The sequence below is a fragment of the Muscardinus avellanarius genome (genome assembly GCF_963383645.1).
Source record: "Muscardinus avellanarius genome assembly, chromosome: 13".
Lineage (NCBI taxonomy): Eukaryota > Metazoa > Chordata > Mammalia > Rodentia > Gliridae > Muscardinus > Muscardinus avellanarius.
Genome location: NC_137799.1, coordinates 96,338,148 through 96,410,236, shown reverse-complemented (window position 1 = coordinate 96,410,236; position 72,089 = coordinate 96,338,148).

Sequence of the window (72,089 nt, the reverse complement as noted above, 5' to 3'; positions counted from 1 at the left end):
AGCAAATCAGACTCTGCTGGTCCGAATCTGGGCCTGAGGGCGGGGCTCTCTGGTCCTGAGGGCGGGACTCTCTGGTACCTTAAACACATCGCTCTACTCTCCTTGTTTGTGAGAGGTTGTCTTTGCTCATCTTAGGAGTTTATCTCTGGCGTTCTAACAGTGTGAAAATGACATGCCCAGGTATAGTCTCCTCCTCCTCCCTCTCCTCAATGTGTTATATTTTACATATAGTTAAACTCAAATACAGTAGTAATCATGCTATGTGCAAACGAACTAAATTAACAAATTAAATGTTCAAGTAAAAATCAGATGTATCAGTTTTGAATTATTAAAAAAAACCTACAGACTGTCACCTAAAAGAACAGGAAAATCAAACACCACTCATATAAAGCCAAAGAAATTCAACAGTGTGAAAAGCTTAGGAGCAAAAAACACTCAAGCTAAAAGCGTCACTTTGTATTTATAAAAGGTTCAATTTACCAGGAAGATGTAACAATTCTAAATGTGTATGTATTTAATAACAGAAACATCAAACAAAATAGGAAGCTAAAAATTCTTAACACAAAAGTTGACATGAGGAAAAATAATTCCAATCTTAGTGGAATTGCTACCTCTTGGTAAATAATATAAAAATCTACAAATTCCAAACTTTCCCTCAAAGAAAACACCAAGGTCATTAAGAGCTTATACATAATAGTAGACTGTTCGTGGCAGCATTACTCAATAAACACAAGTGGATAGCAACCACATGGTATTATAAAACTGAATGAATAAACAAAATGTGGTATCTCCTGCTGGGCCTGGTGGCACCTGGCTGTACCTGGGAAGGTGAGACAGAAGGATCACAGGTTTGAGGCCAGCCTCTGCAACTCAGAGAACTCGGTGAGACCCTTAACAGCTTAGTGAAACCGTTTCAAAATGAATAATAAAAAGGGCTAGAGGGATAGCACTGAGACGGAATGCCCTTGATTTTGATCCCTAGTACCAAAAATGGGGGAGTGGCTTATTGCAACCATGGAATATTAAGCAGCAGGGAAAAGGAGCTCCCACTATGGGCACAAAGATGAACTGGCCTTTGTAATACTGAGGGGCCCACCCATGTGAATATATAAGCTACGACTCTACTTACATAAAGCTCAAAACTAAACAAATAGCTACCATAAAAAAAAAAGCCAGGAAATCTGTTGCCTTTCGAGGAAAGGAAGCATAGAGAGAAATAAACACGCTGAAGGCGTGAGCTGTGTCTGAGGAAGGACAAGAGGCAAGCACCCACGGTGGGAAGCTGGCAGAGCACCCTCACTCACTAAAAGTAAACAGCATGCAACTGCTATGTACCGGTTAAAATTAAATTAAATTAGGACAAACATGCAAAAAGCAAAGCATTTCCCTACAGTAAAAATCACGTAGTATATATAGAGTTTGGCTAAGGATAGCCCTAGAGCTGTGGCCCTCCAATCACTTCCAGAACGCAATGTGGCTTCCCAGGTTAAGCTCAGGTGCCCGCCTGGGCAGGGAAGCCGGCGGGCCATAGGAAGGAGGCCCAGACCCAGGCGGGCGCAGAGGGCCGCGGCCGGGTGAGGGAGGGCGGATGACGGCTCCAACCTCGCGTCAACACGCTGCGCTCCGCTTCCCTCTCCTGTGACGGCCTCTGTTCTCTAACTGAACCTCAGTTTCCGTCAGGTCCTCCATTAGATCTGCTGTGGAAGGAGGCTTTCACATCTCAAATGGCTGACCCATCCAAGGACACTTTAGAACTCAAACTTTTAGAGGTTTTCTGAAAAGTCTACAAATAATCCCCACTCAGCTGATCCAATGAGGACTCTAGTGCTTTAAAACCCTGCACGCCAGACCCCTGGAGAAACTAGGCCCAGTAAGAAGCTGGGTTCTGGGCGGGGGTCACGAGCGGGACACGCCAGCCGGGCCTGGGTTGCGGGACTCTGGGCCCCGGGCCGAACTGCGCGTAGCACACCAGACTCCTGGAGAAACCGGGCCCAGTACCCTGGGACCCGGGCGGGGTCAGGTGGGGCACGCCAGCCAGGGCCCGGGTCGCGAGACTCTGGGCCCTGGGCCGAACTGCACGTAACACGCCAGACCCCTGGAGAAACCCTGGGTTCCGGGCAGGGGTCGCGCGGAGCACGCCAGCCGGGGCGGGTCGCGGGACCCTGGGCCCCAGGCGGAGTAGTACGGATCACTCTGGACCCATGGGGAAACCGACCGGGTTACGGTGCTACTGAGTGAGTGCCTGATCCTACTACCTCCTCAAACCACATATACTGTCTTCTCTTATTTAAAAAAAAAAAAAAAAAAAAAAAAGGAACAGAAAAAGAAAAAGAAAAATATCGAAGAGGAGGTAAGAAAGCCGTTATGGATGCCAGGACTGGAGATGCAGACAAAACTTATCTAAATGCACTGGAACTTATGGAAAAATTCCCCGTGAAGGAGGACTGCTATTTCTCTATATTGTTGAGAATCTCGGACATCACCTGTAAGAAGAGAGTTTAGCGGAGACCAAGGAGAAAGGCAGTATTGAAAGAGGTCTCCGCGATGGTGGTGGAGACTTGTATTCAGGAGAAGCAAAAACCGGATCCTACCGACCTTATTTTTTTTTGGAGAAATTACACCAAATGTCGAATGCTACCATCACGCATGCTTTGGAATACTAGACAACATTCAGAGTGGAAAAAGAGCCTGGGAAGGATTTGAAATGGTGGAGGCAGTGGCAATGGCAGTGGCCAGTACTCAGGGGAGGCAGAGATCTGATACATTACACCTGGAACCTTTGAAATAATAACCACAGAGACAGTGATCGGAACCTGCTGAGGGGTTAGGCGGGCGCCGGGGCCAGTGGCCGACATCGGAGCTTGCTGTGAGGCAAGGCCACTACTGAGGCCTCCATGGCCGGGATTGGAGCCTGCCGAGGGGTTAGACCGATGCTGGGGCCAGCGAGGCCGGCATCGGAGCCTGCCATGAGGCAAGGCTGGTGCTAGGGCCTCCGAGGTCGGGTCCGGAGCCTGCTGAGGGGTTAGGCTGGTGCTGGGGCCAGCGAGGCCGGCATCGGAGCCTGCCGTGAGGCAAGGCCGGTGCTGGGGCCTCCGAGGATGGGACCAGAGCCTGCTGAGGGGTTAGGCCGGTGCTGGGGCCAGCGAGGCCGGCATCAGAGCCTTCCATGAGGCAAGGCCGGTACTGGGGCCTCCGAGGCCAGGATAAGAGCCTGCTGAGGGGTTAGGCCAGTGCTGGGGCCAGCGAGGCCGGCATCGGAGCCTGCCATGAGGCAAGGCCGGTACTGGGGCCTCCGAGGCCAGGATCAGAGCCTGCCGAGGGGTTAGGCCGGTGCTGGGGCCAGTGAGGCCGGCATCGGAGCCTACCGTGAGGTAAGGCCGGTTCTGGGGCCTCCGAGGCCAGGATAAGAGCCTGCCGAGGGGTTAGGCCGGTGCTGGGGCCAGCGAGGCCGGCACCGGAGCCTGCCATGAGGCAAGGCCGGTACTGGGACCTCCGAGGCCGGGATTGGAGCCTGCCGAGGGGTTAGATCAGAGCTGGGGCCAGTGAGGCCAGCATCGAAGCCTGCCGTGAGGCAAGGCCGGTGCTGAGGCCTCCGAGGCCGGGATTGGAGCCTGCCGAGGGGTTAGACCAGAGCTGGGGCCAGTGAGGCCGGCATCGAAGCCTGCCGTGAGGCAAGGCCGGTACTGGGGCCTCCAAGGCCAGGATAAGAGCCTGCCGAGGGGTTAGGCCGGTGCTGGGGCCAGTGAGGCCGGCATCGGAGCCTGCCGTGAGGCAAGGCCGGTGCTGGGGCCTCCGAGGCCGGGATCGGGCTAATTGGATGATGTGTGCTTGTATATCCTCTCAAGTCTTGTACTCCAATGTGATTGATATATGACTACAATGCACCAATTTAAAAAATAAATAAATTAATTAAAAAAATATAGGATGTTGACTTAAACTTTCTTTTTAGATAAATAAAAAATAATTTTATAGCATAAAAAAAAAACCTGCACGGCTTACAAGTACACACAGATGTTAAGGGGGAGTATATCCCGACTCCACTAGTCCTGACTTACTGTCCCTTTGATGATAAAGAGGCAGTGATCCACAGAACCAAGAATGCACACAGGAGCAGCCGGGCAGAATTTGGAACAGTATGAAACAGTTACTATGAGTTACCCGTGTGTGCTGAAATAATCACCATACCTCTAAACCCTCACACTGGGTCAGTATCTAGGACGGCAACTGTGACCTGAAAGGCAAAGGGAAGAAAATCAGGTGCTTAAAAGCTTTTCTTTAAATATCATTGTGTAAAATGAAGTTCTGTGCAAAAGGTCAAACTGCAAATGGACATACATATGCAAATCATATTTGATAAGAGGTTAATATCCAGGACACATAAAAAATGTGTACAACTCAACAACAAAACTGTACAGCTCGATCCAAAAGTGGGCAGAGCCTATGACTAGACATTTCTCCGTAGACTGCAGAGAGCGGTCAGCTTGTGAAACACGTACTCCACGGGTAACCCTGCAGACGCAGACCTGCAATGGCAAATCACTCCTCGCCACCAACTTGGGGAGGACTGCGGACGCCGGGGCACTGCGGTGGGAATGTAGAGCTGCACACGGCCAGTGTGGATGTGCCTCACAGAGCTAAATGCAGAACTGCTATGCTTCAGTCAGCATTGTCATTGCTGTGACCAAAACACCTGACCAGCACAGCCTAGCGGGAGAAAGGTCCATTGGGCTCAGTTTCGGTCGGTGGTTGGCAGGCACCGAGGCAGCAGGATGCTTGGAGAGAGGGCACCACATGTAGTGGGAGCTAGAGGAGGGGCTCCAGGCCTATACCATCCCAAGGCCCCGTCCCAACGGCCCCACGCCTCCTCCAGCCACGCCCACCCCTGGACCATGCTTTCAACACATGAGCCTTTGGGGAAGGTTCCAGATCCAAACAATAACTATGATCCAGCAGCTGCAATTCCGGGCATATTCTCTAAACAATTACATCAGGATCCTACAGAGATATCTGTACACCAATGTGCACAGGAGCATTAGTCACAAGAGCCACAGGTGGAAAAAAGAAATGCCCATCAATGAATAAGTGGAAAAACAAAGTCTGGTATCTATATACAATGGCCTTAAAAAGGTATGCAATTCTGATATATATGTGAATAAACCTGAAAGCACTTTGCTAAGTGAAACCAGCCAGAAACTGAAGGACAAAGACGATGATTCCACACAGACAAGGCACCTGACAAACCAAAGGCACAGTCAGATCCGCTGGTGTGGACGAGTCATGGAGAGTCACTCCTCCAGTCGGTATGAAGGTTCAGCTTCGGGGTGATGGGAAAATTCTAACGATGGGTAGTGGTGATGGCTACAGGGTGACTGTCATCAATGCCTTTGAATTTATATTTGAAAATGATTTCAGCACATGACATTCATACTTTGCCTCACATATACACAGGCAAAATAAGCCCGGAGGCCTGCAGCCGTGGCTCTCGGGGCAGCGGCAGGCTGCACCCCCCTGCACCGGCTGTGCTCCCTCCTCAGAACACGCTCCCCGTGCCGCACCGCAGCCCAAAGCCGCGGGCTGCTTTCTGAGAGGGCGCAGGTGTCCCAGAAGCTCACTGCCGTCTACCTTAGGGGAGGGTGCGTTTCCCCCGATGTCGGGGCGAATCTCCATGAATGTTTCAGTGTTGTTCACAGAAGCGCCAAGGCTGCGCAGACAGCTGAAGACAAACTGTGGACAGATTTCCTGTTGTGCTCTCTTATACGCTCAGACTGTCAGCATCTAAACAGAGCTTCTTACGGCGCATCAAGGATGATAACCCATGCTACTTGTCCGAGAGCTTCCGTTTCCTTCCTTTTGGTTAGAAACTTCAGTCTAGAAGTATGAGAAGTTGGTCTACAGGGGCCAGTAAGATCCAGGGCCGTCTGAAAGCACCATCCTGATACAGAGCGCTCCTTTCTTAATTTCTCTTAAGCCTGAGTCAACTGAAGCCCCTTCTCTCGTAAAATAAGCCCCAGACGAGAGATGAGGGACAGAATCACACAGCACACTGTTTACATGAGAAGAAAGAGGCGAGTCAAGCACCAGCCTCCAGTCAATACCGCCCGCCGGGCACAGTGGCCTTATCGGAAAATATCATGGAGTGTAAAATACATTCAATTATACTTAAGCTTGACAGCCTTCTCCCTCTTCCTTGCTAAGAGGTGACGTTTAATTTCCTGAAAGGTGATATTTCTCTGCTTTATGACTGCAAATAACATTAGTCAGCTTACCCCGCATTTGTGTTTATGTTTGACTTTGTTTTTACTGGGATTGAAGCCAGGGGCACTCTAGCACTGGACCACACCTTCATCTTTATTATTATTTCAAGAGAGGGTCTTGTTAAGTTGCCAAGGCTTGTCTCAAACTTGCAATCCTCCTGCCTCAGCCTCCGGAGTCACTGAGATTACAGGGATGCTACCACACCTGGCTTTGTGGCTTTTTTCTTAACTTACAAATAAAATATTCTTGTACCAAGGAAGTGCTTATGAAGGAAATGAATGACATTTTTAAGAAAAGTACCAGTAGGAGGGGCTGGCTTTTTTCTACGTTAGGTCAGCAGTGTTTTACAAACATTAAGGCAGTCTAATAAGAAACACAGACCTGAAATTTGCAGAGTATTTCAAGCCAACCTCAATCGTAAACAGAACCTGGATCCCAGGGACTGGGGTAGGCAACTTCAACGCAGGCTCAGGGGATGCATGCGCACTGATCAGATGACTGCGAGGAGTTAAGGGGATGTACCTAGCAGGCTTTACTGAGGATTTACCCAGCGCAATTTTCCCACCTACGTCCTCAGCCTGTGGGAAGGAGAGCTCCGCTTGGCACCCAGCTTCCAGGGAGAGGAGTGTTTTGGCCACAGGGCTTGTCTTCGGAGCTGCGAACAGAGACCTGTGACCTCATCTTCATCACAGCACCAAATCTTGAGGCACCGTTTGGTTAGAACTGCAGGCAACTAGATGTTTGGAAACATACGTTTTTAAAAATTACCTTCACACCCGGGAGGCGGAGACAGGAGGAGGGCGGTTCACAGACAGCCTCGGCTCCTACTTAGTGAGACCCTTCGCAACTCAGTGAGACCCTGTTTCAAACATAAAAAGGAGGTGGAATGCCCCTGTGTTCTAACCCCAGTACCGCAAAATAAATTAATTAATAAAATAAAATAAAAATTACCTCCAAAATGAAAAAGAGAAGGAGAAATCTGTGCAGAAAGCCTCAGCCTCCTAATAAAGGCCACCTGCTTAATCCCGCTCATCTTTTGGGGCCCGCAAGCTTCAGAAGGGGCTTAAATAGCCGTATGTTGTGCGCCACTAAACCGAAACAGAAAACACTCTTGTGGTTCATACTTAGTACTATGCAAAACTAAGTATCTAGCTTTAATTCCTCAGGCCACGTGGCTTCCAGCTAAGATGGCACAACAAATTCACTCTCTGAGGATTCTCTCTCCTCCAAACACGCAGCAAGCAAAGGGGAAGCATAGAAGAGGCAGCAAAGACGAGGCCAGCTCAGCAATCACACACAGACTCCATCAAGTAGGTGTGGACGCACAGCGCCAAGTCTCAGAGGGCAGAGCCTTGCGCCCCTAAGCCCAGGAGCCGGAAACAGGCAATGACAGTAAGCATTTGGGTCCTGCAAGATTGAGGGTCTGAACACAACCACAGTCCCCGCATCACCGCTGGAAGGCAGGGTGGCAGGTGGCAACTGGATTCCACATCTATTTCTGTTCTTCAAAGAAAGCTGGGAGCGCCCAGGTCTCCAGAGCAGTGGCTGGGAGAGAAGAACAGAGAAAGAAGGCCAGCCAGGATGAGGCGCTCAAAGGGAAAGCAGCCCGCAACGGCCCGCGCTGGCGAGCTACCCTAAAACCTCATCCTAGACTGGAGCTGCAGAGCCAGGCAGAGGAGGCTGTGGAGAGGGAGACCTGCACAGAGGCCGAGGGAGGGGACACAAGGAAAAGATGCCCTGCAACCCCAGCAGCAAGGTAGGAAGAAGGCTGATGCCGAGGCACTGAGCTACCTAAGTCACTCATTAGATCAAGCGCACTTCACACAGAATTAATCCTCCCAACAGAACAAGTGTAGCTATGGTGCTAACAAAAGGCTAATTAAAAGTAAGTAATTATCAAACAAAAGGGACGAATTACAGCAAAATATGGCTAAAAGAAAAACAAACAACTGGACATTTTGTAAACGAGAAATACAATAACTGAATTCAAAAACTCAGTACACAAGATACTTTAGACTGGGCAAAACTAAAGGGAGAACCGGAAAATATAATACTAAGGAAATAAAACTCTGGAAGGCAGAGGACAGATAAGATCGGAAAGTGAAGACCTGAATTCACCACCTCACTTCTAAACAGACGGAAAAACCTCTCACCCCAACCCAACGCGTGCCGCTCTCCTTGCAGCGTGCTCGCAGCCGCCTGGGGCATCCACGGCGACACGGGTCTGGCTAAAGCTTGCCACTGTGGGCACGGAACCTTCCTGGAGCTGATACCATGCTGCGGCACAAGAGCACCACCTACTGAAATAGCTCCCGGGGACAATCAGGCCGTGACTGGAAAATGGCTCAGAAATATGACTGCGGAGGGATGGACTTCAAACCATTGCAACCAGCTGGCTGCATCTTTCCCTTTTAAAATAGAGACTGCTTGCCAAGACCTCCCGAAAATAAACAGTGTGGCTTCTCACTCCACCCAGCTTCCTTCGCGACCGCAGGAAAACGAGTCTCCTTCCCTCCCGCCAGCAACAGCTGCCTTAGCGGACACTGCTTCTCCTCGCCCCGCTCCCTGCACTTTTTCCACGGGTGGAGAAAAACTCAAGGGCAGAAGCAGTGGCCCTTCTAATAAAAGGTTTGGGAAGGATATACACAAAACCAAGTCCATGGAGCAAAAATAAAGCACAGTGTGAAGACTGGGGAGCTGGGTTTTTCACACTCGTTTAAAGATAATTATAGCAGTTCTTTCTAGAAGCTTCAAATGAACAAACAAAAAGTCTGGATCCGTCAAGATCTGATGATCTAGGAATCAGGCTAGGAATCAGATGATCTATTAATAAAATAGGATGAAGAAGAAAGTATACAGGGAAGGGTGAGTTATGGGATATTATACGAAATATCAGGGTTCAGCTTATTATCTCAAATATGCTACATATTGGGTATGCAAACATAATTAACATGATGCCAACAAGGGGGTTCTTCCCGGAGCTTTCTAGGGTGTGCATGAAGTCTGGAGTACCGCCCAGCACGAAGGCCCTGACGCAGTTCTCCTGAGTGATTATCATGGACAAGGTACGGCGCAGGAGCGTGCGGCCCACACGCCCCAGCAGTCAGCTGATGCCACAAGACTAAGGCCTGCGAACCTGGAAACTATAGAGACTTCAAAACACACCAAGCGTGGCGGAGCACGCCTGTAATCTCAGTACTTGGGAGGCTGAGACAGGAGGATGGCAGGTTCAAGGACAGCCTCAGCAACTTAGTGAGACCCTGTGTCAAAATAGGGCTGAGGGTAGAGCCCAGAGGTAGGATGCCCCTGGGTTCAATCCCCAATACCTAAAAAAAAAAAAAAAAACAAAAGCAAAAAATAAATAAATAAATAAACCTTCAAAACAAATGTATCTATATTCTATTTTAATTACTTCGCAGAAAAGTAAAAGGTATGTCAGAAAAATTCAAATCACAACTGACTATTCAATGCCAATGAAGCAGAAAAAAGCCAACTGGGATTCCCACGCCCATAGAACGAAAATAAAAAGCAAAAGCATAATATTAGATTCAGTTTCTAATATAAAATTTCAACGTTAAAATATACTAAGAGGAGTCGAGCAGTCCTCCTCCCCTCGTCCAAAATATACTAAGAGGAGTCGAGCAGTCCTCCTCCCCTCGTCCCCGTTTTGGTCCTCCTGAGAACTCCTGGTGTCCTGAACAGCTGCACTGCCTCTCCAGCACCTGCTGTCTGCCTCCCCCTTCTGAAGACACAAAACTTCCCAGCTGGCAGACCTGATGACCATGGGATCTGATCAGGCTGAAGCACTGGGCTTCTACAATGGACAATCTTCCCCAGAGATGGCCTCTACGCCATTGGTGGTCACTACAACACAGTGGACAGAGGCTAGGACACGGCTGTGTGTCCACTTACGGCTTGGGGAAGTTTCCCCCAGATGCACGAGCTAGACACCTGGTCCTGAGCGTGGCGGAACTGAAGCAGTGGGGTCTCGAGAGGTGGGACCTGCCATGAGGTAATTAGGTCACAGGGGGCTACCCTCGGAAGGGATTAATGACGGTTTCAAGAAGTGAGTTAGTGCTTTTAAAGTAAGGCCACGCTACGTGCCTGCACCCTCCGGCACAGGGCCTTTCCCTCCCCACTTCTCTGCCACGTTGTGATGTAAAGGGGACCCGAGCAGAGGTCAAATAGGTCTGTCCAACCTTGGACTTTCAGCCAGCAAAGCTGTGAACTAAATAAATCTCTTTTCTTTATAAAGTACCAGCTTCAGGTATTTTGTCATCACAACATAAGACAAATACAACACCCTGCAATGCACAGGACAGATTCCTACAGCAAACAACTACCCAGCCCAAAGGTCACACAGAATCTGTGAACACTCTCCTACAACAGAAGGGTGAGTGCTAATCTGGTAAAGGGTGTGGTGGGTTTAGTGATATTAGGCTGAAGAGCTTCTCCTAACACGGGCCATTATGGAACTGCATGTGCCCTAATGAGACAGAGGGCGAGGGAGTCTGGGGAAAGACACACCCAGCAGAGATAGGGCACCACGGCCCGGCCCAGGAAGGCCCTGCTGCCGGCCACGCAGGGCAGGAGGCAGGAAGAGCCTCCTCCAGTCCACTGAAGGAAAATGGCACCACCAGACTGCAGACGTCTGCTTCGAAATGTGAAAGAAAGACTTTGGGTTTGGGGGGTTTTTTTTGGTGGTATTGGGGTTCCTGGAAGCCCGTCTACCTCCGGGCTACACTCCCAGACCTATTTTATAGGTTTTATTTGGAAACAGGGTCTCTTAAGCCAGCACATGTTTATTTTGTGTCCTCATACTTTGCTGATATTGCTTATCAGCTCTAGAAGTCTTCTGGTGGAGTCTTTGGGGTCCTCAAAGTAGAGAATCACATCATCTACAGATAATTTCACTCCTTTCCCTATATGCAGCCTTTTAATTTCCCTCGTTTGCCTAATGGCCCTGGCTAGAACTACTAGGGTGAACAGGAGTGGTGAGAATGGACATCTGTCTTGTGCCTGGTGTTAGGGAAAATGTTTCCAGTTTTCCTCACTCGGGTCTGTCCTATGCAGCCTTTATGATTTTGAGGTAAGTTCCTTCTACCTCTAATTTTTTCAGCATTTTTTAAAAGTGGATTTTGTCAAAATGCTTTATCTGCATCTATTGAGATAGTCATGAAAATGATTAAAACAACTATTTAGAAACTCTGCCAGGTGTGGTGGTGCATGCTTGTAATCCCGGTACTTGGGAGGCTGAGACAGGAGCACCACAGGTTCAAGGACAGCCTCAGCAGGTATGAAGAAGCTCAAGAACCAGTAAGACCTTGTTTCCAAATAAAAATAAAATAGGGCTGGGGTGTGGTTTAGAGGAAGAATGTCCCTGGGTTCTATCATTAGTACCAAAAACAAACAAACAACAAGAACAAAAAAACCAGCCTCTGAAATGGCCGTAAGGATACACAGCAAGTGAAGAGGCACCCATCAGGAAAGCTACCACTAATAACAGCGTCAGTAGGGAGGCAAGAGTCTGTATTACTTGGACTGAACTGCTCACCCTTGCTGCTCAGCAGGACCCCGCTCCAGGGTGCTACACCGACTTCTCGCTCTCCTGCAGCTGCTGGTCTGAGGCCTCCTTCCAGGAGGAGCAGGACTTCCGCATTTCTCCTCCTGCCACCAGCTGCCTGGCCTCACTGCAGGGGCTCCTCTCTCCTGCCAGCCCCCACTAGTGCAATGGCAGCTCTGCACTGGCTGTGGCGCACAGCATGCTGGCCCCCATCACCCTTGCCCCAGGGGTCCACACCAGGGGAGGCAAGCCAGGAAGACTGCAGGCTGCAGTCCCTGTCTACCAAGTGCCTACCCCTAGAGAGGGGACGCCTTTCAGGGAGAAGCTTACCACTGCCACCATCCTCAGCACCAGAGCCCCGGCTCAGAGACTTTTGCCTCTGAATAATAAAGTTATTAATTATGCAGTGATGCTTAGAATTGTGTCTGGCACATGGCAAGCACTCAATAAATACTAGGCGTTTAATGCTAAGGCTGGGTATGGTTTGAATGTGTCCTTCAAAGGGGGACACATGCTTCAAGCTCGGCCTTCGTGCAACACAGCTGGAGGTGACTGAACCTGTAAGAGCAGGGCCTGGTGCAAGGTGACGGGCTCGCTGGGGCCTCTGGACCTCTGCTGTTCCCAGAAGAGCAGGTTGCTGTACAGCTCTGCCCTGAGTCACCCTGGCTTCCTACTCTGCCATGTGGTTCCTCCCTCCCAAACACACTGTGGCGGTGAAGCCACCGGCCATGTTGTGATAGCCAGAAGGCCCTCACCAGAGCCGAGCGGAAGCTGGAGCCATGCTTAGAATTCCAGAGCTAAATAAACCTGCAAGATACACAGCCTTGGGTGCAGCAACAAAACAGATTAACACGACTAGTACATTTCTAATAAAAGAGAAAGAAAGGAACTGATGGCTCTCTCCAAGATCTCTCCACGAGGAAGAAACAGTCCCTGTTGGCAGGCTGACATGCCTGTAAGCAAACCTTGGCAGGGAGGCAGGGAGGGTGAGCCTCAGCGTGTGGACGCCGTGCAAACCTGAAAGCGCTGCGCTGCTTTCCTTACTGGGCCACAGAAACAGAGCTTCCGAGGTGTTGCTAAGGCAACTCCTGCTGATCAAAACAGGCCGTGTAAGAGGGCTCGGCCAGCTGTCAACTCGCGGGCCACACAAACACTAGTTGACAACAAAAGTGACCAAAGTGCTGGGGTTCCTATTGGCAATATTAAATTAGATTTGAGCCCTTTGATTTTCTAGCTGCAAATAATAGGCAGAAGAGTCTACTAAGCGCAAGACTCAAATTTAAATAAACTGTAAATTTCTCAACATAACTTGGAAACTTCAGTTCAGCCTTCTTTTTATATGCAAGACCAAACACGGTATAGTTTATAACTTGAAATCCAAACATATCACTAGCAAACTGGATTCCAGCTCCAGCCGTGCTCTACACGCACTATCACCGTGTAGCCCAGAAGGGTGCGTTTCTCCAAGCAGAGGGATGGTTTCTGCCAATCTTATGATGTAAGAGAGACCAAGGTAAATACTAACAGTAAATAGTAGTGGTAGCTGTTAATGAACAACAAAGGAAAGTATTGTTTGGTTAAGCACTGAAACTCCTCTTACACACACACACTGAATCCAAGCCAAGGTACAAGGAAGAAATCATTAAAAATTTCCTAGTTCCTTTTTTATAGAAGAAAATGATTTGGCTATCTAAGAGAATGCAGAGATCGTAGAATGACATGTTGCCAAGGAGAAGGACCGTGAGGAAGTGCACACGTTTACTAACTAACATAAAGGCTTCTAGAAAGAAACTATTTCTCAGTCACAGTCAAAGACAAGCCGGGCTGGTGGCGCATGCTCGTGATCCCAGCATTTGGGAGGCTGAGACAGGAGGACCACAGGTTTGGGGACAGCCTCAGCAACCTAATGAGGCCCTGTTTCAAAATAAGAAAATAAAAACAGGCATGGTTCAGAGGTAGAGTCCCCTGGGCTTAATCCCCAGTACCACAAAAAAATAAATAAATAAAAAGAGAGAGGGTCAGACAGACACAGACCTCGGCTATGTCTCAAAATTTAAAAAAACAAAAGCGACTGGAGTGGAGTGGTAGCATGCTTGTGCAGTCTTGCATTCAATTCCCAGGAAACACACACACACACACACACACACACACACACACACACACACACACGAAGCAGAAGTGCAAACAGAAAATTCCAAAACAAATGTGGAGCTATTCTAATGCACGTACACACCCAGAATACTGGGAGCATAAAGAAAGATTTTACAAACCAGAGGAGGCAGTAAGACCGCTCTTGCTCCAGCAGAGGTAAGAGGAGCACTGTCAGACTCTGCCCAGGCCGGGGCACACTTCCTGGCCTGTGGGAAGGTTCTGAGGCCTCGAGGTACAGTACCAGACAACTGCTTATCAGCACCAGCATCTCCAACCTACCCCGGCAAACTCTGCCACTGCCTGCAGGTTCCAAAGACAAGAAGCTGGCCTGGTGGTCCATGCTGGTGGTCCATGTTGAGGCTGCCCTTGAGCCTGCAGCCCTCCTGTCTCAGCCTCCCAGTGTTAGGGTGATAGGCATATGCCGCCACACCCAGCTAAAGCATCTTTCTGCTGGGGAAAAAACATAGCTAAACCCTAGGTATATGCTAAGGGTATCGTGTGTGTGTGTGTGTGTGTGTGTGTGTGTGTGTGTGTGTGTGTGTGTGTGTGTGTTACATAGCTATATCCTCAACCCTTTTTATTTTTCATTTTGAAACAGGGTCTCCCTAGTTTGCTAAGTCCCCTTAACTTGCTGAATCTGGCTTAGAACCTCTGATCCTCCTGTCTCAGCTTCCTAAGTCCAGGGATTACAAGCGTGGGCCATAGGATATCTATTCTGAACAAATGTGAGTATCTTACATACTTTATTTTTGAACTGTAGTCATTGCACAGTTCTAAAATCATCTCTAATCATGGCAATTATGTTTGCTATTACTTCTAGGAGACCTAAAGTAATCACTTTAGCTAGTAAATTAAAATGTAATTATCAATCTTCTGCTTTTTCTCATAAATAAGAAATTATGTTGAATCAGTGGTACCATAGAACAAAACAAAAACAAACTTACCACAACATAGAAATCTAACCAACTGAACAGACTAAACAGAACAGACACGATAGTTTTAATGTCCACACAGATCAGTTTGCCCCGTAACACGTTATGAGCAGCATTAAGAAAGGCCAGAGGAACAGAAACATCTGCAAGGAAGATCGAGAGGGTTTCTCCCAAGGTCACTTTATGCCTGGGAAAGAAATACATGAATCATTCATTTCAAAGCACCTGAGAAGGTACCCAAGCTAATAAAAATTGCTAAAATCATAAGAATTTCAAGTATCAAAACCTTCATGATTTATCCAGGATAGAAATCTTTTTCAAATGCATTTATACAATTTCCTTCCGTTTTTTTGTTTTTTGCGGTAGTGGGTATGGAACCCAGAGGGCATTATACCTCTGTGCTACACCCCCAGCCCTGTTTTTCAGTTTCTTTATTTTTGAAACAGGGTCTCACTGAGTTGTTAAGGGCCTCGCTAAGTAGCTGAGGCTGTATGCCAACTGTGATGCTCCCGTCTCAGCCTCCTGAGTGCTGGGATTACAAGCATGTGCCACCATGCCCCACACAATTTCCTTCCATTTTTAAAAAAGCATACTAAAAGCCAGGCGTGGTGGCGCACGCTTGTAATCCCCACATTTGGGAGGCGGAGACAGGAAGATCGCACAGGTTCGAAGCCTCAGCTACTCAGTGAGGCTCTCAGCAACCTAGTGAGACCCTGTTTCCAAATAAATATAAAAAAGGTCTGGGAGTATAGCCCGGAGGTAGAAAGCCTCTGGGTTCCACCCCCAGTACCACAAAAAAAAAAAAAAAAAGCATACTAAAATTGGGATGATCTGGGTGCTAGCCACCATTAAGAATTATTGTTCAGTTTTTGTACCAGTATTGGGAATGGCCTAGAAAGATTTGAGAAAGCTCTGATTATTAATAGATCTATTTCAGAAATAATTGTGTCAAAATGGCAGACCTGGAGAGAGAAAGTCTTAGCTTGGTCAGGAAGCAAACAGCTGTTGAAACTTAGATTGACTTAGCTAAAAGTAATTAGCAAGTCATAGGAGAGGGGAGCTAGGGCTTCCTCTGTCTAAAGACAGATCTACATGATTAGATAAGCTAGCTTGATGGGAGGAGGGGTCCTTCGTGAAAGGAGACACCTTGCCATGCCTTGCTGGGGGAGGAACCTCACAGGGCCGTGAACCAAGATGGAGGTCATGGGTATAAAAAGTCCGGTCCACGTGCTGTATCTTTGGGTGGTGAATTGGCTTGGACCCCCCCCCCATGCCAGTCTGGCATGGGGCTGTAACTATCTTCTGTATTTCTATCTTTTTAATAAACTTCTTTAAATCTTCAGCAAGTGTCCGAGCTATGTATACTTATCCTTAGCTCAGGACAAGGTTTTTCTGTTTTGGGTTGTTTTGGGTTTTTTGTGTTTTGAGGGAAATTGTGTCTGGAACCCTAACAGGGGTCCTCGGGGACAGTTTCCCCAAAACCATAACATTCCCACAACCGTATCTTCCCACGTCATAACATATTCTCCCAATCCATAGCAGTTTTGACATATAATAATGCCTTCAGGGACCACTGGAGTACGCACGGCTCTTTACCCCTAGACTAAATGATCCCAGGTGACTCGACATTTTATGTGACATTTATTGGCTTCTGTTTTAATCTAGAAATATGCAAAGAAAATAGAAGTCCCATACTTATTGATATTTTTCAAAATTTAACTTTTCAAAGATAATATAGTTATATCATTATAAATCACCTTAAACATTATTCATTTCTTATTCATTTCTATAAAAATACATGAAATATAACAAGGTTAATAGGGAAAACAAATAGCTTCTCCTTAAGAGAATTTTTTATTTACTGAATTAATAATTATAACAATAGTTACTTAGCTGTAACACTAACAAGCATAATTATCACTACAGCAGCCAACACTACACGGCACTTACGACAGGACATGGTTCAGTCTGCAGACATCCCTCATCGCCATCTCAGCCTCGGGGAAGGCCGGCAGAGGGAAGCGAAGCCCTTGCCGGGCACACCTTCCTCTGCGATCGAGCCAGCGCAAGCTCGTTCTCACCCCGCCACAAATCACTGACTACACATCATGAGCCAAGGAATCTGGGTAAGAAAAGCACTCTCTGTGCTTACTCGTCTCACAGCAAAGCTCTGAGCAGGCCGCTCCCCTGAGCACCTGCACTCCGCGGCTGCTCGCTGGTCCTCCTCACTCCCGGCCCCATCCCAGTGCGCACCGCACAGCCTCAGCATCCACAGCCTCCTCCCAGGGCCTCGGCCGTCCTCCCGCTGTCAGAGGCGACCCTGCCTCCGTTTCCATTTACACACCCAAGTGCACCCACCCGAAATGCGACGGGGAACCAGAGGCCACGGCTGCCTCTGCCAAAGGACCCATGGAGCACAACGTTTCCCACAGTTGAGACTTCCATGTGTCAAAGCAACCCCATGACGCGGGATGGGAGCGCTTCCCTCTGACCACCTTACAGACACAGTCTAACGTGAAACTCAGTAATTTCCAAATGGAATTATTCAAATTGCCCTTCAGGACCCAAATTGTTCCTTTTTGTCTACAACAAAACGACATGTCCTAGACAGCTGATGAATATTTCCACAATTTTTTCCTGAATAGAAATATATTTCTGGACAGGCATGGTGGCACACGCTTGTAACCCCCACATTCGGGAGGAAGAGACTGGAGGATCACCCTTCGCAGACTACTACTCAGCTACTACTTAGGCCCTTCGCAACTCAGCGAGACCCAGCTTCAAACATAAATAGGACTAAAATATAGGGCTGGGGGTGTAGCTCAGAGATAGAATGCCCCTGGGTTCCATCCTCAGTACCACAAAAAATAAAAAATAAAATATATATTTCTGTTCTCAGCATATAAAAATTCAAGATAAATATCCAAGATAAGGGGTTTACTATGAATCTTTACGATTGCTAAATGGTATTAAAATTAGTTTCTCCAGCTGAGGTTCCCCATTCCTCCAAGATCAATACGTCATTCCTCTGAGGGCTCTGAAACGTCCTCACCAGCAGCACCGTCACATTCCCAGTCCTAACACGCTATATTAGAACAGGGATGTCTAATATAAAAGTGCAATGTTTGCCATTTAATATTAATGAATGGGATAAAAATATTTCTTTTAACCTAAAACCAGTCTTGCTTTCTCTAAAACAGGGTGCTTCCGCTAGAATAATTTGTGAAAGCAGTTTTACTTACAATTTCATTTTGCAAGTTAATCATGCTGTCTGTCATTACCAAGACAGATGTGTTCTGTCTTTATAGAACATATATAGAAGAATATTAACCTACTATAACTAGTTTAATAACTTTGTTCTAATAGATCTTAGCAGTTATAGATAAGATGCTGACATATCTGCTCATGTATCTGAAAACCGCTGGCAACCTTAGCAAGCACTGATACAACTCCATTGACAACTACGTTTACACATGTGTCCACAGTCTGTCTCAACTGAGTTTCTTTTTTATACATTGTCACAATAGGGAAGCTGAGGCCCAACACGTGACACACGGACTCAGCATCTTTACTCTGGTCTTTGATACTCTGGATTGCCGCTGTCGGCCAGGACACATCCCCTGAGCTACTCCACCCTCCTCAGAGGGCTGAGGACCGGCACCAAGTGCCTCCACCCGGCTAGTCCGACGGCATTTCACTCTTTTCCTTGTTTGCAATGTTTTTTCTCTTTCTTAACTATTTTCTGTTCTTCTTTAAGGATGTCATTTCAACCTGTGGTTTCAAGTTTGCATATATAATTTGAATAAACAGCACTATCTCCTGCTAGAACAATATATATAAATCAACAGGAGTGGTTCTCTCACAATCTCTGATTGTCTGTATATCCAGTGGTTAGAGTAAGAAACTAAAATTTGTACAGTTGAGGCTGGGCGTGGTGGCACACGCTTGTAATCCCCGCGCTTGGGAGGCTGAGACGGGAGGATCACGCAGGTTCAAAGCCAGCCTCAGCTACTTAGTGAGGCTCTCAGCAACTTAAGTGAGACCCTGTTTCCAAATAAAATATAAAATGGGTCTGGGAGTATAGCCCGGAGGTAGAAAGCCTCTGGGTTCCACCTCCAGTACCACCAAAAAAAGAAAAAAAAAATTTGTACAGTTGAACATTAAAGGAATGTACTAGTAGAAGAAGAGCATAGCTTGTGTAGGTGTGGTGAGGAGCCTCCGTTAGCCCAGTACTTGAGAGGATGAGACAGGAAGAATGCAAGTTCAAGGCCAGCCTGAGCAACTTAGCAAGGCCCTCAGCCACTTAGCAAGACCCTGTTTCTTTTTTTTTTTTTCATTTTTAAAAAGGGGTGGGAGTGTATTTGGAGGTAGAAGACCCTGAATTCAACCCCCAGTATATATATAGAGAGAAGATAATTCAAAATAGGAGAAAAATTTTAAAACCATATATATGAATTAGTATATAGAATATATGCAGAACTCCTAGTCAACAACAAACAGCCCTATCCATTTATTTATTTATTTATTTATTTATTTATTTATTTATTTATCTTGTGGTATTGGAATTCTCCCTCCAAGCTACACCCACAGCCCTTTTGATTTTTTTAAAAATTATTATTATTTGGAAACAGGGTCTCCCTAAGTTACTGGCAACCTCGCTAAGTTGCTGAGGTGAGGCTGGCTTCAAACCTGTGATCCTCCCGCCTCAGGCTCCCAGTACTGGCATTACAAACAGGGGCCACCATGCCTGGCTCCAATAGCACAAAGTAAAAAATGGGCAAACCAGGTATGGGGGTGCACACTTGTCTCCCAGAACTTGGGAGGCTGAGACAGGAGGACCGCAGGTTCAAAGCCAGCCTCAGCAACACAGTGAGGCCCTCTGCATCTTAAAGGGACCCTGTTTCAAAATAAAGAATAAAATGGAGCTGGGACTGCAAAGGACTTGAATAGACATTACTCTAAGAAGATCTACACATGGCCAATAAGCACATTAACATATGTTCAATATCCCTAATTATTAGGGAGATGTGATTCAAAACAGTAAAATACAACTTCATACTCAGGAGGATGGCTATCATTTTAAGAAAAAAAAAAACCCAGAAAATAACAAAGGGTGATGAACCTTTGCTGTTGCAAACGTAAATGGCGTACGCACTATGGAAAGCTGCCAGTTTCTCAAAAAACTAAGAATAGAACTACATCAGATAGTTTCAAGTGCTGCAAAGCACAATAATTCTATTTTTTGGTTCCAGATTTTTAAAATACAATAGTATGCATGGTTTGGAGTAAGTTTCTAAATTGCCCTCATATTCTGAGAGCATTTTGAAATTATTTGTGTTGACAGGCCAAAAATATAGCTTTAGTCTGACATTATAGGCACACAACATTTACCCTGCTTTTAACTTTACTTGAACAATAAGGGTACTCTTTGAAAACCAACAAAAATGTGCAGAACTGAGGTCAATCAATAAATAGTTTCTGAAAACTACTGAACTAGCTGGCAATATCAAAATCCCTATAATTTGTAATGACCAATAATAAAACTTGATATTTTTCCAGTTCCAACTAGGATTCCCCAAAAATGAAGAACACATTACTTGAAGAAATGCTATATGATTCATCTGCATGTAGAATACATACAATGCCTCAGGAATGACTCAACATGGAAGCTGTCTTCCATATCTAATTGCCTCTGGGGAACAGACAAGCGAGGAGAGGTATGTCCTTAGTCAGCATCAACCTTTCTTCAAGTCTGCGCGCTGGTCGACCTTGACTGCCGTTTTCCTTGAAACTTCTCCTCGGGCCACCCCTTCTCCAAGACTGTATCATGAGTGCCTGGAAAATGCGTGTTTTCAGCCATTCTCTGTAATGACTACCACACAAACGCCTTGATATTAATGACCAGCCAGACCACAGACCAGACCATAGATCTGGTCTCCCAAATCCGAGGAATGAAAAAGAATTGGGCTTCTTAAGAACTTACTTCATATTAAACAATGAGCAAGTAGCAGGTCCCCTCCACCTTCCCAACTTCATCCTCTTATCCCCATCCACGGAAACTAGACCACTAGATTCAAGTGGAAGAAAACCCTGAGCCAGAAAAGGTTAATTAAGTAAACAGAGGAAGTCTGAGATAGTGGAAATAGAGGAGAAAATAAGAATGATCAAAGTAAAGTAGCTAAAAAGAAAACCTTAAGCCAAAAATAATAAAGAGGAATGAAACCCATAATAATAGGGAATAATGTCAAATGATAACCAAGAAAAGAAATCTGTAGGAAATAAATTCAATGTCTTCAACTTGATCCCTAAACCACAGCTTACAGGACGACTGACAACTGTAAAATCCCCGTCCAGGGGCGTGTGGTTATCCCACCCTGGTACTTGTTCCAACAGAGATTACTGCTGACTTGGGGTGCCCCAACTCAGGACTCAGAGACCACCATCAGTTCCACTCCCTGCCAAGAGACACATCAGTAATGGGGGCTGCAAGGAGAGCCAGTGGCAAAGACATCATGGCAGCAGGCCAAGGACTCCACAAAACAAGTCTGGGACTGAGGTTAAAATGAAATGAAATGAGAGGGAGCTAAAGACAGGAGGATGCGGAAGACAAATCCGCATCAGGACAGCTCCTCTGTGTGTAGGGAAGCACACATCTGGAATCATTTGGTTCTGAGTGCCACCAAATTTAAGACTTTGTTCCTTTCATGCAATTATTTCTTAGTAAGACCACACAGAGAAAAAAAAAAAAAATGGACCCAGAAGCCGAAATGATGGATGGTGGTTAAAGTGGGCAGAACAATAACCCTTAAAACACATGCATGTGTTTCTGGCTTTTTTTCTTCTCTTCATTTTGTGGTACTAAGGATGGAACCCAGTGGCACTCTACCACTGAGCTACATCTCCAGCCCTTTTGTAAATTTTATTTTTTTTGTGATTATTATTTTTTTTAATTTATTTTTTTAATTGGTGCACTGTATTCATACATCATAGTGGGATACAAACTTTTGTAGACATACATGCACACATCGCCCAGTCAGCCCCCACCCAATCCCCACCCCATTCTCTCCCTATCCCTCCCTCCCATGCTTGGCTTAGTGGTTGACATCTAGTATTATAGCAATTTATCCAAAATTAAAAATGATAATCTCACATAACAGTTTCATTTGTCTGATACCAAGTTTTGATGACTTAAAGATAACATTTCAATATTTCTTTTTGCTTTCTTTCTTACCAGAGAATATTTTTTTTCTATTTTTTTAGTTGAAACTATCATATATTTATATATTTATTTTTCAGAAAAAAAATCTATCCTAATATGGAATATGGATTCTAGATACCCAAAATGATCTTGAAAAAGAACAAAGCTAGAAGATATATATTTTCTGATTTCAAACCATATAAAGCTACAATAATTGAAACAGTGTAGTACTGTTCTAAAGGCAGATATATAAACCATTGGAGTTAAATACAAGCCTAGAGCTAAATTCTTCCCTATATTATCAAGTTATTTTTGACAAGGTTTCCACGAACATTTGGTGGTAGAAATAATAATCTTTTAACTAAATATTGTTGAAAAATAATAATTACATGGAAAAGAATAAAATTGGACCCTTACCTAATCCCATATACAAGTATTAACTCAAAATAGATAAAAGACCTAAATATAAATCTTAAGACTATAAACTTTTAGAAGAAAATCTGGGTCATAAAACCTCACAACATTGAAATTGGCAGTGATTTCTTGGATATGATTTCAATGGCACAGGCAACAGAAGAGTATACAAACTCCCTAAAAAATAAAAAAATATTGTATATCCAAAGACAATGTAAACAGAGTTAAAAGTTACTAATAGAATGGGATAAAATATTTCCAAATGCTATATCTGAAGGTATATTAATATTCCAACTAGAAATCCTAAAAATTAACAACAATAAAGGTAAACAATACCATTTAGAGATAGGTAAAAGACTAACATAAGTAATGAATCTCTAACATAAGTAATGAATCTCCACAGATAACCAATCTTAGTTGTCTGTTGGATGGAAAATCTTGTTTCTCTGGTTCTAGTGTGTGTTACCTATTTCTTCTTTGTAGTTAATCTCTTTGAGTATTTTCTCTAGCGCTGGTTTTGAAGACATAAATTCCTTCAGTTTTTGTTTGTCGTGGAAGCTTCTTATTTTTCCATCTAATTTGATAGAAAGTTTTGTTGGGTAGAAAATTGGGGGCTGGAAGTTGTTTTCTTTCAGAGTTTGGAATATGTTACTCCAAGCCCTTCTGGCTCTCATGACTTGGTTTGGGAAGTCTGGAGTGATTCTAATTGGTTTGCCTCTGAATGTCACTTGGCCCTTTGTTTTTGTTGCCTTTAAGATTCTCTGCTTGGCTTCCACATTGGTCATTTTGACAATTATGTGGCGTGGGGATCCTCTTCTCCGATCCTGTCTAAAGGGAGTTCTATAAGTTTCCTGGACCTGTGTATCTACCTCTTGCTCTATGTTTGGAAAATTTTCTGCTATTACTTCCTTGAAGAGATTGTTGATCCCTTTGGTTTCACTTTCTTTTCCCTCCTCTATTCCAATTATTCTTAGGTTAGCTCTCTTAAAATGGGCCCATATTTCTTCAATGTCAGATTCCTGCTGTCGGATATTTTTTTCTAGATTAGAAACTATGCGTTCATTTTTGGATTGCTCATCTTCTAAGAGCGAGATTCTGTTCTCCATGTGTTCTAATCGGTTGTTTGTGCTTTGAATTGAGGCCTTTACTTCATTAATTGCATCCTTTATCTCTTTTTGGCTCTCTCTGAGTTCTTTTCAAAGCACCTCTATTATTTCTACAGTTATTTTCCTGATTTGATCTTCTAGAAATCTCTGATTTTCTGTTTTATCGGGTTCTGATGTTGTGGGGTTGTGGGCATTCATTGCTCCAGTGTTATTCCTCTTTCCCATGATTTCGGAAGTTTGTGCCTTCTCTGGGTTCTTCCCTTGGGTCACTATGACTTCACTTAAGGTGCTTTGGAAATCGAGTCAGTAGTATCTCAGACCCCACTACTCCTTTACTGGGTTGTATCACAGAGTCTCCGACCCAGAGAGTCGATAGAGGCTGCTTTAGACTATGGGGGGGTGCCAGGTTGCACGTTCTCCTATGGTGTGATATCTCTGCCACCGCCACTCCCCCACTGGGTCAAGTCCCAGGGAGTACAGTACTGGGATTTCTCCTCTGTGGCCCGCAATTTGACTCACTGTTCTTGAGTTCGCAGATGTAGCTGTACTGGACTCGTTGAATTCGCTGCTGCTGCCGCTGGTGGCAATATGGCGCTGCTGCTACGCCCTTGGCCATGAGGCTGGCTTATTTCTTCTTGGATTTGAATTCCACTCTGAATCCCTGCGGTGTGTGCTGAGCTCAGCCACTGGGAGCTTTAGATGTTCCCTGCGCTGAAAAATCCCGCCTGGCTGTTCCGCAGCGGCTCACCTCAGCTTGCTGTAGCCGTCCAGTGAATTCGCCGCTGCCGCCGGCAGTATGGTGCTGCTGCCGCGTCCTCGGGCGTGAGGCCAGTGTATCTCCTCTGTGGCTCTGAGCTCTGTTCTCAGTCCGCTTTCTCTCTGGAGCCTGGTGGTTTTTTTGTTTCTCTGGTGATGGTGTTTTCTGGCTATGAAAGGCGCTGATTTTGTGGTAATGGAGATTGGTTGTTAGCGGGGCTCTTAAGCCCCGCTTTTCTCGGTCACCATCTTTTAAATTTTATTTTGAGACAGGGTCTCACTACGTTGCCGGGACTGGCCTCAAACCTGCAATCCTCCTGACTCGGCCCCAGCCCCAGTCAAGCTGGTGGGATTATTCGTGCACCACTGCACCCAGCATATACACTCTTTTTTCCCTTTTTCTTTTTTTTTGTGGTACTAGAGATAGTACCCGGGGGCATTCTACCTCGGAGCTACACCAGCTCTATTTTATTTTTTATTTTGCAACAGGGTTCCCTCCAGTTTCTGAGGGCCTTGCTAAGTTGCTTAAACCTGCAATCCTCCTGTCACAGCCTCACGAATACTGGGATTACAGGCATGTGTCACCACACCTGGTATACACACTGTGTGTGTGTGTGGGGGGGTGATATGGGGGACTGAACCCAGAGGTATTTTTTTTTTCTGCGCTACAGCCCCAGTTCTATTTTATTTTGAAACAAGATCTCACTCGGCTGCAGAGGGCCTCATGGTGCTGAGGATGGCCACGAACCTGCAATCCTATAGTCTCAGCTTCCCAAGTAGTAGGATTACAGGCATGTGCCACCACACCAGGCCACATTCATTTTTAAAGTAACAGAGCATTTAGTATACAAAGAACATTCCTGGTTTACATGGTAAGATGTTAATTACACACACACACACACACACACACACACACACACACACACACACCCCTAGGCCAAAGCTCAGTTAGCTCAGCGCTTCATGAAAAAAAATGATGTGAAAAAAAATCTTACAAGAATTCATATGAAATCAGGAGATTGAAAACAGCTCTAGCAACGAGTGCATGGCCAAACTGATACCTTACAAGTTGTCCCGTTAGCTGAAACAGGAGGAAACAAACGGGCGGGATGCAGGCTCTGAAGCCTGTCTCGTCCTGGTAGAGCTGCAAGACCAGACCACAAGAAACGTGCTCAGAATCACTTGGAATACAATTCTTCTCTTAAACACAGAATTCTAAAATGTCACATTAATACAATGCTTAAAGAGCAACTATTTTTAGTGTCCTTTTTATTTAACTGACCAGTGCAATTGGAATCCATTAACAGTTAATTTTTGCCAATTTTAATTCCAACAGATTCATTTGTGTTAAATGACCACAGAGAAAAAAAGCACTTACACTATATTTCTGCATTCTTACAATCTGAAAGCAACAGGACCAATTTTTTTTCAGGCTGTGAATAAACATGCCATATTTCAGGCAAAAAAAACCAAAACAAAACATTTTATTCCAAAATTAGGAGTGAAAAACAGAGCTTAAAAAGAAATGACTTCTCAGTCTCATGTTCAGTGGCATTAATATTAATGACAATCCCACTCGTTTCAAAGGCACGTCCCAGAGTGTTTATATTACGAGAAATGGGTCTGGAACGTCATCCTCAGTAAACTTGAGATTGTTTATCTGAGGTTTTGCTGGACTTGTAACAGCTGCACTCCTGTTTACGACCGTAATGGGTCTTTACAGCACGGCACTCCTTTGCACATTTCTTAGATCTGGTTGGTACACACACGTTGTACTGATGAGTGGAAACGAGTCTAGTATCTCCACAGCTACAAGTCAGTCGGAATAAAGTTTTGTTCTGGATTAACACTGTACAACAAATGCATCATAGGCCTCAGAAGTTATGTTATTGGTTACAGAAGGACAGAACAAAACTTCCATTCATATGCAAACATTTAGAAAATGGCTCAATTTGTGTTTGTAGAATTCAAATTTTGTTTGGGGAAAAGACATGCATATCCAATGCACTGCGGCTCTAATGTGCTTGCTGGCATTTGGTGCGGGTGTCAGGGCACGTTACCGAGCAGCAACGGCCTAAGCACCACTCAAAATCACTTTTCCTCTAATGCCTGTTCACACAGTAGGAAGATGCAACTCAAAGCCCGTCAAAGGCCGCCTAAAGATGCTGCGCTTCTGCCGCCCTGGGCCTGGCTACCGGTGCAGTGAAGAGCGCTCCCCTGGCATCAGCTCCGGGGAAACAGCCAACGACCTGGCTGCCGGCCTCAGCCTCCTTCTCCGTAAACATTCCAACCAGAAGTCATTATTGGAGGTGAATGTCTTCTGCTGAATCTGTGGGGTCTGGGTAACCAGAAATGCTCAGATCTTTTGATTACTGAGAAAGGTATCCTGCCACGATAATAGGACATTCAAAAGATGCACGAACGCAGGAACCCCCGGAGCTCAGCAGCTTCGTGTGGATAATCTCTCAGGAATTCCCTAGTGCTAAGCCAAATTAATTTTTTAAAAGACCCCACTATTTATATATTTATTTGTTTGTTTGTTTACTTATTTATCTAGTGCTGGGGATTAAACCCAGGGCTTCATGTATGCTAGGCAAGCACTATACCACTCAGCAACACCTCCAACCATATTTTTCCTTAAAAAAAGAATCCTGTCTTACTTCACTACATATGATCATTATGAGACTCACACAAAATATTAAAATAATCTGGAAAGTACCGAACATTAACATGGCTTATAGCCAAAGTACTGTTAGAAATAAACCAAGAAACCAAAAGTCGTAGAGGGGGGAAACCAGGCTTATAAGCCAATGAATTTAAAAAAAATAAAGCCACACAACAGAAAGCTCTGAGGTCTAAAGGATATATATTAGATTTTAGGAATCATAATAATCTTTTTTTTTTTTTTTTTTTTGTACTGGGGTTCCTGGAAGCCCTTCTACCTCCGGGCTACACGCCCAGACCTATTTTTACATTTTTTAAATTTGGAAACAGGGTCTCCTAAGCCAGCGCACGCGGCTGGCTTCGAACCTGCGCGATCCTCCTGTCTCTGCCTCCCAAGCGCGGGGATTACAAGCGTGCGCCACCACGCCCGGCTATAATAATCTTTTTTCTATAGATATGAAGCTTTGCATTCACCAGAAAGTATAATTTCCTCGAGTAAGGTCAATCTGTTATAACCCACCCACTTTTTATACTAGACAATGAAATGCATTTCAAAATTATTTGGAAGTTAGCAAATCACTTCGGACAAAGGTCATAAATTAGAATGTCCACATGGAGAAATTGAGTGAGCATAGCAGTCAAATGGCTTGAAGCAACTGGAAAACACAGCCAAAGAAGATGCCAGCCAGGAGTCAGTTCCTGCCAGCTGCTGCCAAAGGGAGCTCAGGCCTGGACTGCCTTGCACCTGCAAAACACTGGGAATGTGGATTTTTTTAAGGTAAAACTTTAGTGTTTGAAATGCTAGTAAATGATTTTTTAAAAAATCTTAGCTGGGCATGGTGGCACACGCTTGTAATCCCCGCGCTTGGGAGAGGAGACAGGAGGATCGCGCAGGTTCAAAGCCAGCCTCGCTGGCTTAAGAGACCCTGTTTCCAAATAAAAATGTAAAAATAGGTCTGGGAGTGTAGCCCGGAGATAGAAAAGTCCCTGGGTTCTACCCCCAGCACCCCCCAAAAAAAATCTTAAAACATTCAGCACAGCCAGGCGTGGTGGCGCAGGCTTGTAATCCCAGCATTTGGGAGGCTGAGACTGGAGGATCACGGTTCGCGGACAGCCTCAGCTACTACTTAGTGAGGCCCTCTGCAACTCAGTGAGACCTTGTTTCAAAATAAAGAATAAAAAAAATAAGGCATGGGGTGTAGCTCAGAGGTCGAATGCCCCGGAGTTCCATCCCCAGATCCGAAAAAAAAAAAAAAAAAATTCAGCACAAGCCACGTAAGATATATGTGTAAAGGTGACCTTGTATTTTTTACCAGCTCTACCACGCTTTTTTACATAGAACTATTCTATAATTTATCATAAATCTCAGAAATAGTAAGATTTTTAATGCATCTGTTAGAAACTGGTTAGTGTTAATACGGTCAAGGGGTTCGCTTTTCTCATGAAAATTATCAGCTTAACTGTGTCAAGAAAACCCTACTGTCTGGTCAAGAGCAGATAGAAGGCACCAGTCAATTCTTTCACCAAACACTCACGGCTGCTGTGGTACTCCCTGAGCACTCTCCCCATCCTGGAGGATGCCCCTTGGCCAGAGCAGGGACCAAATCTGTTTTGTCCACCGTTACATCCCTAGCACCTAGCACATTGCCTGAAACATCAATGTCTAAGAATGAACAGTGAGAGGTGGGTGTGGTGGCACAGACCTGGATCCCAGTGTTGGGAGGCTGAGACAGGAGGATGTAGATTCAAGGCCAGCCTCAGCAACTTTGTGAGACCCTGTTTCAAAATAATAAATCCAGTTGTGGTTCACCCCTCGGCTTGGGTTCCCTGGACAACCAGGGTTGGGGTGACTGACACAGGGATTAGGCTCCCGCCCTGCAAAAATGGTTGGAGTCAGGAGGGTGGGTTTTGAACTAAATCCTCCCAAACCAGGATACAGGGGAGTTGGTCAGGATGGCCCTGGCTACCAGGATGGGCAATAATTGCCTTGACCTTGGAGACAAGGTCTGGGGAAAAGGACCCCTGTGACGGCCATTCTGCAGAACAAAAGGTGTCAAATTTACCCTTCTTGATAGCCAGGCCCATATCCCGAGCTTTCTTTTGGGTCTCGGAAAAATGAGAGAGAATGAGACTTTTGGGAGTAACTTGGGCCTGCCCCATGATTACAAACTGAAAGAGAGAAGTGAGAGAACAAGACACAAAAAGACGACAGCAAATCCACTCGCACACAACTGACGACACTCGCTTGGACCGGTCCTTCTCTCACACTGGTGCGCGCCAACCCACTCACAATTAGGATCTGGAATCAGGCCAAATGGTGTCCACTTTAAAGGCTGTCGGCCGACCAACTCGATGAGCTCTTCACCTGGCGCCAGGGTGTTTAAGTTTGCTCGAGCCCAGACGAGAGGAAAACCTCTCTCCCATGAGACCTAGAAGTCTCCCAGCTGAGGGTCACAAAAAGAACCCTCCCAGATGGGGAATGGCCAGCTCCCCGCCGTGGCCCAGAGGACGCCTAGGTCTTACCCCTCGCGATCCAGAGGATGCCTGGAATCATAATTACCAGTTATTGTGGGCAGGTGTTTGATATCTCTTGCTGGGACCCAAAGTGGTCTTTTATCATCATAGGGGAAGACACACCCAAAGCCCCTTCCTGCAGTTATGAGGGGATCTGGGCCCCTCACATTCCCGTCAGGGGATCTCTCCATTTTACTTTGATGGAGGAAAAGGGAATCTCTGTGGTCCAATGCCTATGAAAAAGGGGACAGGTTGGAGTCTTTTGAAAAATTTAAAATATGTAGGGTTAATAATGCTTTTCTTAATTGATCATGTGGGGGTAGTGACTCCCCCTTTTGTTTTTGTAATTGAACCTGTAGGGTATGATTATATTTTTCTATTAAAGCTTGTCCTTTTGGGTTATATGGAATGCCCGTAGTATGAATAATTTTCCATAATTGAAGGAAGGAGGCGAAATGTTGACTAATAAAACAAGGGCCATTATCAGTCTTGATTTGTTCGGGAATACCAAGAATAGCAAAACATTGAAGAAGGTGACTTATAGCATGTTTTGTCTTTTCACCCGAATGAGCTGAGGCCCAAGCAGCCCTGGAATAGGTATCTATGGAAACAAAAATATACTTGAGTTTTCCAAATGGTTGAAAATGAGTTACATCCACTTGCATAATCCATTGGGGCGTAGGCCTCTCGGGCTGACTCCGGGCAATTGAAGGGGGGGTATTTGAAAGAAGGGTTGACATGATTTACAAGTATGAATAATACTTTTTAAAACCTTAGTAGGGATTTGAGGATATTTGTGTTTTAATCCCCTCCAATTTACATGGGTTAATCGATGAAAATCCATGGCCTCTTCTACAGATAGGGCTTGAACTTTTGTGGAGATTTCCCAAGATGAAGATTGACCACCCACTCCTTGAACGGGGGGTTTAGGGACTGGCTGCCATGAATGGGGACTTCATCTTTCCTAATCACTGTTCGATCGGCTCCAGTATCAATTAAACATTTAAAATTTTTATCTCCAATTGTGATGACCATCTTGGGTCTTAAAACCAGTCACCAGAGGCACCATCCAATGGATCTTGGTGGAACCATTCCCCTTTTTAACGGGGCTGGGGGAAGCCCCCTTGGGAGGTTAAAGGCTCCCCCTTTTAAGTTAAATTTGGACCGGCAGTCCCGGGCCCAAGGAACGCCCTTACGGCATTTGGGGCAGGGCGTCCGGGGGTTTCCCCTTTCTTCCCTCCTCCCATAGGAGGCGTGGCCTGGGATGGACACTCTCTGTGGAAATGGTCCTCTTTTTCGCATCTGAAACACCTGGGGGGGGCAACCCTTGACTGCTGCATTGCCTGTATCAGAGTCTGTAGGCCCTCCCGTTGCCCTTCCTTTACCGCAGCTGTCATGGCTTGAAGTTGATGGCTCATAGAGCCAACATCCCGAGAGGCCACGATCCATCTCTCTAAAGTATGCCCCTTCAACCCCGCGCCGGCCAGCTTATGGTCGGCTGTCATGCCGCCCCACACTAGCATTCTGACAAACTTGTCTCTTAATGGACCGGCTGGAAACTTCCTCTTAAGGCTGTTATACACTCTCTCTATAAATGCAGGTAGATCCTCACCGGGCTTTTGAGTGGTTGCCACAGTAGGGGCCTCAGTGGGCCCAGCGTCTAGTTTTCCCCATGCCGCTGGTGCAGCCGTCCTAACCTCATCCTGGTATTGGGGGGGGGGGGGGGGCCAAGGCCGCCTGTTGTAGGCCAGTGGTGTGCGGCTCGGCCGTCCCCGTAAGCATGCCATAGGTTAAGGGGATGGCGGGGGTTGGCATCTAATTTAATATAAGCATCTATTAAAGTAGGTAACAAATTCACTACATATGAACTATCTGTCAATAAATTTATAGACTCAAACAATCCTTGCAGGGCTAGGGCTATGGCAAAAGGTTCTCTGAATTGGGGGGATCCTTTTACAGGCTGGAAGATGGTTTGGGGGGGCTGAGGACCCATTCCTTTTACAAAAGGGGGATAAATAACCACGGAGGCCCCTTCGCGCCCTCAGAGCAGGGCCGAGCCCAGGAGCAGCAGCCACCAGGCGAGGGTGGTGGCAGGACGCGCAGCCCTGTTCCGGGCTGGGGCTGGTGGTGAGGTGCAGCCGCGAGGCAGCCGGGGAGGCGCATCCTGCTGGGCCAGTCCTTCCACTAGGGTTTCTGCCCCGGGGGAATTAGGACCGTCCTCCGCCACCACCTTTCGGAGCTCTTTGAGATCCTGTGGTTCCCAGGGGTACCAGGCAGCTGGACGGTTTCCCCCGGGGTTTTACGTTGATAGTTCCTCCGGCTCCCATTTCATCCGCATATAGCGGTGGAGCCGAGGGTACGAAGAAGGAATTGGCCGGGGAAAGGGGCTGTGGGGAGCCCTTAGTGTCCCCAAAGGGATCGAGGGAGGGATTGGGAGGTTTCTTAGGGGATTCGGGACCAGGGGAGGGTATATGCTCGGCGGTCCCCTTTTCTGCTGGCTTGGGGCCACAGTCATCGAGTTTCTTTGGGGGCCGCGGGGGGAAAACAAGTTTTAAGCGCAGAGATGGTGGGGAGAACCGCAAGGTGGGGGGATCTCCCCTTGCTCTGTCTGGGCTCTCCTAACCAGCCCCTCAACTTGATCCCAGGAATCCGAATCATAAAGATTGCTTTCAGGGAGCCATGGGGCAGTTTTTGAAAGGTACCCCCAGGCCTGGGTGGCTTGGTTATCAGTGAGATTAAGTCCTCGGCTCTTGAGAAAGAGTCAAAGAGATTCTAGGGCAGGGTCAGGTTTAGAACTGGACTTCCCCATAATTTATGGGGGGACACTCACCAGCGGACCAATTGGCCTGTCAGCATTTCGTCAAGAAGGAGTTCCTCACACGGGGCACCAGACTGACGGGGTTCCTGCCCGTCAGTGGCGGGGCTCATCAAGAAGGTTGAGTGCCGATGGCTCGAACACACACACACACAAGCCGGGAGTCGAGTCAAGCAAGATCTCATTTATTCCTCTTCAAGCAACATATATATAGCACAAAACCACGAGGGGAATTTCCATGGGGAAATAGCCTAGCCTATCGGGATAAAGATCACTAGCACGTAGTTCACAGCCAATCCCAGGCCAGTACATGAGCCATTCATGTGTGCGGAAGCTCCTTTAAAGGTAAAAAGGGAAAAACTGCTCAGTCTCCCCACCCATAATGAATGGGGAAACCACACCTTCGTAGCTTCCTCCAGGCGCCATCTTAGCCCCTTTTCTGCTGAATCATTTTACTGAGGAAGTTCTTAAACTTTACCTAAAGCTTTGCCTTAGCCTGCAGGCCGCTCAGGCCGAGGGAGGCTGCATCTCTTTAGGCGCTGTATGCACACACCCCAACAGCCTAGGACTTATCCCTCCTGACACCTAGGGCTTATCCGGCGTCCCGACGCCTAGGACTTACAAGCATAAAACAGAACCCTGCCCTCGGGGGTTGTCTGTTATGTGGAAAGGGACTTATCCCGGACGAGCCCCCAAATGTTAGGGTCCAAGAAACACCCCCACCCCAAACAACAGAGAACTCACCAGAGGATGCAAACCACAGGCAGAGTCTATTGCAGCGCAGCAGGAACTGGCAGGCCAGGGTCAAGTCTCCTTCACAAGCACACAGGCAAGTGGTCAGAGGAGGACCCCTGGCACATTCCAGGCTTTACATTTATAGCCCCAGAAGGGGCATCAACATACATCATAGCCCGCCAAAAGGTAGGATACAGCCAATAGAATAAAAAGTAAAAAGGTACAGACAATGACTTTAAAGAAAGCACATTACACATATGATCACAGCAAACAGGTTTAAAAGTCAGTTCCCTCCGTCAAGCCCGCCAAAGAGCTGTTATCTCCCTCGTACAGGGTACGTGCCCGGTCACTAGGCTGACATTCAGGCATGGCTGTAAAAGCCAGACGTTTCCTCATAGATAAGGGTGTGACCGGCAGGAACTTATTTCAAAGAAAAATATTTTTACACTGCAAAACACTTCGAAAACATTTCAAAGTTCAAAAACAACTCCTAATATCAAAACAAGTCTAACTTCAAAACAACTCCTAACAGCAAAATAAGTAAAACAAGTCTTGAGATCAAAACAAGTATGGAATAAGCAAGCAGGTTTACAGAAGCAGGACTTGCAAGTTTTTACTCTAACTTAATTCTATATCCTCACATCTTAGGGGAGGGGGAATGGTCCTCAAAGCACTCTTACAGTAGAGGCTGGCCTCAAACCTGCAATCCTTTCTCAGCCTCCAAAGTACTGGAATTGTAGGCATGTACCATAGCACCCTGCCAAACCCTTTTTTTTTTTTTTGGTTCTGGGGATTGAACCCAGATGTATTCTACCTTCAAGCTACCTTAGCCCTTTTTATTTTGAAACAGAGTCTCACTAAGTTGCTATGGTCAGCTTCAAATCTGTGATCCTCATGTCTCATTCTGCCAAGTACAAAGATTACAGGCATGTACCACCACATCCAGCTCAAACTTACATGTGTGAATATGTGTGTATGCATATGTATATATATGTATATATATATGTGTGTGTATATATATACATATATATATGTATATATGTGTGTATATATATATACATACATATATATATATATATGCATACAGGCATACCTACATATGTATATATACACTTGTATATGTATACATATGCACATATATTTTTTGGGTGCAGGTGTGGTACTCGGGATCGAACCCTGGGGCATTCTGCCTCTGAGCTATATCCTACAGCCCTATTTTATTTTTTATTTTGAAGCAGGGTCTTATTTTTTATTTTGAACTAAGTCGCAGATGGCCACATTAAATTTCTGAGGCTGGCTGTAAATCTACAGTTCTCCTGTCTCATCATGCCAAGAACCAGGAATACAGGCACGCGCCATCACACCAGACTCATAATCATATTCTTAAATAAGGCCTACTCTGAATCATTTTGTGTGTGTCTGTGTGTGCAAAACACTGCCACCTCAAACCACCTTATGGGTAGTCATTACCAGAGCACCAGACACCAGATCGCAGATTCCACTAAATTAGGTTAAATTTACATAAGATGTTTATACACATAAATTTACAGAGTATTACGAAATCAGCATTGGTCCTCTGGAGGAAAATGAAGAAACGTGTCCCAGAAATGTGAAAAATAAAAACATGGGTAGATGGTAAGGAGAACTAGTGAGACGTGAAGTCGGGTCATCGGGGAGCCGCCTGGCCAAGGGGCTGGCTGCAGCCGCTCCAGGCCCCTCTTCTCCAGGTCCTGACCCCACCTCCCGCAGTATTATATGTTTCTAATTTTCAAAGCCTGGGAAAGAGCCCAGAAAATACCAAACACAGTTCACCACTTTACCAGAGCCGGACACGGCCTTGCCCAAACCTGCCCTTTGTCCTGTGGTGGCGGCAGTCACCGAGGTTCTACTTTCACAATTCAAGAACCTAAATAGCTAAATACTCTCACTGCACATTTCTTCAGGAAGTAAGAAACAAAGGAGATGGATCAACTTGGGTCGGATCAGGAAGGAGAAACCACACTGTAATTTGATAAGGGAAGTTAAATATAAAGAATTGTTCAAGCCGGGCGTGGTGGCAAACGCTTGTAATCCCAGCATTTGGGAGGCTGAGACCTGGAAGATCACAGTTCGCGGACAGCCTCAGCTACTTAGTGAGGTCCTCTGCAACTCAGTGAAACTCGGTTTCATAAGGAATAAAAAAATAGGGCAGGGGGTGTAGCTCGGAGGCTGAATGCCCCTGGGTTCCATCCCCAGACCCTCAAAAAAAAAAAAAAAAAAAAAGAATTATTCACGAGGCTGAGACAGGAGCATCACACAGGTTCGAAGCCAGCCTCAGCTACTAGTGAGGCTCTCAGCAATTTGGTGAGACCCTGTTTCCAAATAAAATACAAAACAGCTCTGGGAGTGTAACCCAGAGGTAGAAAGCCCCTGGGTTCCACCTCCAGTACCACAGAAAGAAAGAAAGAAAGAAAGAAAGAAAGAAAGAAAGAAAGAAAGAAAGAAAGAAAGAAAGAAAGGAAGGAAGGAAGGAAGGAAGGAAGGAAGGAAGGGATCCACTACAATGGAACTGGAGTAACAAGGGCTACTGAGAAGCAAAGCAAACTGTGGACTGTAGGATGGGCACAGGGCGGCTGCGCCCCCAGGGCTGAGACACAGCCCCAGGGAGACCCGCTCCCTCCTCCCCAAGAGGAGGTGCGAGCCTTTCTGCTTCTGGCAAAGCTGCTGGCGGAGTGGCAGCGCCTCTCTGGGACCTTGAGAAGCAGAACCTGCAGGAGGATCACCTTTTGTCACAGGCAGGAAAGGCTTTTCACTGGAACTGTCCCTCCAGAGCAGCTACCATCACCAAATCACCCGAGAGAAACGTCGGGGTCCCCTGCTGCCCGCCGGTGCGGGGGGTCCCGGGACACTGCGGGAGCCTGCTCTGGGGGCCTCTCGCAGGACAGGAGCCATCGCTGCAAAAGTGACTGGCAGGGTCCCAGCAGAGGGCCCTCGCTAGGAGCAGGCGCTCCAGAAGCCCACCCTGGTCCGCCAGCGCCCTGGGAGCAGAGGGCGGCACACACACCAGGAGAGGCGGGGAGCAGGCGCGGCGCGCACCGCACCGCGGAACCCAAGAAGGCCGTCGGTGTGCACGGAGGGGCCAGCCCAGGGCAGGCCTGCAGTACACACCGGGGAGCCACCCCGCGCAGGTGCACAGTACACACCCCGGAGAGCCACCCCGGGGCAGGCATGTGGTACACGGCCGGGGAGCCACCCCGGGGCAGGTGCGGTACACACACCCAGGGAGCCACCCCACTGGCAAGCTCGTATACACACCCGGGCAGCCACCCCGGGGGTAGGCGCGTGGTACACACGCGGGGGCAGCTCTGGAGCAGGCGCTCGGTACACAAACAGGGCACCACCCCAGGGCAGGCACACCATACACACCCAGGGAGCCATCCCGGGGCAGGTGCACACACGGTACACACCCGGGGAGCCACCCGGGGAAGGTGCACGTGCAGTACACACCCGCGGAGCCACCAGGGGCAGGGCAGGTGCATGCGTGGTACACACCCGCGGAGCCACCCCGGGGAGGTGCACGCGGTATACACCCGGGGAGCCACCCGGGGCAGGTGTGCGGTACACACACCCGGGAAGCCACCCGGAGAGCCACCCGGGGAGGTGCACACGGTATACACCCGGGGAGTCACCTGGGGAAGGTGCACGTGCAGTACACACCCGCGGAACCACCAGGGGCAGGTGCACGCCTGGTACACACCCGGGGAGCCACCCCAGGGAGGTGCACGCGGTATACACCCAGGGAGCCAACCGGGGCAGATGTGCGGTACACACACCCGGGGAGCCACCCTGGAGCAGACGGTACACACACCCACACACCGGGGAAGCCCTGGAGCAGGGCTGGAGCTCCCAGGGAGGGCGAGGGGACCACAATGGGAGCCCCACACAGGCTACACACTGCAGCGGCTGGCCACCGCGGCATCGGAGCTGAACTGGTGCTGAAGGAACTGGTTATTCACAATTCCCCATTAAAATAAAATCCAGGAAGATGATGTCTTGTGTGAATTCTGCCAAGTATTTAAAGAGGAAATGTCACCAAACCTTCAGACACTCCTCAGAGTTAAAAGGGGGCATTTTCTTCACTCAATGTAAGACACCGCTATCACCAAAATGGCAAGCTAAAGACAGCGTATGAAAAAATAGCATCTACCAATACTTCTCATGGACATAAACACGAAATCCTAAGCAAAATATTTCTAAACCAAAATAGAACCGTATAACATGACCAAGAAAGATTTATCCTGGAATGCAAGATTAACATAACATTGATAAATCAATTAGTGTCGTATATCATATTAAATGAAGAAAACCACATGGCCATCTCAACAGACTCAAAGAAAGAAACATTCCTAAGACTTGTGCATAGGAATTCTCAGGAGAGGAGCCCCCACCCACCAGAGGAAGCCTGCAGTGGAACAGTGAATGCCCCCTCCTGCCAGCATCCTGCGGGGTAACTGCTCTACTAGCTAATCCTCGGAGTCCGGAGAGCCCACACTTCCACTTCTTTTGAGTAATGTACTTGAGGTTCTAGCCAGTGGAATCAGGCAAATAAACCATCAAGACAGGAGGGAACAAGTAAAATAGTCTTCATCCAGTATCAGCAGAATGCTGAGACCTTTTCTCAAAATAAATAAAAATAAAAAGGCGAGGGTTATGGCTCAGAAGCAGAATGCCTCTAGGTTCAATTCCCAGTACCCAAAACAAAACAAAACAAAAATATGAACAAAATAGGAAACAAAGAAAACATTTTTAAAGTTTTGAGTCCCAAATTTAACCAAAGGAAATGGTTTTCTATCAAGAGAAAAAATCATTATAAAACTTAAAACTTCCTGATTTTCAAATTGACTAAAGGTTACCAATCTGGACAGCCAAGCCAATGTGGTGGGGCACGCCTGTAATCCCAGTACTTGGGAGGCTGAGACAGGAGGATCACTGGTTTGAGGACAGCCTTGACAACATAGCGAGACTCCCAATAATCTTGTGAGACTGTTTCAAACTAAAAATAAAATAGTACTAGCCGGGAGTGGTGGCGCACGCTTATAATCCCAGCATTTGGGAGGATGACACCAGAGGATAAAGGTTCGCGGACAGCCTCAGCTTCTTAGTGAGTCCTCTGCAACTCACTGAGACCCGGTTTCAAAATAAAGAATAAAAAATAGGGCAGGGGGTGTAGCTCGGAGGTCAAATGCCCCTGGGTTCTATCCCCAGACCCGCAGTAAATAAATAAATAAATAAATAAATAAATACAATAGTGCTGAGGATGTGGCTCAAAGGTAGAGGTTCTCTGAGTTCAATCCCCAGTACCCCCACACACACATAATTATAAGTACTGGTGAAGATACGGAAAAATTAAAACACTCGTGCATTGCTAGTGGGAATGTAAAATGGAACAGCCATAGAAAAATAGTTTGATAGATTCTTAATTTTTTTTTCTTGGTACTAGGGATTGAACTGAGCAGTATTCTACCTCCAACCCACACCTCCAGATCTATTGTGTGTGTGTGTGTGTGTGTGTTCCTACAGATGTAACCAGGGCTTTCTACCTCCGGGCTACGTTCCTAGACCTATTTCATATTTTATTTGGAAAAAGGGTCTCACTAAAATTGCTGAGAGCCTCACTAAGTAGCTGAGGCTGGCTTCAAACCTGAGTGATCCTTCTGTCTCAGCCTCCCAAGCTCTGGGATTACAAGTGTGCGCCACCATGCCCAGCTCCTATTTTACTTTTTATTTTGAAACAGGGTCACACTAAGTTGCTGAGGGTTTTACTAAGTTGCTGAGGCTGGCCTAGAACCTGTGATCCTCCTATCCTAGCCTCCAAGTACTGGGATTATAGGCATACACCCCTATGGTTTGATAGATTCTTAAAGAGTCCAATTAACTATTAAGCCCAACAATTTTATGCGCATTTATCTGCCCAAGAAACATAAAAACATATGTCCAAAAGTGTTGGGGCCCACTCGGCAGGACCGAGGTGGCACCCAGGCTTGTTGCCAGCGTGGACTCAAGATGGCGCCTGGGCTTGCAGCCAAGTCACGAGGCTCACGAGGCTGGCGGTGCCCTGAGCCTGCGCAGTGAGCCCTATCAGGCGCCTTACGGATAATTAGTGACGCAACGCCTCGTGCTACCACCTGCCCGCCCAGGAGAAGGTTAAAAAGCGCGCATGCCCTAGCGGGGAGAGAGGAGAAGGAGCTAAGAGGGTTGGTGGACAGGAAGAGCGGTTCCTTGGCGGACTGCTCCGGGCTCCGAGCTGGGACGGACATGTTCACAACGCCACCACTGTGACCGGTGTGTGCTGCAGCAGAGACGTAGAGTGCCACGGAGGAGGGTTGGTGGAGTGACGAGGGAGAGGATAGAAGACTGATGTTGTTTTTACCTGAGAGGGCGTTGAGAGAGCATTAAAGAGGAACTGTACAAGAACCTGGGGTAATAAAACTGCTTGAGGAAGATCGTGTAAGAGTCGTCACTGCGCACGACAAGTGGTGGCCCGTACGGGGACCTTCGCTTTGATCAGAACCTCGGCAGTCCCAGGCAGCTGGCTGGTAAGTACTCCTTTGAGGAGGAGGCTCCGTTTATGGAGGGTTAACTGTACAAGAAACTGGGGTAATAAAACTGCTTGAGGAAGATCGTGTCTTTGATCAGAACCTCGGCAGTCCAGGGCAGCTGGCTGGTAAGTACTCCTTTGACTCCGAAAAGGGAGGAGGAGGCTCCGTTTACGGAGGGTTATTTTCCCCGATCAAAGGGGGCTCCATTAAGGAGGATATTTAGTAAATAAGGCTCGCGGATAAGCGAGGCTCGCGGAAAAGCGAGGGACAGCGCTGTATTTTCCCCGATCAAAGGGGGCTCCATTAAGGAGGATATTTAGTAAATAAGGCTCGCGGATAAGCGAGGCTCGCGGAAAAGCGAGGGACAGCGCTGTATTTTCCCCGATCAAAGGGGGCTCCATTAAGGAGGATATTTAGTAAATAAGGCTCGCGGATAAGCGAGGCTCGCGGAAAAGCGAGGGACAGCGCTGTATTTTCCCCGATCAAAGGGGGCTCCATTAAGGAGGATATTTAGTAAATAAGGCTCGCGGATAAGCGAGGCTCGCGGAAAAGCGAGGGACAGCGCTGTATTTTCCCCGATCAAAGGGGGCTCCATTAAGGAGGATATTTTTTAGTGTAAGCAAGTTAGAGAATCGGGCTGGTCCTGATTCGACAAGATAGGAGTAAATAAGGCTCGCGGATAAGCGAGGCTCGCGGAAAAGCGAGGGACAGCGCTGTATTTTCCCCGATCAAAGGGGGCTCCATTAAGGAGGATATTTTTTAGTGTAAGCAAGTTATTTTCCCCGATCAAAGGGGGCTCCATTAAGGAGGATATTTTTTAGTGTAAGCAAGTTAGAGAATCGGGCTGGTCCTGATTCGACTCCCTCTCCTAATCCACCACCATAGATGGAAGACACCTGAGGTTAGTTGGAAAAGGCGCCTAATGTGTAAAGGATAGGTCAGAAGATTAGTTCCTAACGTAAGAGTTGTAAACTGCTGCTCGGTACCGTAGAGATGAGTTGTTTTCTTTAAGATCTTTGGGGAATTATTTCTACTTTCCCTCTTCCTTTACCTTGGCTAATGATAGTTTAGGTTGTTTTATTGATACCTGTTTTCTGACTTTCTGCTATGCTTCTATGCACCCTTGGAGACTTTGGAATTTCTGCTCTTATTGCTGTAATTGTGGCCTCTGTGGCCGTGGCAGTTATTGCAGCCACTATGAATGCTCTATCCTCACATGTGGCTGCTGGCATGGCTCAGTAAGCTCAATTATCTGGACTATATGTATAACGTATGTGCAGTATCAGAATTTCTCCCATGCAGGCAATTTGTTTCGTCAATTAAGCAAGACGCTTCTAGGAACTTGGAGCCGTGAATTTGAACACACCATGATTGAGCTATGAGCATCCATCGCTGCAATTAATTCTACCCGCGTGGAAGTCGCCACAGTACAACAATGAATGGACTTAATACACGGAACATTGGGTTTTTTAAAAGACTGGGGTGGCATGGCGTTCTGGGCATTCTTGCTGGTGGTAGCATGATGTTTCATGGTTGGATATATCAGGCGAACTCGACAACGCACACTGCAACAACAGCGCATATTGGTGCAAGCTATGGCAGCCCTTGAAGCTGGCTTATCTCCCCATGTACGGCTCAGTATGCTGGATCGGTAGTCAGTGACGGGTAAGATCGTCCCCGGGACCTTTCAACCTAAGACAGGGAAACAATCATGCTATTGTTCTCCCAATGACGGGTAAGAATGGTCCTTGAGGGTCGGCAACCTAAGACAGGCACGATCCCGAGCCTTATTTTAATAAAACAAAAAGGGAGATATGTTGGGGCCCACTCGGCAGGACCGAGGTGGCACCCAGGCTTGTTGCCAGCGTGGACTCAAGATGGCGCCTGGGCTTGCAGCCAAGTCACGAGGCTCACGAGGCTGGCGGTGCCCTGAGCCTGCGCAGTGAGCCCTATCAGGCGCCTTACGGATAATTAGTGACGCAACGCCTCGTGCTACCACCTGCCCGCCCAGGAGAAGGTTAAAAAGCGCGCATGCCCTAGCGGGGAGAGAGGAGAAGGAGCTAAGAGGGTTGGTGGACAGGAAGAGCGGTTCCTTGGCGGACTGCTCCGGGCTCCGAGCTGGGACGGACATGTTCACAACGCCACCACTGTGACCGGTGTGTGCTGCAGCAGAGACGTAGAGTGCCACGGAGGAGGGTTGGTGGAGTGACGAGGGAGAGGATAGAAGACTGATGTTGTTTTTACCTGAGAGGGCGTTGAGAGAGCATTAAAGAGGAACTGTACAAGAACCTGGGGTAATAAAACTGCTTGAGGAAGATCGTGTAAGAGTCGTCACTGCGCACGACACAAAAGCTTGCACACAAATGTCCATAGTAGCCCAAAATTAAAAGCAACCTAAATCCCATCGATTGATACCCAAAATATGGTATATCCACATAATGGAATACTACTCAGGAACAAAATGCTGATACATGCTACCACATGTATGAATTTCAGAAGCATTGTGATAAGAGAAAGAAGCCAAACAGACACCACTGATTTGATTAGGTCATCGTTCAGAAAAGGTCAGTCTATCCAGAAAGCAAAGCACTGTCGCCTGGGGCTGAGAGTGGGAGCCAGCATTGACCACAAACGCGCACGTGCGAATTTACTAAAGCGACACACATGTTCTCAAACTGAATCGTGGTGACCACTAAGCAATTCCAAAAACTCACTAAATCTGCTAAAACTCACATACGTGCTTAGGAAACAGTACATAAAGCTAGGGCAGGGGCACACTCCTATAATCCCAACCATCCAGAAGGCAAAGGCAGGACCGCCCCAAGTCCTAGGCCAACCCTGGCCACTCAGTGAGACACTGTCTCAAAAAATAAATAAATAAAAACTAAAAAAAAAAAACTAAAAAGGCCTGAAGATACAGCTGTGGTGGAACAGCCCTGGGTTCAGTTCCCAGTACCACCAAGAGAACACACACACACACACACACACACACACACACACACACGGACTTCAAAAGGTGATTGCCATGGAATTCTGCCTTCTTCTAACTAAAGTACCAGGAAGGCACAATCAAAGATCTAGCTTCCTCTTGCTACGATCTGGATGTGGCCTGTCCCCTGGTGTGTATAGGCTAGAGGCATGGTCGGCAGTGTGGCAGTAACTTTAAAAACCAGGCCTAGTGTTTGCAGCCACACCACCCTGATCTCTGACCCCAGAAGCTAGGCAGGGTGGGCCTGGTTAGTACTTGGATGGGAGAAATGGTGAAATAGAAATAGTTACTGGGTTGCGGGAGGCGCTGCTCTCAGAAGGAATGAATATAATTCCTGTGGTTATAAAAGGAAAGATTCTGGCTCCTGAAGTTCACTCCTGTCTCCCTGTGTGATCCTCCCCTCTTGGATACACTCCTGCCCTTGAGGCCAAATACCTAGTTATACTGTAGCCAAAAAGCCCTCTCCAGAGCAAGCAAATGCCAGCCCCACGTCCTGAACATCCTTAACTGTGAGCTTCTCTTTATGAAGTGGCCGCCTGAGGTACTGTTGCAGCGAGAGGACACAAACGTACGCCCGTGCTACAATTCTTAAGAGGGAATGACTTCTATATGCCCGGCAGCTTATGAAGAGCTCCTTTTCAAATGAAGTCCCAAAATAATGACAATATGTAATATTTAGTAGATAAAATAAAATGCTTGATATGCAGCGGGGCGTGGTGGCGCACGCTTGAAATCCCAGCGTTTGGGAGGCTGGGACAGGAGGATCATGGTTCGCGGACAGCTTCAGCTACTTAGTGATGCCCTCTGCAACTCAGAGAGAGAGACTCTTTTTCAAAATAAAAGATAGAAGCCACACACACACACAAAATCCTTTTGTGCTGAACTCCAGCATGATCTTGAGGCTCTACTACTCCAGCTTGAGGTCCCTCTGCTTCTCTCTGAGACCTAAATCATCAGTCTTATTTTCTGCTGGTCAGCATGGCCATCCTGTAGATGGTTTTCATAAATGCAAAATGTGTGCAACTGTTATTGAAACTACTTGCTAAAGTATGGAGCTGGTTAAAAATGCCATCTACTTTAAAACATATGAACCGTTTCACATACACACCATAATGTATCTCCCACATCCCCCCAGTCAATTAATGTCCTTTTTGTGGTGTGTTGGGGAGGGTTGGGGGGTGGTACTGGGGATAGAATCCAGGGACACTCTACCTCCCCAGCCCTATTTTATTTTTTATTTCACAACAGGATTTTGCTAAGTTGCTAAGGCTACCTAGGAACCTGGAATCCTCCTGTCTCAGCCTCAAATACCAAGATTACAAGTGTGCACCACTACACCCAATTAAGTTAGTTTTTTTAAAGACAGGACAAAATATACCAATAGAGATTCTGCTCCACCTTTCTGAGGCCTTTGTAGATGTTTTTCAAGCAATCAAGAGGAAGAAGACAGAATCTTTTTTAAATGAGTTAAAATATATAATATATAAAAATATGTAATTAGTCCAACTCTAAAGAAGTAGAACATAGCTTTTATTCTGGAGGAAAAAGTGAGAGAGGCCTTTGTTATAAGTAGGAAAACAAATTCTTTTTGGTGCAGTCTTTCTTCTAATGAGTAATATAGACGGGCGCCTATTTCCACGAGAACCTGGTTGTAGTACAATACGCAGAAACATCAATTTAAGTTCAATGGATCGGGTCACAATGAACATGTTTTCTGAGCTTATGTAATGAATGATTCCCAACACATGGTATGAATTCTATCATTTGTGACACCCTTCCCTTGAGAGATGTATGAAAAGTGTTCAGAGTATCCTATCACTAACAGTGAGTGACATTCATAAAGAGCTGAAGCTGGGTGGCCCAAAAGCGCGCCGCTCATTTGGCAAACGGCAAGTCAAACGCGACAGTTTACGTGCATTCAACGTGGCGCAGGGGAGGCGAAGCCAGGCACTTTCAATCCGTTTCGGATAGCAACAAAAGCTCAGGCACACACAGGCCTTCGCTGAAAAGCTCCTTGGTCTCCCTCTTTCCATTAGATCTCGGTCCCAAACTGGTGGCGCCTGCCTGCAATCCCAGTCCTTGGGAGGCTGAGCCCAGGGTCGCAGGTTTGAGGCCAGTAGCATGACCTAACTTAGACCTGTTTCAAAAACATAAACTAGGGCTGGGGGTGTAACTCAGAGGTAGAACGCCCTCGGGTTCAATCAAAAAGAAGAAACTCTAGGACTCCAGTCCCAAACATCTTACGTTTCAAAAACTGCAATTCTTTTTTCCCTCTTATGAACTCTTCTTGGCCCCTACAACAGGATCACAAAAGGTTCCTAGCCGTAAATGCACCCACCTAAAACATATGTCAACTAACGACAGCACGAACTCCGCTCAAGGACTGTCATTTGGCTGCCATGCCAGAGAAGGAAGGGTTGGGAGCGCGGCCCATCGGACCCCTCCGTCCGCCCGGGCAACCGGCCGCCGCGCCCCTGAGGTGGGGGGACCACGCCAAAGACGCACGAAAAGCGGCGAGCTTTCCTGAGGTCCTAAGATCCACGAAAAGGACGCCACCTTCGCTCCCCGCCGGTGAAAACCCCGCCGCCTGCACTCAAGGGACGAAAAGAACCAAGAACGCCAGCTCCGCTCGCGAGCTCCTTCCGCACGACCCACCAGCCCGCGCACCCAGGGCCCGCCCAGGCCACGCCCCCGGTGACAGGCCACGCCCGGGCTCCGCCCAGGACACGCCCCCACCGCGGGCTCCGCCCTAGACCACGCCCCTATGGCGGGCTCCGCCCTGGAGCACGCCCCCTACGACGCGCTCCGCCCCGGGCCACGCCCCCTATGACGGCTCCGCCCTGGAGCACGCCCCCTACGACGCGCTCCGCCCTGGGCCACGCCCACCCGGAGGCCACGCCCCTCCGCGAGCCGGCGACCCTGCTCCCTCCCGCTCTCGGACCTCGGCGCGAGAGCGGGCGTGTTCTCGCGAGCTCTCCCTCGCTGCCCTCCCCTCCCGGCCCGGCGGACGCGCCGGCCAGACCCCGAGGGGGACGCGCTCTTCTCTCCCTTGCGCGGCTCCTCTTACCGGGTGGTCCTGGCCAGAGCTGCCTCAGCAGTTCGCGCTGAGGCGGGGAGGAAGCCACCGCCCGGGTTCTGCGGCTCGAAAACTTGGCTGGGCCTCGACTTGGCTTTTTGTTGTTCTTTTGACTCTTTTTGGAATTTTCCCGCGGCCTCGCGGCGGCGGGCTGCGCGCGCACGCGCCCGCAGTGCACGCTGGGAGGAGGAGCGGCCTCGTGGGCGCGGGACCCAGCTCGGCGCCGCCGGAAGTGGCCTGGCCGGCCGGAAGTGCCGCCGACGTCGCGGACGGGTGGGGGGCGCCGTCCCGCCGCTTCCGTTCCGGCCCCGTCGCTTCCCCCTCGTCCCTGGGCGGAGGAGGAGGCGCCATGGGAAGTTCTTACCGACAACCTCAAGCCCTGCCCCGTGGTCCCCGCGGAAAGGCGCCTCTCCGCAGCTCATGGTCCCGCCGCCTCTTCCCGATTCACACGAGCTCGCGCAAAGGCGCTGGGAAGATGGGAAGGCCGGACGGGTCGTCCTTAAGTTTGAAATGGCAGAAGGGTTTCTATAGAGCTTTAAATTGTAAAGCTACCTGTGCACAAAACCTGAGAAATCTAGCCTTAAGCTTTTAGAATATTTAAATCAGTGTCCCATGGTCATACATCAACGCCCTCCAAAAATAATCTTTTAATAGCTGGTTGGCACGCCATGTAATCCCAGCCACTGGGAAGTCTGAGGCGGGAGGATAGGAAATTCAAGACCAGTTTAGCAGACCCTGTCTCACCATTTAAAAAAAATTAAAAGGGCTGGGATGTAGCTGACTGCTACAGGGCCCCTGAGTTCAGTCCCCAGTATAGCAAGAAGAAAAAGAAAATAAAGTAACACTTGTGGTAACAAATTGTAAATTAATGGTTTAGTCCTGGATTTTCCACCGAAGAAAGCAATTGAACCATGTTTTTTAGTTTGTTTTGTATTGGAGGTGGAACCCAGAGGCTATACTCTACCTCAGGGCTATACTCCCAGATGTATTTTACATTTTATTTGGAAACAGGGTCTCACTACGTTGCTGAGAGCCTCACTAGGTAGCTGAGGCTGGCTTCGAACCTGTGCGATCCTCCTGTCTCAGCCTCCCAAGCGCGGGGATTACAAGCGTGCGCCACCACGCCCTGCTGAACCATGTATTTCTTTAGAGAAAACTATTTCATTACTGAGCTCCTTTTATTATTTTCTGAAAATATTTTCAGTGTTTGTAGTGTTCATAATTGAGATCTTACAGTACTGCAGTTTCATGTCTTTTGTATGTGTGGTACTGGGGATTGAACCCAGGGGCATTGTACCTCCAATCTACATTACCACCCAGCCCTATTTTTCATTCTTTATTTTGAAACAGGTTCTCACTAAGTTGCGGAGGGCCTAAGTAGCTGAGGCTGGCTGTGATCCACCTGTCTCAGCTTCCAAAATACTGCTATGACAAGCTTATGCTACCACACCCAGCGTTTTGTGTCTTTTTAATAGTTAATAAGGAATTTTTAGGCTCATCCAACTTTTCAGTGTATGAAATGACACGATATTTAGGCCTAATTTGGACCTAAATGGAATGCATATAAATTACAAAGGTCAAAAATTAAACAGATGAGGATTTATAGACAATCTATTTGGCATCCATATATACGTGTGGAGCTGTCCGCACCGTGATGAGATGATCACTTTGCACAAATTTTTGTTTTTATTTTTTTTATTTTTATTTTTATTTTTTTGTGTGTGGGTCTGGGGATGGAACCCAGGGGCATTTGACCTCCGAGCTACACCCCCTGCCCTATTTTTTATTCTTTATTTTGAAACCGGGTCTCACTGAGTTGCGGAGGGCCTCACTGCGTAGCTGAGGCTGTCCCGGAACCGCGGTCCTCTGGTCTCAGCCTCCCGAATGCTGGGATGACAAGCGTGCGCCACCACGCCCGGCTTCAAATTTTTGTTTTTAATCAGATCCTAAAATTGAGTATGCGTGCTTCTGGAAATAGTTTTTGTTCTAATTATACAGGGCTAATCACACACAAAAAAAGTGGCAAAAGTGAAAAACAGCATATTTAAGTGAAAATTATTATATCCTCTACTTTAATTCTTTACCTTTAGCCAGGCGTGATGGCACCTGTTTAGAATCCCAGTACTTGGGAGCCTGAGATGGGTGGATTGAAGGTTTGAGGACAGCTTCCGCAAGTAGTGAGATTCAGCAACCTAGCAAAACCCTGTTTAAAAATAAAAAAAATAAGCCCAGTACCCCCAACCTGAAAAAAAATGTTACCTTCAAAAGGGAAACACACACACACACACACACAGTCAGCAGCAGCAGCTGAGTGCTGCAAAGTACCTAACTTTATCAAACTTCCTTCAAAGTTCAACAATCAGAATCGCCTGTGGCTTCCATGTCGTCGGAGCCATTGTAGTAAGACTTCTAGAATGCATGTAGAACACCCACCCAGCTTCCCACCCTCATTTCGGCACCCCAGCACTGAACACTGTCTTGTCCATGGTTTTGAGAATTGCCTTTGCTGTTGGGGCCGGGGAAAGGGACTGGAAATTAAACCCAGGGGCTTTCTAATCCAAGCCGCACTCACAACCCTATTTTTTTTCCTGGCTTGTTTTTGAAATGGGGCCTTCCCAGGTTGCTGCGAGTCCTGCTGCGTTGCTGGAGCGGTCCTTGATCTGGGTCCCCAGTCCACGGTGCTGCTGAAGGGTGGTAGAACTGAAAGCGGTGAGGTTACTGGACGGTTTCCTTGCCGTGAATGGGCTTCTTCTGCCGCATGCTCTCACACCGTAATGCCCTGTGCTTCCCCCGGCCCAGAAGCAATGGGCTAATTGACCATGAACTGAAACTATACCTCCAAAACTATAAGCCAAAATAAGCATTTCCTCTTTTTAAGTCGCTTATCTCAGGTTTGTAGAGTAACAGAAAGCTGACTAACACAGGGTGACCATGTAATAACTCAGTTCACTGGAACTTCGGCCATCTTTGACCATAATGTACCCTCGAGGAATGAGGGAGGCAGAGAAAAACCATGCGAAACACCCGAGTCCCCAACAGACATAGGGGTCTGTGTCTTGACTAACTCGGGATTCTTTTACAATAAAGAAAAATTTCTGTTTTGTCTAAACTAGTGTTATTTCTGGACTTTGTGGCTGTTCAGACATCAAGCTGAGGCTCCCCAGTAGAGTCCAGGGTTGCTATGGTTTAAAAATGTATATATATTCTTTGCCCTGTGGACTCAGTCTAGTGAAGGGCGTGTTCCTTAATCACTGCTCTTGGTACAGCACAGATCAATAGATACTAGGTTATTAAAATGAGGCAAACTCAAGTTTCATTCAAAAAAGGGATGGAGGGGGAGACCTAAATCATACCAGGAGGTAAAGCAGGAAACTTTTACCTACCTACCACAAATTCTGTGACTGTTTTAAAACAGAGAAACCGTCCTGACAGAACTCTCAGAAAACAAAACTGTCCTTTCCCCGCTGAGCAGTGGTATTTATATATTCCCTGTTTCAAAAGAGCACTAAGCCAATTTCAGTACAGTATTTTTCAGTGAAAAAAATGCATTCTTATTTAGAGTATACCTCCCACCAATCATGGTGTGTTGTGACTAATATAACACATTTTTATTGCCTGCAGAAAGTAATGTTACATTTTTAAATGAGCACATGGCTTAAAAATAGTTTTCCTCATAAGTATTTAATAATGACTCATTTAGCATGAAATTAATATTAAAGAATTGCTAAGAATAAGCATTTTTAAATTCCAATTGAAAAAATAAATTATGCACATTTGTGACTTGATTAATTCTGGCAACCATTAACTCAAAAATAAATAAATTTCATCCCATTCCTGTGTCTGTTTCAGATTGACCCTTTAATTGCCTAATGTTTTCCAATAATACCAGTTAGCTACATTTTTTCCTGTTTTGCTTATTGTTCTAAATTGGTTTCAGCGCACTTAATTCATACAGCAAAACAACTGCTGCATGATAAGGGTGTGAACTTCAAATATAACAACCCGTATATATTTTACATAGTACTTTCATTGTTCAAAATCTAAGATCTATAAGGGCAAAAAGAGAAAACACATTAAATGACTACCTGCTACATATCACTTATTTTGTCAGCTTTAGATTTACTATCTCATTTGATTCCATTCCTCTGAAATCATTCCATTACATGTAAGTATAATAAAAATAGCACTACCGTTTGGCTTATAAGCCAATGTGGATTTAATGTATCAGAAGTAATTTTATTTTTGTGGTACTGGTGGTTGAACTCAGGGATGTTCTACCTCTAATATACACCCCCAGCCCAATTTATTTTTTATTTTGAAACAGGGTCTCACTAAGTTGTTGAAAATGGCCTTCAGTCTCTGCCTCTCAAGTACTGGGAATGCAGGCATGTGCCACTACACCCAACTAGAATAAATCATTATAACCTCAAAAGTTAGGACACGGCTGCAATCCCAGTACATGGGAGGCAAAGACAGGATGGCAGGTTCAAGGCCAACCTCAGCGACTCAGTGAGATTCTGAGCAACTTAGCATGACCCTGTTTCAAAATAATAAAAAAAGCCAGGTGTGGTGACGCACACTCGTAATCCCAGTACTGGGAAGCTGAGACAGGAGGATCTGGATTTGTGGCCAGCCTCAGCTACTCAGTGAGGCCCTTTGCAACTTAGACTCTCTTTCATAATAAATAAAAAAAAAGAAAAGAATTTTAAAAATAGGGCTGGGGTGTAACTTGGAGGTAGAATGCCCTTGGGTTCAATCCCTAGTACCGCAAAAAATAAAATAAAATAGGGCTAGGGGTGTAGCTCAGAGATAAACCACCCTGGATTCAATCTCCAGTACTACAAAAAATAAATAAAAGTTCAGGACAGCAAGTGAAAGTGACACAGTATGACTGATAGAAACCCATTTCCTTTGTTTAGGTTTGGGACTCAAAACTAGAATTATTTTCTTGGGCCGGGCATGGTAGCGCACATTTGTAATCCCTGCACTTGGGAGGTGGAGACAGGAGGATCACACAGGTTCGAAGCCAGCCTTGCTGGTTTAAGAGACCCTGTTTCTAAATAGAAATATAAAATAATAGGTGTCTGGGAGTGTAGCTTGGAGGTAGAAGGGTTTCCAGGAACCCCAGTACCAGCAAAAGAAAAAAAAGAAATATTTTCTTTGTCTCCCATTTTTGTATGTATGTGTGCTACGGGTGATTGAATCCAGGGGCACTCTACCTCTGAGCTACACCCCCAGCCCTATTTTTTATTTTGAAACAGGATCTCACTAGATCAACGAGTCTCACTACTTGCTGAGGCTGTCCTCAAACCTGCAAGCCTCCTATCTCAGCCTCCCAAGTACTAGGATTATAGGTGTGTGCCACCATGCCCAGCTTAGAAATATTTTCATGACATCTGCCTCCTGTTACCTTTTTGCCTTCCATATCGGTATCTTATTGCTGATCTAACAAGTTGCCACAAATTCAGTGGTTTAGAGCAATATAGATAATGGGTGTGGTGGTGAACCCTTGTAATCCTAGTACTTGGGAGTCTGAAACAGGAAAATCACAGGTTCGCACCCAGCCTCAGCAACTTGTGAGGCCCTTCCCAACTTAGCGAGACCCTGTTTCAAGACAAAGAATTAAAAAATAGAGCTAGGGGTGTAGCTTGGAGGCAGAATGCCTCTGGGTTCAATCCCCAGTACCACAAAAAATAAAAAAATAATATAGACTTATTATTTTATATATCCACAAATCAGTAATCCCAAATCAGTCCCAATGAACGTAAGAATCAAGGTGCCAGGCGGACTTTGTTCTTTCTCAAAGTCCTAAAGGAGGCTCAGTTTCCTAGCCTTTGCCTGGCTCTTTTCTAGCTCCTGGAGGCTTTCTGCATACCTTGGCTCACGGCCCCTTTCCCGGCGTCTCCCTCTTAGACTCTGACCCTTCTCTTCCCTCTTAAAAGAACTCCTGTGATTACATTGGACCGCCCACGTAATCCAGGATACTCTCTCCACGTCAAAAACATCAATCTCGTCACATCTACAAAGTTCCTTTCGCCGTAGAAGGTAACATTCATAAATTCCGGAGATTTGGATGCGGATACATTTAGGGGCATTGCTCAGTTCATCCCATTCCATCCATGCACCCACATGAATTTTCATGACTCCATTTTTAGATAATGATGCATAGCATCCTCTGTATGTTGTTTTCCAAGAGCTGAAGACAGTCTCATCTCCTATAACATTCAGAAATTCTTTTCTTTCTGCAAAGATGGTTTCTTGTAATGTTTAATGACAGATTCCTCTACAACGTGATCAGTCTGTGTGTGTGTGTGTGTGTGTGTGTGTGTGTGTGTGTGTGTGTGTATGAGAGAGAGGAGAGAGAGAGAGAGAGAGAAGAGAGAGAGGAGAGAAGAGGGAGAGGAGAGAGAGAGAGAGGAGAGGGAGAGAAGAGGAGAGAAGAGGGAGAGGAGAGAGAGAGAGAGAAGAGGGAGAGGAGAGAAGAGGGAGAGGAGAGAGAGAGAGTGGAGGGAGAGAAGAGAGAGAGAGAAAGGAGAGAAGAGAGAGGGGAGAGGGAGAGAGAGAAGAGAGAGAGAAGAGAGAAGAGGGAGAGAGGAGAAAAAGAGGAGAGGAGAGAGAGAGAGAGGAGAGAAGAGAGAAGGGAGAGGGAGAGAGAGAGGAGAGAAGAGAGAGAGGGGGGAGAGAGAGGGAGTGACTAGGGATTAAACCATCAGGAGCATTCTACCTCCAAGCTACACCCCCAGACCTATTTTATTTTGAAACAGGGTCACACTAGATTGCTGAGCTGGCCTGGGACCTGTGATGCTCTTGTCTCAGCCTCCCAGGCACTGTACAGGCGTGCGCACTGCACCCGTCTTAATCAATCTGTTTCATAATACACATTTGCTTCAAGTCACTATGACCCGCCCAACTATCAGAGTTGGTGCCCTGCACAAGGTAGCCACTGACACAGTGAGCAGGGCATGCTCCACACATGGGGTGCTTCTTACGAATCCCTCAATTCAGCTCTGCGGTGGTATCAGAAGGCTCCCGTGGCTGGTTTTCAGACCTTTTGGGTGACCTGCGTTTATTTTTTTCCTTGCAGACACATGCCTACACATTGCTCCTAGTTATTTCACATGCATGCGTATTAGTTACCAGCAAAGACTCATCCATCTGAAAAGCTGAGTCCAAGTCCCTTTTCTTTTATCTGTCCCAAGACTCTACCAAAATATTGGACCAGATAAAGTGAGTACGCACCCCACAGCTTGCATCTGGCCAACAGACTTGTTTTGTTTAGCATGAAGAGTGTTTGAGGGGGAAAAGAGCTAATTGAAAACATTTAGAAATGAGAGAATTTCACATAAAATCCTCATTTCACTTCTCTTGAAAAAGTGGACAATATGGGCACCCTGTGCCAGCATTTCTGCCTGGCAGGCAGGAGTGGACAATTGGTAGGTGCCCTTTGCCCTCTGGAGTAGGTGGACACTATCTAGCGTGTGGTCTTCATCCGGCCCATTTGGCCCCAAAGAGAACTGGAGTTTGAGATCCCTGCGTGGGCCACCCTCTAGAAATCCTGGTGGAAGCTCTTATTATCTCTGCATTTCTCAGGTGGGGAAACTGCTTGCTAACCCCAAATTTAGCCCAGGATGGTTTGAGAGCATCTTCACAAAATGTCTTTAATATGTAAATTGTCCTCTAGCACCTTGCTAACTAAAATATCCATACGCCAGCATCATAACATTAGCCAGAAGGTTGTTCAAAGCTCTACTAGGCCAGACATGGTAGCAAACACTTGACATCCCTGTGAGAGACTGAGACAGGAGGATCTCGGTTCTTGGACAGCCTCAGCTACTTAGTGAGGCCCTTTGCAACTCAGTGAGACCCTGTTTCAAAATAAATGATAAAAAATAGGGCTGGGGCCGGGCATGGTGGCGCACGCTTGTAATCCTAGTACTTGGGAGGCTGAGACAGGAGGATCACACAGATTCAAAGCCAGCCTCAGCTACTTAGTGAGGCTCTCGGCAACTTAGTGAGACCCTGTTCCTTAATAAAATACAAAAGTAGGTCTGGGAGTATAGCCTGGAGGTAGAAAGCCCCTGAGTTCCATCTTCAGTACCACACACAAAAAATAAATAAAAGTAGGGCTGGGGGTGTAGCGCAGAGGTAGAATGCCCCTAGGTTCCATCCCCAGTACCGCAAACAAACAAACAAAAGCAAAACAAATCAAAACAAAACTCTACTAACCATGCATGGTGGCACACACCTATCATCCCAGTACCTCCCAGTACAGGAGGATCATGGGTTCAAGGCCAGCCTCAACAACTTAGCAAGACCTTGTTTCAAAATAAAACGAAAAAGGGGGTGTATAATTGATAGAATGCCCCTGGGTTCAATCCCTAGCTCCCCCCCACACACATGAAAAAACAACTACTGAACCAGACTGAATTTTAGCACATTCCCCAGTGATTTGGGTATACCTTAAAATTTCAGAATTTTTGCCCTAAACAAAGCACAAAGCTTCAAAGCTTACAGCTGGAGAGACACTCTCTCTCTCTCTCTCTCTCTCTCTCTCTCTCTCTCTCTCTCTCTTTCCCTCTCTGTTTCACACACACTAGGAATTGGACTCAGGGGTGTTCTCTAAACATACCCCAGCTTTTTTTATTTTTTATTTTGAATAAGGGTCTTGCTAAACTGCCAAGTCTGGCCTTGAATCTGAAATCCTCCTATCTCCGCCTCCCAAATTCTGCTAATAAAAGTATACCACCAAGCCTGGCTATTTCTCTTCAAACAAAACAAAGTATTGATTATCTCCTAATCTACTATGTAATTGACATATTTAGTATGCCTATTGTTTATTTCTGATTTCTGTAATTACTATCTAAAGCCTTTGAGGACAGGGGTCTTCCATTGTTTTGCTAAATGATGGATCCTGAATACCCAGACCATAGTCTGGCAGGTAGCAAGCATTCAGTAAGAGAAGGAAGAAGGAAGGAAGGAAGGAAGGAAGGAAGGAAGGAGGGAGGGAGGGAGGGAGGGAGGGAGGGAGGGAGGAAGGAAGGAAGGAAGGAAGGAAGGAAGGAAGGAAGGAAGGGAGGGAGGGAAGGCTTTTCTTATGATTTGTCTTTTAATTTTCTCTCATTGCCTTTTTCCTTTTATTGAACTATTTCTTTATCTTTATTTTCTGAGCCTTGTGTTTTAAGTCTCTGCAGTCCTATTGGTTTCCTGAAGCTCTTTTTTTTTTCACTGTGTGCCTCTGTTTATAATCTCCTATTTCATGGACACACATCTTCTCAGTTTGTCTCTTCTTTCAGTTTCATTTTCTCTAAGTTTACTTTTGCTGTTTGCTTTGTTTCCCATGCTGCAAAGTTCCCTTCAAGTTTCTGACGACTGCCTATTTCTACTTAGATGGGGAGTCACTGGAAACTCAACATATCTGGGTGAAACCCATCAACAGATGGATATTGTTTTGTTTTGTTTTTCTTGTAGTACTGTGGGCTGAACCCAGGGGCAGTCTACCTCTGATGTATACTCCCAGCCCTATTTTTATTTTTTATATTGAAACAGGGTCTCACGAAGTTGCAGAAGGCCTGGCTAAGTTGCTGAGGCTGGCTGTGAACCTGCGATCCTCCTGCCTCAGCCTCCCAAATACTTGTGATCACAAGGATGTGCCACCATGCCTGGATGGATGAGTGCTGAGAGACACCCTTGATGTTTTTGTAGGGGGACCGTAAATATTTGTTGCTCTAGAATCATGGGAAGAGGAATGATTAGTTCCTTAGACAAGACAAATCCCCTTAAACCCTGCCTGACAGTATATGCCTGGCTGCTGGTGTTATGGGATCTGAGAAGGCTCTGAGGCACAGTGGGTTTGGGGTTGGGGTGCAGCTGAAGTCTGGATCAGTATCTCAGTTCCTCAGCACAGAACCTTATCTTGTCCTCATCTGGACCACCGTATCACCAAGATCAGTCTCCATGTAGTTCAACTCTTTCTGCCTTCTGCTGGTGAGGTTGTGGCGTAATTTTCTCTGGTTGGGGGGCCAGAAGAGGAAAGTAGCCTGGGCATTTGGCTGTTTATTACCAGTGCCATCAATTTTCCTTCTATGACCCCGCACACGTGCTCCCGGGTTGCCGGTACCTCTGGTCTTGAGCCATTGGCTCAGTGGTACGGATCTTTCTCCCAGCAGGCTGAGGTTTCCCTTTGATTTGCTAAAGCAGATCTCATCCTCTTGATGTGCTTGCCAGCTCTCAAGGTTTTGCTGAGATCTCCGCTTTGCCATTCTCTGTCTCTTCTGCATTCTTTTCCTTCTGGGTTTATGCATGTTTCAAGAAGAAACAAAAACCCTGCACGTGGGTGCACACCTGTAATCCCTGTATCTAGCAGGCGGAGGCAAGAGGGTTGCAGGTTCAAAGCCACCTCAGAAACGTAGGGAGACCCTAAGAAAATTACTAAGCCCCTGTTTCAGAATTTAAAACAAATAAATAAAAGGCGCTTAAGTTATAATTCCAAGGTAGAACGTCCCTAGGTTCACTCCCCAGTATTTTATTTTATTTTTTAGAACTGGGGAACTTTGCCGGGCGTGGTGGCGCACGCTTGTAATCCCCGAGCTTGGGAGGCAGAGACAGGAAGATCACGCTGGTTTGGAGCCAGCCTCGCTGGCTTAAGAGACCCTGTTTCCAAATAAAAAACTATAAAAAAAAAATAGGTCTGGGAGTGTAGCCCGGAGGTAGAAGGGCTTGCAGGAACCCCAGTACCACCAATAAATAAATAAATAAATAAATAAATAAATAAATAAATAAATAAAAACTGGGGAACTTTGAGCTATACCCTCAGCCCTATTTTTTATTTTTTATTTTAATCTTTTTAACTGGAACACTGCAATCATACATTTTAACATTCTTTATTTTGAAACAGGGTCTCTTTCATAGCAGAGAGACTCATAAGCAGCTGAGGCTGGCTGAGAACTGCGATCCTCCCCAAATACTGGGATTACAAACATGCGCCACCACGCCCGGCTCACTTCCCAGTGTCTAAATAAGTTAATTAATTGAGAGAGGAACAAAAATTAAACTATTAAAGCTGGGCATGGTGGGGCACGCTTGTAATCCCAGCATTCGGGAGGCTGAGACAGGAGGATCGTGGTTCAAGGACAGCCTCAGCTACTTAGTGAGGCTCTTTGCAACTCAGTGAGACCCTGTTTCAAAATAAAGAATAAAAAATAGGGCTGGGGGTGCAGCTCAGAGGTAGAATGCCTCTAGGTTCCATCTCCAGTACTGCAAAAAAAAAAAAAAAAAAAACATTAACTATTAATTACCATATTGAATTGGCAGTGACATGTGTTATGTCTAACTTAAATATTTATACAAAAGTAAAAGAATTTGGCTTTCATGTTTCTTTTGATGGTCATGGCTTAGATCTTTCCATACTCTTTCAAAAGTAAATAAAATTTAGAGCTCACATTACTTCTAAGAAACAGAAAAGCTGTGGACAACACAAACAGGAATGGCTACAAAATTTTGATCCATGTGAACTTTAGTTTGGTGAAAGTAAAATTATTCACAGAAGAAAGTGAAGGTAGAGTAGCTGGTTAAAGTAATTATCAAAAACTACTGGTTGTATGAAGATGAATCACTGGTTTAATTAAGATTAATAGATGTGTTTAGAGTGTTACATAACTTTTAGTGTATAGTTATATATAATGACCCAGGGATTAGGACACTTATCAAATGAGACCAACTTGTACTCTGTACGTGCTTATTTGTGCAATATTATCTAAAAGTTCCTACTCTTAAGACATTTCAAGAGTTTTAAATGTAGGTAGAAGTACTGAGATCTGACCCCCTACATAGAGATTACTATCTCTAGTCCACTGAAATAATGAAATACTGTTGCTCTTTTTTTTTTTTTTTTTTTTTTGTACAGGGATTGAATCCAGAAATTTTCTACATTCTGTCTCCTAGCAATATCCCCCAGATCTATTTCTTCTTTTTTCTTTTGAAATAGGGTCTCACTGAGTTGCAGAGGGCCTCACTAAGTAGCAGAGGCTGGCCACAAACCTACGATCCTCCTGTCTCAGCCTCCCAAGTACGGGGATTACAAAGCGTGCGCCCCATGCCCGGCTAATTTTTTGTCTTGATAGAGCGTATCGCTATGTTTCTGAGAATCTCACTAGGTTGCTGAGGCTGTCCTCAAACCTGTGAGCCTCCTGTCTCAGCCTCCCAAGTACTGGGATTGTAGGGTGTACCACCGTGCCTGGCTCTTGCTCCATACTTTTAAACACATGTCTGTTTTGGACAAAAATAAAACTCACTTTCCCCCAGACCTTGTTGTTTGGGAGGAAAAAATAAATTCTCTTAGGAGCCTAGAAAAGTCTTTGTTAATTTTTACCTTTTGTATTTTGAATTTTAAAAGCAAGATTTGGAAACAGGGTCTCACTAAGTTGCTGAGAGCCTCACTAAGTAGCTGAGACTGGCTTCGAACCTCTGCTATCCTCCTGTCTCAGCCTCCCAAGCGCGGGGATTGCAAGCAGGCACCACTACGCCCAGCAAGCCTTTGTTTTTGTGTTCAAAAACAAAGTTCATATGTAAAGTGGTTTTTCTTTTTTTCTTTCTTTTTTTTTTTTTTTTGCGGTACTAGGGATGGAACCCAGAGGCATTCTACCTCTGAGCTACACACCCAGCCTTATTTTGTATTCTTTATTTTGAAACAAGGTCTCACTGAGTTGCAAAGGGCTTCACTAAGTAGCTGAGGCTGTCCAGGAACTGCGATCCTCCTGTCTCAGCCTCCCAAATACTGGGATCACAAGCATATGCCACCATGTCCAGCTTCAAATTTTGTTTTTCAAGTCACATTTTCTCAATACCTATTTTCTTCATAACACACACACACACACACACACACACACACACACACACACAATTAAAAGCTCTTACGCTTGAAATAGCACTATCAAGCAAGTGAAAAGATTACCCATAGAATGGGAGGAAATATTTGCATATAACATATTTAGTGAGGTAACTGTATCTAGAATATATAAAGAAGTCATAACTCAATTATAAAAAAAAACCCTCAATATAAAAATCTGCATATTCGTTTTTTAGGTAGCACTGGGAGTTGAACCTAGGGCCATTCTACCTCTGAGCTATATCGTATTTTGAAACAGGGTCTCCCTAAGCTGCCCAGGCTGGCCTAGAACCTGTGACCTCCCTATGTCGGCCTCATTCGTACTGGGATTATAGTTGTGCGCCACCTCGCCCAGCAAGCAAATTATTTTAACAGACTTTTTGCTAAAGAAGATGCACAAATGGACTGTAGACACGTGTAAAGATTCTCCGCATCACTCTGGTCACTGGGGAAACTCGAATGGGAACCATATTGAGGTCGCACTTCCTAACCCTCGAGATGCTTGAGGGGCAGGGCTGAGGGTGGAGCTCAGGGCTAGAAGGCCCGGGGTTCAATCCCAGCACATGCGCGTGGGGCCGGCGTGGTACCCTCATGTCTGGATAGAGCATCATTTGCGGTTTCCATCATCCGTTCTCCTGGTTCCCTCCCGGCCTCTCTCCCCATCCCTCTGCAATTTCTCGCTGTCTAGAGTCCACCCTGCTTCCTGTCTTCTCCCTAGCTTCCGCCTATGAGAGCACACCCAGCCCTTGACTCTCGGGGACTGATCCTTTATTTGAAATGTTTTCCTGCCTCCTTTAACTCTCTGCCTTCATCCTGGAAGTCATAAGCCTGAGCCCCGGTGAAGGGGAAGTCTGAGGTTTCAAAGACTCAGATTCACATTAGCTGGCTCCCCCCGCAACCCCCTCCCGACCTCCCTCCTTGCTGACCTCTGCCTGTTCCCGTTACCCTTCGGCCCAGCCTGGCCCCCCGGGGGCAGCACACAATTGCAGCTCCAGATGTGGCCTGGCCCGCCAAGCGCCCATTGGGAGGGCTATTCCTCTTCATCTGGACACCATATAATGAAGCCCTCATTAGCTAGCTCATTTTCCTGCTCACTCCTGATCCACGCGCTCCTTGAATTCAGCTAAACACCTAAGGCACCTCTGGAGATACCCGTCTGTTTTCCCATCTGAGCTTCTGATCCCTTTACGGCGGAATTTTTGAACTTTGCTGAAGGGTTTTATTTATTCGCAGTAAATCTCATCGTGTGTATTTCAGCTGTTCGGTACAGTCTGAAGAGATCTTGCGGACTTCCGAGTTTTACATACCTTGCACATCTCTCTGTTGCAAAGTCAAACACAGAACCCCACAGCTCTCCATCGAAGGCCTTCCTTCCCGTTCGTGTCACACTGATGAACTGTTCTTTGACCTCTTTGGTTTAATCAGCTATAAATCCACAGAGCGATTCCATTAGTCAGGCCCTAGTTCTCTCTGTTTCTACAAGAATACCAGAAGACTGTAAGAAGTGTCCCATCTGAAACCAAGAAACTTCATTCATTCCCAGAGCCTTTGCGTTTCTCCTCACCGTTCCCACTGTAGTTGGCTAATAGAGGGTTTTCTAATCTCAAAGTGAAACAAAGCCCCCAAACTCCAAGTCTGGCTGACTTGTTTTGCTGAAAATCTGATACCCACGTCACTCTGCTCACAAATCAACAATTTCTAATCTTTAGAATGTACTCTTTTATTTTTTATTTATTTATTTATTTATTTTTGGTGGTACTGGGGTTCCTGGAAGCCCTTCTACCTCCGGGCTACACTCCCAGACCTATTTTTACATTTTTATTTGGAAACAGGGTCTCCTAAGCCAGCGCGCGCGGCTGGCTTCGAACCTGCGCAATCCTCCCGTCTCTGCCTCCCAAGCGCAGGGATGACAAGCGTGCGTCACCACGCCCGGCTAGAATGTACTCTTTTAAAAGTGTCCCTTGAGCTCAGTGCAGCAGCACATGCCTATAATCCTGGTACTTGGGAGGCTGAGACAGAAGGACTATGGATTGGAGACCTGTGCGTGGTAATTTAACAAACCCCTGTCTCAAAATAAAAAATAAAAAGGTCTTGAGATGGAGCAGAATTGGAACAACCCTGGGTTCAATCCACAGTTCCATATACACAAAAAAGAAAAAAGCCCCCTCAGTTGATTTAACAGACCCTATTTAATAATATCTTCATCTTTCTCTCTTTTCCTTCCTGCCTTTAATGAGGTCTCACTGTGTTGGTCCAGCTGGTCTCAAACCCCTAGACCTAAGCAGCCCAAACAGCTAGGACAATAGGGTCACCCCACTGCACCCAGCTCTTTGTCTTTAAAGTTTGTCTTATCGATTTAACATTTTGGCCAAAGTATTCACTCACTTCCATTTCCGTCTCTTCAGGAAATTATTTACTGTATTCTAAAGTTGCTTAGACTACCCGTGTTTAGGCTCTTTTAATGAGTCTTAGATACAGGTGTTATGGAGCACAGCTATGTAGGAGGCTGAGGGAGGAGGATGGCGAGTTCAAAGTCAGCCTGGGCAACTTAATGAGACCCTGAATCAAAATAAAATAAAAAGTGCTAGAGAAGTGCGCAGTGCTCAGTGGCAGAGCACTTGACTTATTTGTGTTAAGCCCAAGGTTCAGTCCCTAGTCTCCCCGCCTACATATACACGGGCTCATTCATGATAAATACCATATGTGTATAGCATACATCAGAACTGTTTATCCATTTTACATCCTCTAGTAGGAAACGGCATGCTTAAATCTATATGCTACTCCGTGGAGGGCACGATACGAAAGGAACTGTGAACTCCAGCTGGGAACGCAATAAATGCAACCCCCAGGCAAGCGGAGGCGCAGAGAGCTGCTTTCGCAGTGTCCTGAGAAGGCGCCCCACACTCCCCAAGGCCATGCGCTCTAGGCCGCGCGAGGGGGCTGGAGCATCCTTCCTTTCTGCGCTCCGGGCTCTTGGAGGACTACCCAGCTCTGCATCTCAGCTGGCTGAGTTCAGGGATGTGGACGCGGCCAGGTCAACGTGATGATGGGCCCTTTTCTCCGTCACTCATCCCAGGAACATTAGCACTGGGGCAGGTGTTCGGGACACCCTAGGTGGTTTACGGTTGCAAGGGCCTCGCAGGGCTCCTTCTCCTTGGTGGGCGACTTGACTGTTTTAACCAGGGCTGGCCCCACATTTCAAATGGAAAACAGCCAAGCTCTGGACAAGAACAGATGGCTCTGTATCCGCAAGATGCAAACTCGATCCTGCCTGGTGGATTTTTCTCCTGCTGAAACGCAACACAAAGAGGCAAATATCCGGCTGGAATGCTAAGTGGGGGGTGCGGGGAAGGGTCCTTTGTCAAAGGTGACATTTCAGAAACATCTCCGGCCTGGATAAGAAGCATGGGTTGGGGGTTACTCAGCCTGATAATGGGTGTGCTTTGCTTCAGGGAGACATTGTAAATGTAGCCATATTAATGGAACTCATAACTTTCCTGGTAGATTAATGAGGATCTGAAAGATAGGGTAAGTCTGATCTGTTACCGGATAAAGTGATGATTAATGTTCGTGATGTACAGAGGAAGCCCTAATTAGGAAACTACAGGGGAAAACCCCAACAGGCTTTTTCACTTAACTAAAGCTTCCCCCATCGAAAGAAATTTTGAAACGTCACTGAATAAGCTTTATGGACTCAGGATGTAGAATCAGAGTAAAGTGAATGCTGAATAGAGTCAGTAACATAACAATCCGCCGAGACTGCGTATCTTTCCTTCTGAAAATTCCTAAATCAGAACAAATTGCTGTGAAAATATGATTTGTGGTTGCAAAAGTAAACCAGCCTGTGTTTGTGACGTCTCAAATACACTTCACATACAGGCCGTGCTTCTGAGAATGTGGGAAACCTTTGGCACTCTTTTCAAGGGTAATTCAATTGTCATTCTTACTATAACTTGTAATAAATTTGTGACATTGATGAGGAAAAGCAAGGACTCATTTTCTTTTTCTTTTCTTTATTTCTATGGTACTAGGAATTGAGCCCAGGGGTGTTCTACTGCCAAGCTATACCCCCAGCTCTTTTTATTTATTTATTTTCTTTTAAAACAAGGTCTCAGTCGCCGAGGATGGCCTCGAACTTGTGATCTTCATGTTTCAGCCTCCCAAGTACTGGGATTACAGGCCTGTGCCACTGGGCTCAGCAAGAGTCATTTTTTAAAGTGAATTTCATACTTCCTTTTCTTTGGACCAATAAAATATTTTAGAATGACAGATCTTAGTAATAGCTTTCCCACATTCATATCATATATACATCAAATTACCCTTTTGTATTAGAAGAATATTCTGGAAATAAAAGCCTAAAGAAACTTACATGTGCACATTTGAAATATACACATGAAACAATGATAACGCTTTTTAAATAACACTGGTAAATTTTGTTTGCCTCTTGTTTAGCAGTTCGTAGGGGTTAATGATCAACCTCTAGGGGTCGGTAGCCAGCTGAGGGGGATCAGTGGTCAAGGTTTTGTTCACACTGTCATAGCGACCAATCATTAATTGCTAGAAATGTCTGGAGTCTTGCAGCTTAACTCCTGCACGAGAGTAAGAAGAAGGAAACATAAGCTTCTCACACTAACTTTAGAGACAACTCCCTTTAATTTAGACTGTTCGTGAGAATTATTGTTCTGTAGATTGGCCAATCAGATGGCTTCAACCATCATTTGGCATTCGGCCCAACATTGCTATAATTAAAGGTCTTATATTTAAAAAGAAAATAAAGTATTAATTTCTACCTATTTACATTATTTAAGATTTTTCCATCCCTTGCACAGATGGTCTAATGTATTTTCCTAGACTCTTTGCATAGAATCTGCCTCCTGTGATCCCAGTATTTGGGAAGAGAGACAGGAGGACAACTGGTCCAAGAGCAGCTTCAGCAACTCACTAAAACCCTAGGCAACTTAGTGAGACCCTATTTTGAAGTAAAATATAAGTCAAGTGCAGTGGTATACACTTGAAATCCCAGTATATGGGAGGCTGAGACAGAGGAATTGCAGGTTTAAGGCTAGCATGGTAACTTGACGAGGCCCTTGTTTAAAATATAAAAAGAAAAAACAGGAGGGACTGGGAGTATAGCTCAGAGGTAGAATGCCCTGGGTTCAATCCCCAGTAACACACACACACACACACACACACACACACACACACACACACACACACATCTATCTATCTATCTATCTATCTATCTATCTACCCATGGTCTTTAAGTTCCCAGAAATACTACAAAGGTCTAGGAGAAAAATCAAAAAAGTCTTCCCAAACTACTGCAATTTAAGCAACCACCCACATTTCTTAGGTTCCGATGAATGAATGCTCTACATCCTTCAGTCCTGCATCTATTGTCAGAGGCTGTGGATTGAGCAGCACTGTAGTTGCCTCTGTGGTGTCCATCTGTTTTTAGCACACAGTCGGTCTTCCAGATATATTACGGTTTAGATTTGGAATGTCCCCCAAAGCTCATGTGTTAAGTGCATGGCGCCCATAGCAAGTTTCAGAGGTGAAACGTTTAGACAATTCTTGGCTCATGAGGGCATTGATCTCATTGGTGAATTAGTTCATTTAATTGATTAAAAATTTGAATAAAATACTGGGAGGAGGTGGACACTATTGGCAGGTGGAGCATGGTTGGAAGAAGTAGGTCATGAGGGGTGCTCTTGGAAAGGCGTATCCTATTTGTGGCCCTCCGCCCCACCCTGGCTTTCTCTCTCCCTCCCTCTGGCACGAGCGGAGCAGCTCTCCTTCACCACGACTTTCCACCATGATGTTCTGCCTCACCTCAGGCCCAGAGCACTGGAGCCAGCCAACCCTGAGCTCAATCCTCTGAATCCATGATACATAATGAATCCTTCCTCCTCTGACTTATTCTTGTCAGGCATTTTGGTCACAGTGACAAAAGCTAACACAAAATGCATAAATTGAATTAACTGCATAAATGAGAACCAGCACTCACTGTGGACCTCTTTAAATCCAGTAACGTTTCTTATTTTCAAAGAATTATGCTATATCAGTGCAGCCATTCAAAACAGGGATGCTTGTAACATATTAACCTATGAAAGAAAATAAAATAGAATCTTTTTTAAAAAGGGATGAAAAATATTCCTAAATTATTTGAATTATTAACTAAAGTCATGCTACTTTGAAGTTATATAATCAGGTGTCCCAAACAAACACCAAAACCTCCAAGCTAGGTATGGTGGGCATACTTGTAATCCTGGTACTTAGGAGGCTAAAGCAAGAGGATCGCAGGTTTGAGGCCAGCCTTAGCAACTTAGTGAGACCTCAGTAACTTAGAAAGACCGTGTTTCAAAAGTTAAAAGAGTAAGAAGGGGCTGAGAATGTAGCTTGGAGGTAGAATGCCCCTGGGTTCAGTCCCTAGTACCAAAACAAGTAAATGAACAAATAAAAAACAAACTCTAGGTTCCTTACAAAGCAGTTACAAGTTAAGAAGCTCTTGGCAAAACAAAACAAAACAAAAAAAGTGAAAACTCCAAATCCTCAAAGCATTCGATTTAGTCTTACTTTCCATCAATCACCCTTTCTTGTTGACCTCTCACCCTCAGATGGTGCTGGGGTGAAGGGAGAGTGTGTGGTAGGCCTGGGTGAAGGCAGAGTGTTATAAAATGCAGATTGCAGCGCAGAGGGGAGGGCTGCAGCGACAACTGCTGTTTACTGAGTCTTCCTCTGAGACTCTCAAAGTGTTTTATAAAATGTTATCTCCTTAATCCTCTGGGGTGAGTGGGTGGTAGGGCTTTTGATCTTTACCTGACAGCTATTTTATCTATGATAGAAAGAAATTAAAGGCCCAGCAAAAGATCTTAACAGAAAGCAATTGGATGATGAGAAAGATTAATTTTAATGCATGCCCTCCAGAGCAACCAGAGCGATCTACACTCTGCTCTTATTTCTAAGCCACATTTTCAGCATCTTCTAACATGCAGGATTCCTAAGAAACAGCTAATAGTGTCTGCCTTGAGGGGGAGAAATTTGGTGGCTGCGGGGAGGCTTTTCATTATATATGCTTCTCTATATTTGGGGCTTACCTTTTAAAAGATCAACTTAAAATAATTTACATCCTCTAAAACAGATTCCAAGAGGGCAAATTCAAATGGAAGGTCTCCTCAACTCTCGGAATGGTACCTGTGTTCCCCAGGAAACAACAGCGTGCTTTTACCCTCTCCGGGTTTCTTTGTAACCCGTGGATAGAAATAACTGAAAAAACAATTAGTATACCATATGCAGTCAATGCTGAGTGTGTAAACTTAATAGGGACTGAGTAGATAGGAGAAAGTGTGCGTTGAAAGGCTCTTGGAACTAGTCTATGGATTGTTCAGTCAGCTGTGTGTACATCCTTTACCTGGGAACAACCACATCAAAGCAATTTCAGGTATATTTTCAAACCACCAAGAAGTTTTCAAAGGAGATAATTTTGCTCCTTTTCCTGATTCCTTCCAGCCTTCGACTCTTTAAAAGTTTTTTTTTTTTATTAAATAAACTTGATGTGGGAGTCTTGGGCAACTAATCGCAACAACTAGAAAAGAACTCAGTCCGGGTAGCAGGTGCGTGGTGGGGTGAGAATCGTACTATACAAACATGGGCACCATTTTGTACTTACATTCCGTTTCTCCATTTGTTCCGGTAAATTCGCAGGTAATGACTGTTTAGATAAACCAAATCTTCCTTCAGAGGGGAAAGCACCCATTGCACTTTCCTGCCCATGTTCGTGAGCTCCAGATACAGCGCCGCCACCACGACTCTGTTGAAAGGCAAATTCTGGTACAGTTAATCTGGGGAGTGGGCATCCATTCTGTTTATTGTTGTTGTTGTTGTTGTTGTTGTTGTTGTTGTTGTTGTTGTTGTTGCAGTACTGGGGATGGGACCCAGGGTCATTCTACCTCCGAGCTACACCCCCAGCCCTATTCTTTATTCTTTATTTTGAAACAGGGTCTCACTGAGTTGCAGAGGGCCTCACTAAGTAGCTGAGGCTGTCCTCCAACAGTGATCCTCCTGTCTCAGCCTCCCAAATACTGGGATTACAAGCATGTAATCTCCACCAGGCACGGAAACATTTTTTGATTAGCACGTAATAGTCGTACATGTTCATGGGATCCATGTGACATTTCAGTACATGCACACAATCTCTGCTGGTCAGAACAGGATGATTGACATTGACAGCTCCCTACTGCTATTTGTGTTTGAGCTCCCAGCTCCGCCTTCCAGTTATTCACAACAACAGTGAGGACTGGGATGCCATCCGCTTGTGTTTTCACTGGCCCCGGCTCCAACAACAAAAGGTTCTCCTCCTGTTTTTCTCACGTATGGAGTTGGCAGATGGGCCAGCGTGCCATTTCCACCGTGTCTCAGGGGCTCCGGCTTTTGACCAGGCTTTACTTAGCCATCTTCCTGCGTGCCTGTCCTTGCCTGCTCTAGTGAGCATCGCAGGCTCGCGCAGGGTGAGCTGGCCATGGAGGTGGGGGAAGGCCTGCGCAGCGGCTCTGCCCGTCTCCCTCTGGGGAGCAGCAGCCTCCTGGGAACCAGGCTTGTGCCTCTCGTTGGCTGATGGATTCACACCTCATGGGCCATGTGCAGCTTCCAGGGAGCTCCGTGAGTAAAATTCTGTAGTCAGACACAGGTTGATACCCAAATGATGATGGCTTGAGTTACACTCTCAACTTTACACCGGTGTGAGTCAGTAAGCGTTCAGTAGAATACCAAATTTCAATTTTTTTTCCTTTTTGGTAGTACTGGGGATGGAACCCAGGTGCATTCTACCTCTGAGCTACATCTCCAGCCCTATTTTTTAATTCTTTATTTTGAAACAGGGCCTCACTAAGTAGCTGAGGCTGGCCATGAATTTGTTACCCTCCCATCTCAGCCTCCTAAATACAGGGATTAAAAGCTTGTGCCAGCTGGACGTGATGGTGCACGCCTGTAATCCCCGCGCTTGGGAGGCAGAGACAGGAGGATCGCGCAGGTTTGAAGCCAGCCGCGCTGGCTTAAGAGACCCTGTTTCCAAATAAAAAAAATATATAAAATAGGTCTGGGAGTATAGCCCCAGTACCAAAAAAAAAAAAAAAAAAAAAAAAGCTTGTGCCACCACACTTGGTTCAAATTTTGAATATTTTATCTTTTCCTACGCTAGTTATAGGTGATTCATCCTCTCCCTCAAAGCTGGGTAATACAGCTGGGTGTGGTGGCGCACGCTTGGAATTCCAGCATTCGGGAGGTTGAGACAAGAGGATTGCGGTTCGTGGACAGCCTCAGCTACTTAGTGAGGCCTCTGCAACTCAGTAAGACCTGCTTAAAAATAAAGAATAAAATATAGGGTTGGGGGGTGTAGCTCAGAGGTTGAATGTCCCGGGTTCCATCCCCAGAGCTGCAAAAAAAAAAAAAAAAATGCTGGGTAATAGGGTAATAACAGCTTGCAGACGTGGCTGTGAGGGAAACAGCCATACTGTGTATACGTACTGCTGTCAACCTTTCTTTTCTTTCCTAGTTTTTTAATTGTCTCTTGTATTTTTGCAGTCTGTCACATGGAACATCTGCCTGTGTGTACACGAGCTCTGCACTACCTTTATGGTCTTTGCTTTAAGCCATGTTGACCAACTGTGGGCTAGTGTTCTGAGCACATGTAAGGCAGGCTACACTAAGCCATGAGGTTTGATGGGTTAGGTATATTAAATGCATGTTTTGGGGGTACCAGGAATTGAACCCAGGAGGGTTCCACCTCCAGGCTATATGCTCAGCCTTTTTTAAGCTTTTTTTTTTTTTTAAATGTTAAAACAGGGTCTTGCTAGTTTGCTGGGGTTAGTTTTGAATCTGCAATTCTTCCGTCTCAGCCTTATTGAATGCTTTTGACTTAATGTTATTTTCAGTTTACGGTGGGTTTATTGGGGCCTTACTCCGTCCTAAATTGAGGAGAAGCTATATTGAACCAAATAACGGTTCTGTTAGGAAAAGGGGGAGAAGAGTGGGCAGGTGTTGTTCAGCAGAGTACCACCCCCTTCAATAAAACCTACATGTTCTAATTACTAAAACCTGGGATCATGCTACCTTCTATGGCAAAGAGGACCTTGGAGATGTGATGAAGTCAGGGATGTAGAGAAGGAGGATTATCCTGGACTGTCTGGGTGGCCTGATGTAAACACAGGCTCCTATAAAAGGGAGGCAGGAACTGGGTGCAGCAGCCCATGCCTATAAACCCAATGCTTGGGAAGCTGAGACAGAAGGATTGCCCGTTCAAGGCTTGCCTCAGCAAGTCAGCAAGACCCCTCTACAAAGTATAAAGAATAAAAAGGCTTGGGTGTTTCTTGAAGTTAGAATGCCCCTGGATCCCATCCCCAGAACCAAAAGAAAAAGAAAATAAGGGAGGCAGAAGGGCCAATGTCAGATGATGGAATAAAGGATGTAGAAATTGGGTAAATTTATAGTGTGTGTGTGTGTGTGTGTGTGTGTGTGTGTGTGTGTGTGTGTTACTGGGAATTGAACCCAGGACATTCTACCTCTGGGTTACACTCCCAGCTCTATGTTTAGTATTTTTTAAATTTCACAAAAGGGTTTCACTACATTCCAGAGGGTTTCCCTAAGTTGCTGAGACTGGCCTTGAACCTGTGATCCTCCTGTCTCAGCCTCCCAAGTACTGGGAATATAGGCGTGTGCTACCATGCCTGGCTCCCCTAGCCTTTTTGAAACATTTTTTTGTTTTTTTAAGTCAGGGTCTTGTGGAATTGCCAATTGCCAAGAGTGTCTCTAAGTTGCTGAGGGGCACCCTTGGCAATTTAGTTGCAGCTTCAGCCCTCCCGTCTCAGCCTCCCAGGTAGTGGGGTTGTAGGTGTGTGCCACCTTGCCCAGGTAGTGGGGTTGTAGGTGTGTGCCACCTTGCCCAGGTAGTGGGGTTGTAGGTATGTGCCACCTTGCCCAGCTTATTCACTGTTTTTCTGATATTCAAATTTAATTAGGCACACTAAATTTTTATTTGCTAAATTTGGCAAGCCTCATTTTAGGAGGTGTGGCTGGGTTATATTCTCCTATGATATACTATTACATCTGAGATTTTAACAATTAGCAAAACATTGTATTTGGACTGGTGAGGTTCCATTGGAAAAAATGCTTTTCACTTAGGAAAAATGGACTCTGGCCTTTTAATATTTTGTAGCACTTTTTTTTTTTTTAGTGAAAAGCTGCTAAGCTATTTCTATTAAATTAATCTTCAATATGGACCTCTAAGAATAACTAAGCATACAGCATCCGTCAGAGAGAAAGGATGCCAAGTATTTACTTTAAACATTTCCATTTTTCCCAAACACCAAATGGTTTAGTTCTTTCAACCAGCCCATTAATAAACCTGCTGTGCAAAAATGTGGGTCTAGACATGGCTCGGCCGTACTTGATCGTCGAGCGTATGGAACGTCTTTCCCTTTTAACCAAAACACTTCAGCAGCGAGAGCGGGGAGACGGATGGAGCGGGGCTCTCACAGCTCAGGATGGTCCAGAACTGAGATCTCCTCAGGACTCTGTGGAAACAGGCGCCGCCCCCCGAGCAAGCTCATTTCTACCTGCTCCCCTGGAAAAGTCCTTCTCCGGGTCTGGAGGCTTCCCCTGGCTTGACACTTCTGTCATTTGATGGCAGTACACGTTTCTCTTTCCAGCAAAAGGCAGCTAAATTCAACTACCCCCAAGTCCAGGAATCAGTCAAAACATGTCTCTTTCCTCACATAAAGCTCTTAAGCCTCTCTTAATGACGACATTAATACTAATTATACAGGTCCATGGCTAGCCTCAGCAACTTAGCAAGATCCTGTTACAAAATAAAAACTAAAAATAAAAGGGCTAGGGTTGTAGCTTGGAGGCAGAATGCCCCGGTTCCATCTCCAATACCTGTCCCTCTCAAAAAAAGGTAAAACCGATAGAATTATTGATAGCCACTACCTTACAAGTGCTATCATTCTTATTAAGTCTACTTTTGAAAAATGCCTTAAATAGATTGCTCTGATGTTAAGAAAAAATATCTCCCAGAACTTAAAAAATAAAGCCAACAGGAAACTGCCTTTTTAGTGTTGTATTAAAGCGTTGTTTATTAGGTCGATCTAAGTATTATTTCATTATCTGGCTATAGAGAGTTTATGTTAGTCTGTTTGCTGTTGCTATAATAAAAATCCTGAACTTGGGTACTTTACAAAGAAAAGATGGTACTTAGCACACGGTTTAGGAGGCTAAATTCCCCCAGCCCCATTCATTCAGCTTCTGCGCATTACAGCATGGCAGAGAAGTGGGTAGACTGCTGCTGCAGGGTGAAGAAGCCCCGCTTGTATAACTCACCCCCACGGCGGCTGGCTCCAGGAGGCCAGCGCTTACCCTGCAGACAGTGGCGCCGCAGCGACCTGACCGGCGTGTATGCCTCCCGAGGGGTAGTATGAGTGAATCCAGGGGTGTTCCACCTCTGAACTACACCCTCAGGCCTTTTCATTTTTTATTTTGAAACAGGGTCTCGCTAAGTGAGCCCACACTGGCCTCAACTCAAGATCTCCCTGTCTTGGTCTCCCAAGGTCTGGGATTACAGCTGTGCACCACCACGCCGGCGCCTGCGGCCCCCCTCTTAGGGTCCCACCATCTCAACCAATTCAGATAACACTGAGGACCACGCCTCCGCCACATGAGCCTTTGGGGACAGAGTACATCCAGACCATATCAAGGTCATATATTATGATGCTTTGCTTGTTACTATTAATTAAAGGCTGGTTCTATGCAGCTGAACATCAATTACAGATTTGTGTCTAGTGGAAACACAGACTTTCTGGTAGAAAAGACAACTCCAAAAGTTGTGACTTCTTCACTCTGAAGCACATTAGCTGGTTCTATATCTAACCTAATTATGTTATTCTAATGTCTCTTTTTATTTTTTGTTCTTTTTTTTTTTTTTGGTGGTACTGGGGTTCCTGGAAGCCCTTCTACTTCCGGGCTACACTCCCAGACCTATTTTTACATTTTCATTTTTGGAAACAGGGTCTCCTAAGCCAGCGCGCGCGGCTGGCTTCGAACCTGCGCGATCCTCCTGTCTCTGCCTCCCAAGCGCGGGGATTACAAGCGTGCGCCACCACGCCCGGCCTGTTCTTTTTTTTTTTTTTTTTTGGTACCAGGAATTGAACCCAGGGACATTCTATCTCCAAGCTACACCCCCAGCCCTTTTTATTTTTATTTTCTTAAATTTTGAAACAGGGTCTCATTAAGTTACTAAGGCCGGCCTCAAACCTGTGATGCTACTGTCTCAGCCTCCCAAGTACTGTGATTCCAGGTGCATACCACCACACTCAGCTCTTTTTTATTTTTTAAGGGCATTTCCTGATTATCTATATAAGCCCTTGACCTTCAGATGCTCCTAAAACCAGTTTCGCACTCTTATTGGGTCC